At 37.5% G+C, this 72,089-nt stretch overlaps 3 protein-coding genes across 3 annotated transcripts; all 3 read right to left on the reverse strand.

Moving 5' to 3' along the window:
* Positions 1–36,525: 36,525 nt before the first annotated feature.
* LOC149957544 (uncharacterized) lies at positions 36,526–37,714 on the reverse strand. Its single transcript, XM_090167083.1, has 3 exons — positions 37,700–37,714; positions 36,778–37,019; positions 36,526–36,730 (listed from the first exon to the last, which is right to left on the reverse strand). The coding sequence occupies exons 1-3, from the start codon at positions 37,712–37,714 to the stop codon at positions 36,526–36,528; spliced, it is 462 nt and encodes a 153-aa protein (XP_090023209.1).
* Positions 37,715–38,298: 584 nt separating this feature from the next.
* On the reverse strand, positions 38,299–38,799 carry LOC149957545 (uncharacterized). Its single transcript, XM_090167084.1, has one exon. The coding sequence runs from the start codon at positions 38,797–38,799 to the stop codon at positions 38,299–38,301; it is 501 nt and encodes a 166-aa protein (XP_090023210.1).
* Positions 38,800–67,060: 28,261 nt separating this feature from the next.
* Positions 67,061–71,197, reverse strand: LOC149957546 (uncharacterized). The gene has a single exon (XM_090167085.1). The coding sequence runs from the start codon at positions 71,195–71,197 to the stop codon at positions 67,061–67,063; it is 4,137 nt and encodes a 1,378-aa protein (XP_090023211.1).
* Positions 71,198–72,089: the final 892 nt, after the last annotated feature.

Consider the following 72,089-nt stretch of genomic DNA (forward strand, 5'->3'; position numbering starts at 1 on the left):
AAAAAATGTGTTCCTCGTTTAATAAAAAGTTAAAAATAAAAAACCCAAAATCAAATTAAATGCAATAACTCAAAAATTGACAATTTTTCTTAAAAAATGTTTTGATATATCACTGTAATAACATAAAATACACAATTTGTAAAAAAAAATAAATAAATTAAACGTGCCGTTGTTGAGTTACACGTGAATCCGTGACTAAATTTGAGTTTTCTTAATTTAATTATATTGGAACAACTACACCTTCAATTAAAGATTTAATTGTTATATCTAAAATAATATATTTCAGAAATAATCTGAGAAACAATTTAATGCGGACGAATAACATTTTATATTAAATAAATTCATTTGAAAGTACGGAATATCGCTATATCTACGTATATCTTAACCTTAAGAGTTAAAACACGCTATCCTAATGTAGCAGAGGACGTGCACTCGTCGTGGTCCAGTTTATTTCTTCTAGGCCATGTGGGTCACTGGTCACCTGTCCACTTTCAAAAAAATTCATAATGCTATTAAACTTACTTAGATAAAAGTTTTAGTTGAACGGCTAATTCAAATCATTTTGGCCTACTAATATATAAAAATAGACTGAGTCCGAAAAACTGGTGGTGATGGAAAACAAATTATCGAGGGTAGAAATCAGCTTAGACGCCGTCGTCATAAAACGTCTGAGTGAAATACAAAAATAGGGCGAAGACTTAAGTTATTTCATTCTTTTGGATGTTTATAAAAACAAAATCTTGAAATCCTACGACCACACAAATCGGTTCCATAGTGCTATTAAAATTACACAGAGAAACGTTTCAGTTGAACAGCTAATAGGCCCGCCAAGAAGTAATGTTTCCGAGAGCCAGGACCCGAAAGATATTGTTTATATAGGGCGAAGATATACCTTCGTTTAGTCATTATTTCAAAGATAAATTTTTAATATTTAATAGTTTTGTATTAGGCCTGAGGGGGCCCCCTCTTGAACTCGGGGCCCTGGGCTAGGGCCCAACGGGTCCAATGGGAAAGACGGCACTGGGGACTGGCTCAATTTGTAAAACGTTTGTTTTAATGTGTTAATGTGCGAAGTTCATTAATTAGTCTAAGGCTCGATATTGGCTTTTTATTTTTTGGTCGTGCTCCACGATAACGCTCTGCAGTGGCGTAGACAAGGAGGCTTCAATGTCAACCCCCTGGGCCTACCTTGACTTTACTAAATTGACACCCCCTTCTCGACACCCCTCTTAATATTAACATCCTTGGACCCCCTTTGACGAAATTCTGGCTACGCCACTGACGCTCTGAGCCTTCCAATCAGAAATATATCATTTTTTCTGCCGAAGGTTATCATCGCACGGTGCTATTTTGATATGTTATTTTCCATTAAATATAATTTAAGATATTATGTTGTGATTTTATAAACGTATTGGATGTTTAAAATGCAGTATATCAAATGCCCGATGGCGTGGATCCCATGGACCGTTCATGAAGTGGGCCTCCGTAAACATGGCAGCGTTATAGTTGTTAAAGCTGGGACTCTTAGTCTCCTAGCAACCAAAAAATATTAGACCCAGTCCGAAACTGATTATTATAATGCAATTTTACAAAACATATCGATAAATCAAGCAACATTTAAATTTAAAGATAATAAAATGTGGATAAGCCTTGGTTATATTAGTGACTCTCTCTATAGCCAAGATAGCAATGCTGGAATCTATTGACGTGAAGTGAAAATGCTATACTCTGCGTCTACCGTAATCCGAAATCCAAAATTTGACGTTCGACGTCGTGTTCAAATGAAAACCAAGCTTAATATACCAAAAAAGTCTGTAAAGAAAAAGAAAACGGCGGCGCGCCGTTCTTTATATTGCCGGCGGCGCAAGCCTCTAGGGGAAACTATAGGCGCGATTTTTACTAAACCACACTATTTACCTGTCGCAGGTTCATATATCAACCAGGTGCATTCGAGCGAGGGAAAGTACACGTAACCTTACATTTCAGACCGTGAAGAGATTGGAATCCTGTATAATAAGGGTGTAAATGGTGTGAACGACTCACTTTGGTATTGTTCAGGGAAAGACTAACATCATGAGACGACCGTACTTTAACCCAATCATAAATGATTACGAAAATTACTATTTGAATCAGGCTGGATATGGCACGATTCCGGTGTATCGTGGTGTAGGCGCTCAACGAGGTTATGTATAGGTAACATACCGGCTTCCGCGTTTAGCAGCGCTATGCCCCTACTCAAGCGTGGCGCGCAGTTTCTGGGAAGAAAAGTCCTTGACACCGGTGCAAAAGTTGTAACCGATGTGGTGAGTGGGATTCCAATCACAACAGCCCTGAAAATTAGATCAGCGAGCGCCGGTAGAGAAACCATGCTATCGGCCAGGGACACCGTCAGGGAAATGACAGGACTTGGGCTTTAATAGAAGCGCATTGCGGGTCGCAAAGTCACTCGTGTTAAATCTAAAAAGAGGTAAACAACGTTTCCTTCGCACTCTGATATATTCTCATTAGTGTTATGGACCTTTTACACCCCCACTCGAACGGCTGTGTCAATTCGGAATTGGACCTTTTTCAAGTTCCTATGACTCAAACGGGGATCGTCGGCGGTGAATGGGTCGAATACAACCCCATTTCTATTATTACAAATAATTCGTCTTTAACATTTTGCATAAGTGGATATTCCGAAGCCTACGTTGATCTGTCCCAAACACTTCTACACGTTCAGGTGGTGTACTCTATTTCTCGAGAAGCAACTCCACTTCAGAATTCTTCGATTCTTTTGGGAACGCCCCTGACATGTTTCGCTATAACGACTTTGTGGAAAGAAATAGTAAAACTGTTACTTTTAATTCATTACCACTGCAGGGAAATCGGAGTATGATGTGTGGTGGATAGTGCGTGGACTTCGCCATTAATAGGTGTAGGGGTGTAAAAATGTTAAATATTGTTTCAAGATTTTAAAAAAATAAAAATTTTAATGATAAAATGATCAAAGAATTTATGTCCTCTAAATGTACAATAAATATACGGTAACATATAAAATATCTTTTTATTGCTTTTACTCTTACAATTTGCAGAACCATTATCCGTTTTTTGTGTTTAAGAAATAAAATGGTAAACGAGAAAATGATCGAAGAATTTATACTCTCTAAATATTCAATAAAAACGGTGATATTCCAAGGAAATTGTTTTTATATTTTTCATTTAAAATATATGCCCATGTATGTTTAATCTGTAATGTTTCTTTTCAAAATATCGATCGAGTAATGACCGTATGATTATGTACGAATTCCATCACCCCCAAAATATATTTCTTGTTATCACTGGGGTTTAGGGCCATTTTATCGCGAGATAGTTGGAATCCAATTCTCGTGGGTCGGGTTGCCAATTTTGCTGAAAACGCATTTTGAACGTCTTGCCGCAAAGAGGTCGCCGCTTGACGAAAAAACAATGACGAATTTTGTGTTTCGTTTAGCTGATTGAATTTCCTTTTTAATCTAATGTGATCGTCAAGTAGCGTATCAAGCGACACATTATCTGACCGGACATATGGGATCTGTTATCCACGATGAAAAAAACAATTATTATTATTATTATTATTATTATTATTATTAAACTGTTTCAAGATTTCTACTCAAATGTTTTTTAGTTGAGTTAAGTATTTGGTTTTCTGGTACACCTTCGTTTTTCATTAGATTAACTAAGTTCGCTGTAGAGACGAGTCGGGCCCGACCCGACCCGACCCGTAAAAAATTAAAATAATTTTTGCCCGACCCGATAGAATAGAAAAACGATTTTGCCCGGCCCGGCCCGGAAACCCGACAAGATCCGAAAACCCGACCCGAAGAACCGCCGCAACCCATAACATGAAGCTTTTTTTTATTTTATAATATAGTGTAGATGTAGATATGCAATATAAAATATAACAAGAGGCATTTATTTATTTCAACAATTTTTGTGAACAAAAGTTAGTTGAGAAAGAGTTGAACCTTTTAAATTTGTTCATCGAGGTCCAAGTGTTAGTCCCGTGCTGGAAAAAACACGTTCGTCACTCGTTTGTGAATTCTTCTAGCTATATTTTTTATTCCAGGGTATTCTGTGGAAGTGGACCAAAAGTTGAGTACCGAAAATTGATTTTCTGAAAAAAATCCACTTATAAGTATACTGCTGCAGTGAATTATGTATTTTTAAAAAACTACTTGCCACTGAGGGTTGGTTTCCCCCCTTCTGCTTTGGAGTCATTTGACTTGATTCGCATTTCAACGTTTTCATAAAAACTGATTGATATTTGACAACACCGCAGTGATTTTTTGGTGACGATTTAAACTGGAGTTTCCTGTTTTGACTTGGTATGAAATAATGCTTTTACATTTTACGAATGGTTGTTCTTTATCATCAACGAGCACAATGACGAACGTTTTCCATATTGGTGAGGTCCTTCGGGACGACGTGTTGCTTTCAAATTTCACTCTGTTACTATTTTGAGATATCAGGCCTTCTATATAACTTTTGCTCAAAGTTTCTGTAAATAAAAATAAAATACTTATTATTTAGTATAAATATAATATAAATTTAATATAATTGACGACTACATGCAGTTCGATAACTATTACGACCTTCCGCCCCGCGCCTATATCGATTATTATTTACGATACGTAGCAGTGCGTTGATGGCAATAAGTAAAAGAAAGAAGATGATAGCGGACAGTGATTAGGATACTCAATGAAATTCTCGATTGAAATGTCTTTATTGATATATAAAATAACACAAAAAAAATCAACAATAAATGATAAATTAAAAATGGGATATATTTAAATTGGGGGCGATTAATAAAAAAAGGGAAAAACTTGCGTGAAGCGCTTAAATTTAAGATTAATATTTTATGGGAGAGCTCAAAATTATAATAACGCGGCGAGGTAAAAATCTGCTAAGATACTTTTGGGGTTGGGGGTTTGGCTTTTATACGGGTTGGAATAAAGGGGTATTGTTCGGGACTCTCGACACGGGGCTTTTCCCGTTCTTGGGACAGGATATTGACAAAACACTCTAACTTGGTATTGAAGGAATTATTGGGGAGTATTAATTTAACAGGGTTTTAGGGGCTCTAGACTCAATCTTTTAACCTGTCGTGGATTAGCGTATATTCTTAAACGTAGTTTTTTCGTTTCAGGGGATAGTAAGGGGGGTTTTCAAGGAAATTTTCAACGTTACGGTTTCGCTGTCATGGGATTTTTTCTTCTCTTCGCTGGCTCTGTCTCTTGGTGTCTCGAATACCTGGTTCTTCGTGGCTGCTCTTCGACTGACGGGATTCCGGGTGACGGGAGCTTCTGGGTGACGGGGTTCCGGGTTACGCAAGATACACGCACACGCTTATGATACTTCGACGACAGTGGATTTGGAGGGGTGCCTTTGGTTGACTCGATCTGCTGATAGTTTTTTCCACACCGGGGAAAACGTTCTTGGATTTAGGGATTCATTTCAAATTAAACGCGATGGGTTTCTGCCTCTTTTGGATTGTGCATTATGCATCTTTTATTGGGACATCGGGGACTACGTTCTTGGGATATCGCGGCCTAAGTCCGGACTGGTTTGGGGATCTCTTCTAGTTCCGCTTATGTTTCGGAACTCTTCCTGTTAGAATCCTTTTTTTTCCTTGGCGTTCTCTGGTTTTGTTCTTCTTCCGTTTAGGGGGGGTGGAAAAATCGGGTGTCGGAAGTGTAGGCTTGGTAGTGTATTTTTCTGGTGGTCACGTTTTCTCGGGGTTTGGAAGGCGTGGTTATTATACTGGAGGGGTCTCTGTTTCTACCCCTTTTGGATGACTGTTTATATTTCGTCCTTGGCAACTAAATTTCGGGGATTTTTCCAGAGCCGAATATGACCTTTCACACTGTAAGGCAGGGGTGAGGTCGGCCGCTATATAGTTTGCATGAGAAGGGGGGGGGATTCGGACGCTCTTTTCTGTTTGGAACTGTCGCCTCATGGTGCAATCTGGCCTTCTGGGTTTCTTATCTATTTTTCTGGGCGCCGGATTGTCTATCTTGGGGAAAGTAACATGAAGGTGGGACAATGAGTAGAATAGATTCGCTAAATTATGGTTTTAAATAGACTTTTCCGTTTTATGGGTTTTTTAATTTAATTTTAATATTTAGAATTTTAAAATTATATCTATTTTCTGGGGCTTTCTAACCATACCAAGTATCGAAGGAGTTATTTAAGTTTATTAAAGGATTTTTAATCAATTGGGGATTTTTGATTAAACCTGTGTTATATTATGGAGAATTATTCAAATATATGATTATGGGGTACATACAAAATTAAAACAGCCTCATTTCTATTAACGTTTGTCCAGGGGACACATAACGAAAAACATAGAATTCACATTTAACAAACGACATAATTTAATATTTATGATTATGATTCTATAGGTTTTATTTTAACTAGGGGTTTTAATTTATTTTATTTAAATTTGATAAACATTTAAATATATTTATAGGGGTTTAATGGTAACTAACTTTATTTTTGAATTTTCTTGTTGGCTTACTTATGGTTATTTACGTTTATTATTACTAGGAGAGATCGATTTGTTTCATTTTTCTCCCGTTAAGCGGGGTTTCAGTTTTTATTAGAGAAAAAAAAAGATTAACTGGTTAATACAAAAAAAAAACCACTTCACACTAATAATTTTTCATCCTCGATTGAGGGCATTTTAATTAAGGAAAAAAATAAAAAAAGACACAGAAAAAAAAACTTCTCGCCATATGGCGCCACAGGGGGTAACATAACCTTTTAAGATAAAACGTAAGTATAAATATAATAATAAAAATAAAATAAATTCGTAATTATCATATCATTAATATGTCAAATTAATTTAAACAAACAATAAGAAAAATCGTTTTCCGTTAGCATTCTCATTCTTCTTGTAAAATAATATCACTAATTTAAATTGATCAAAAGTGAAATTTACCTTCCTTAAGTTCCTGAACTTCCTGGCGAATTTCCAACTCCGAGCTGCCAGTAGTCTCAGTACCATCTTCTTCCGGTTCATTATCTAATTCGACACTTTCAATAATTTTGGCCATCACTAATATAATTCACTGTATTGTCACAAAAATCTAGCACGAAGCTCCACGAAAGGCACGAACGTATTCGAAGTATGCCGAGATATGCGACTTGCAAATTCGCAATTTAACGCCGGGAAATCAAAAGTAAAACCAAATCTAAAGGTAAGAGAAGTTTAGGCGAATCGGACGACTGAGACGACCTTGAAATGATAGTCAATAGACGCTAGTCGCGCTGCTCGCCGTACTCCTTACGTCACTACGTCTATTTCTCTCCCACCCCCTCTCTCTGAGTGTCTCTTCCTCTCTTCAGGTCGGGTCGGGCCGGGCCTTTTTTAAAAGCCCGATCCGACCCGAAATTTTCAAAAATTAAATTTGCCCGACCCGACCCGTAAAAATTAAAATTTATTTCTGCCTGACCCGGCCCGAAGCGGGCTCGGGCCGGGCATAGAAAGCCCGATTAAATCGGGGACCCGACTCGTCTCTAGTTCGCTGTAAGATCCATCAGTGAAGTTAAAGGATGATTTCGAAACTAATTTATCTCAAGTATTGAAAAAGGTGGGCTAAAGCTGATATTTCTGCCAGTTTATACGGCTCTATAGTAGAGTTCTTCCCTTCATCTTTCTGACTCGCAAATGACTTTTCGTGTGTGTAATCCTTGTAACAAGATTTATGGTAATGCGCTTCCGCAGCGATTAGATCTCTTGATGTAATAGCTATCATTCTTGAATAACTTCGTTCATTAGCAATTTCGCGTAACTTTTCATCTGATCTCATTTCGACAGATTTCAATAGTGGTACACGTGTATTGGTTCTAGATTTATATTTATCACATTCACAGAATATACAGATTTTTTCATATACCCTTAATTCGGACGGGACATTTCGCGTGGACCGGCGACTTATTTATTATGGAACCTTATAAAAAACAATGGACATTTATCAGCCCCACAAACAAATTTCAACACTTTATTCAGCTCTGCAAGGCAGATGATCGATGGAGATTTCGTCGTCTTAAAGCCTTGGATATGTCTCTAATGACAGAAATTTCTGAAGTGATAATGTGTTGTTGTTAATTAAATAATTTATTATTAATACACGATGGTGGTCAAGATGTTGAAGAATTTATTAACCTTAGGAATGCAACTGCTGAAATCTTTAAAGAAGCCGATGCTAGAGAAATCCTAGCAGCCGCTAAAACTAAACGTGATATAATATGTCAAGTGCTGAGACTACGTGCGCATAGACCAATTTTATTTGTTTAAAATTTGTACTTTGGGGTTTATTCAAACCGTAAAAAAAAATAATTACACTACTTTTTAGACAATAAAACTTACATTTTTAGAAATGCATCAGCCATTTTTTCTAAGGTAGCATTTTTGTTATCTAGCCTTTTAAGTATTTCTTCTTGGAATGTCTTAGATTGTTTTTGGGCATTTTCTTCTAGTTGAAGATTTTCATTAGACCATTGAAGAAACCAATCTGGCACATTACTAGTTTTCATCTCCCTTTTCCTCTTAGGTTTTTGGTATAAAGGACTTTCTACCTCATCTTGATTATCTATTGTGTTGAAAGAGGACGAAGACGATGCATTTGAAATTGGGGTTGATGATATGGTATTATCCGCAGAACTGTCCATAGCACTACTAGACGAGCAGTATTCGGATGCCGTTGCAGATTCGGTTTTAAATGTTAAATAATATTTTGAATTATTTTATTCAAATACATTATTACCAAATACATTACCTGAAAGAGATTTGGAGGAGAACAGCGAGTTAACGGGATTAATTGAATGTTCTGTACAAAGAACTTCATCCATATTCTCATAAAACTCCCAATTTTGCTTCCCTCTCCCAGTTTTATTACTTTTGTCCTTCACACGCTTGTAGCTGAAATAGCAAACATTATAACCTAAATAAGTACTAGATTAATATAGTATTCAAACCTATTTTTTAAATTTATCCACTTATTGTCACAGTGATCTGCATTAAATATATAGCCTTTATCTTTGAATTCTGCACCCAAATATATTTTTTTCTCCTTGTTGGTTTGAAACAGATCTATTAGTAACAGTACAGCGCTACGAGCCCAACGTTTTCCATAATCTAGTTGAGAAAATAAAAAAATACTTATAAATATTGAACGCAAGTTAAGATATTCTGAAACAACATTACGGCTGGCTGCTGTAGTAGAAATACTTTCCATAGACAGATAATTCGGGTTGTTTTGAAGGTTCGGGAGCTATTCCAAGTTCTTTAGCCTTATTAAGGCACATAGTAGAGAAAGACGGTTCTAATTATAAAATTGCAATTTATTACTTTCTCTATTGTGTTATCAATAGCTTTGCTTACACGTGAAGGCAAAGGCTTAACGAATTTTTTAAAACTTATAAGCCAAAAGAATATTTAAATTAACATAATTCGACTTACCATTGATTATTCTATCGTAATCCTCGCTTGACACAGAAATAGAATAAATATTGCTCCCTGAATCTCTTAAAGAAATGTTTTTAAAGTTCATAGGAAAATTAGTCGACTGACTCGATGCCCTGATAATAAACAAAGAAACCGACTGTAAGAGCAGGTTAAAATGTTTCAGCAACGCTACGTCACTCAGAAAATGGAAAATAGCGTACAGTGGAAAACCGGTTCCGAAATCCTGCAACGTTTAATTTGTTGCCAGCTTCTGAACGTAGCCTAAGTTTAAGTCAACATTATCAAAAGTATATCGAAATTAAATTAAAATTTTAAAATAAAGAAAAACCAAATAAATGAAAAGTAATTTTCTAGGCAATCTTGATTTAAATGGTGACTTAGCATGGAATCAATTTTAATCATTTGTAACTGGTCATTTTGAATAAATGTGAATAATCAAAGGGATAAAAAAGAAAGTTTCATATCAAAATAAATGAGTTTTTAATATTACAAAATTAACATGTTAGATAAATACCATAAGAACCGAAATAGGTTTCGTACTAGACTAAGTTTCATATTAAAATCCTTTGAATTTGCGACTTGAGCTTCATTTACAATTGAATGTATAATATAATAACTCTAATGAAGAGAAGGATTCTGTAGCAGTTTCCCCTAGTTACAAATCTAATAATACGATTTGGATTGGGCCTAGAAATGTACAGAGAATAAGTATCGTAGGTTAGGTAACCACTTTATTTTAAGTTATATAATTGCGTTTCCTGTTGGTGACGTTTGAATCACCGTGATACAAATATTTGCCTGGCAACGTTGCTGAACGCGTTAACAGTAGTATATAAATGAGAGAATGCTCTATGGGGCCTCATGCCCCATAGAATTAACATGGGATTTTATTTTGACAGTAACTCACCAAGCATGATGCCACATAAAATTAACATGCGGTATTATTTAGACGGTATCTAGAAAAAAGTACCGGCTCAACATCGAAGCGTTCGCCGACCGTAAATGTACGCATCGGGCATTATGCACCATAGAAATAACATGGGGAATTATTTTGAGGCAACTCAGCGGGAATGATGCCCCATAGAATTAACATGGGGTATTATTTTGACGGCAACTAGAAAAAAGTACCTACTCAATATCGATGCGTTCGCCAGCCGTAAATGTACCGCGAGCGGGCGCCATACCCCGAGAACGCTCTATGGGGCCCCGGGTACCGTGCCCCATAGAATTTACATGGGGTATTATTTTGACGGTATCTCACTGGGCACCATGCCGCATAGAATTAACATGGGGAATTATATTGACGGTGTTTGATGCGTTCACCGGTCGTAATTGTACTGCGAGAGAGCTGTGAGCACCGTATCTCATAGAAAATACATAGAGACGATGATTTGAATATTGACCATGAATTGTTTAAACACGTATTGCGCTGATATATCCTTAAATTCCAAAGCCTGCTTAATCTACTGTTTCGAACGTGGTGGCATAATCCTAATTGTATAAGGCGTGATACAAAGTGCAAAAAAATTTACCATATAAAGGGGAGTTGTTCCTCCAATATATCATTCTGAACTAGGATCCCCGAGTCTCCTACACCCTAGAATTCGAATACCAAGAAGATGTAAGAATACACTTCTCCGCATTAAATTACTTTAATTGATCTCTAACGACTTCGATACCCCTTTTAGGAACGTCGGCAAGGTTTTCCCTATTTCTACTTCGAAGGGGGTATCGGTAACCCCAGACTGTAATAATCACGTCGGTTCTTTGGATGGTAATGTTGGAATTGAGTTGACGGAGAGCCAGTTCAAGCAACTACGGAGAGCGAGCGGTCAAATAACTATGTTCTTGGAAGACGATTCGATCCCAAACTCTACGTGGTTCTTTGAAGGATCAGAAACGAGACGAGTCGAGCTATGCATTTTCCAAACGCGGAAGGTAGTGGACGTGAGAGAAAAAATCCTTGAAACTGGGACCAACTACGGAAAGCGCATCTTCACCAAACAGGGCTTTACTGTCACGCAATACCCCTGGAAGACGATGCTGGATAAATACGACGAAGTGATGACGTATCACAACGAAGTAAAACGCGTCTTCAATGATATTAAAGGAGTCGTGCTGACCGCGATTACAGACTACGAGGATAAGCAATGCCAAGGTGGCCAAATTGATCATCCCTCACAAAGGCAGCACGATTGTCTGATGACTTTCTCCATTTTATCGATTCTGATCAATTTTTAATCACATTGATCAAATATATCGGTTTTATCAAGTTATACTCTATTTTAGGCAATTAATAAAATTTTACCAAATTTGATCAATTTTAATTAAAATTCTTAATTTTGATACAATTCAAACAACTAAATTTCATTTGATTAATTTTGATAAAATTCATTTATTATCGTTGATTTGGCGATTAGTTGGCAAATACAACTTTTTTATCTTTATATTTCTCCATTTTTACCGATTGTGATCAATTTTTACATATCAAATTAACCAAAATTCATCAAAATATCGTAAAATTAATTTCATTTGTCAATTTGATCTATTTTATTGGTTTTGAAATTTTACATAAAACAATATTAAAAACACGTAAGCAAAGATGTATATTTTCTATCATATCTAAGCCCAATAATTTTTTACTATTTATGCCAATTTGGTAACTGTTATTTAGAACTGTTATTCCACTTTCACAGTGAGTTATAGAGCCAAGCCTACATTCGAATCACTTCAATTTGGGTGCCTCCGTGTAAATGTGTCACTAGCTGTTGGTGTAATGATAACCATAACCGTTAAATATTTTTTATATTTACCAAACAATTTCAAATGAAAAAAGTGTCTCACTTGTAATAGGTGTCTTTTACAAAGAAAAATATATTAGCGTGCTTCATGAGCAATGCAATTTTCCCATATATATTTCCCGACAAGGGAATGCCACTTGCAACCATGAGATTGCCTGAATATACGTTGTGAAACATGGGCTGCCTTCCCCAACAGCCCTAAAACATGTTCATTATATTTAGTTAAGTAATGTAGAATATAGTGTGTTAGAAAAATTGCTACTCACTTTGGTATGACGTCTACCATCACTACCATGACGAGAACATTTAAAAGTAACCAAAATGGCTGTCCCAATTGCTTTAGTATCATATAGCAGAGGTTCGGAACACCCTGTACATATTAGACCATATACCTTTTTAATTAAACTCAAGAGTGTCTGATAATGGACTAATGCCATTGAGTCGTTCACACTGTACTTGATTGGATCAGACGGAGGCTAAAATAATAAAAATACAATTAAAAATAAATTATATAAATGTAAAATTACCAAGCTGGCAAAAAATAATTATCATCATTACTTTTATAATCGGTTCTATTCTTAACGAACTCAAATCGGACTCAATTTGTTCGATTTCATCATGCTCGTCATCCTAATTATCTCTAATGGAAGATAATATTTTTGTTCAAAATATTAAAATTGCCTAGTACTTGCCATTTCAAAATTAGTTGACTTGGTTAGAGGTCATCGTCAATACTAAATTATATATACAAATAAAGTTAGATGGTACTACTGAAATTCGCTCTAGATAATTTATAGCTTTATAATAAAATTTCAAATTTCAAATAAAATTTTATTTCGAGCTTTTTTCCATTTAGTTAGAGGGCCAAGTCAACTTGCGACTTATAGCCCTCTTGCAATAGACAATGATTTAATATATTTCAGAAGTTAAATAATAACACAAAAAAAATTAACAAGTAAACAAGAAAAGAAAAACAAAAGCCAACAGGGTAAAGTGAAGTGCAATAAAAAAAGGGGATTAATAAAAAAAAAACGGAATAAAACCAAACTGAATAAAAGAAAAAAAAGAAATAAGAATCGAGTAATAAAACCGAGAAAATGATCATCAAATTATGTGAATAATAAACAATACTTTCAAATATAAAAAACCGTAGATTATTCGTTTTCATAAATTGCTCTTTTGAGGGTTTTCTTGATTTCGGTTTCAGTTTTTAGGTTTGTGATTTTATGGTAGTATAAATTAAATAATTGAACCCCGGCGTAAAATATAGATGTTAATTTTTTGGTTGTCTTGCAAAAAGGAGTTTCTAATAATTTATCTGATCTTGTTGGTTTTTTAATGTTATGTGTTTTAAAAAGGTTATCTGGCTTGAACTTTATACTTTTATAAATGAAACATAAACTCGCAAATTTATAGATTTGTGTTACATTAAGTAGTTTACTCTGTTGAAAGAGAGGTTTGGTATGCGCAAGCCAATCCTTGTTATATAAGTTCCTCCGAGTGCGTTTCTGTAGGATTTGTATTCGTTTGATGTTGTTATTACCAGTATTGCCCCAGAAGGCGATCCCATATAGCACTCGTGAATAAAAAAAAACTATAATATAATTGAAACAGGATTGATCGCGGAAATAATTTTTTTTTGATTAAATATACAGTACTAGATAGTTTTTTACAAACAATTTGCGTGTTCGTTCCAATTTAGGTTTTGATCAAAAATTACACCAAGGTATTTATATATAGGGACTCTCTTAATTTCGTAACCTTTAATAAATATTTTACGCAGGGAGTCATTTACCGTTTTACCGTGGTTGGTAAATATTATATATTCTGTTTTTGATTTATTTAACCTAAGACCATTGTCCTCAAGCCATTTATCAATCTGGTTTAGATACTTATTTGTGGTTCTAATGAGTGTTTCTAGACAAAAGCTTTCAAGTACCAACATGGTATCATCGGCGTACATATATATCCAGTCCGTGATTATATTAGCTAAGTCGTTGATATAAAGATTGAAAAGCATAGGGGACAATATTGAGCCCTGAGGTAAGCCGATCTTTACGGGTTTCGGCACTGATAAATTATTATTAATTTTGGTTACACTCATTCTGCCTGTTAAATAGCTACGTAGCCAATCAAAGGCTATACCCCGAACACCCATTCTTTCCATTTTTTGAAGCAGCCGTCTGTGAGGGACACTATCGAACGCCTTTTCTAAATCTAAGAAAACTCCGATGCAATATTTGGATAGGTCCAAGGCGTTAAGGATTTTACTGTAAACTGTTGAAATAGCATGCTTCGTTCCCCTACCTGTGCGGAAACCGAATTGTTTCTCTGTGATTAGGTCACATTTATCACAAAATGAGGAGATTCTAGCTAAATAACATTTATCCAGAATTTTCGAGAAAAACGACAGAACAGAAATTGGCCTGTAGTTATTAGGGTCAAGGGGGTCGATTGGCGTTATAGATGTAAATTTTAATTTGTCAGGATATACTCCCTTAATAAAGGAGAGATTTTAGGTAAACCAGGGGAGTTAAAAAATACTTAATAGCAAATTTTATTGGTCTTGGGTGCAATTCATCCAGCCGTGGAGAGCTGGACTGAGGCAGACTTCTGATTACTTCCTGTATTTCCCTTTCCGTGACTGGAAAGAGAGCGCAGGTAGTGGGATTTGAGTTGATATTTAGGTCAGCGTGGAATTCAGTGTCGGAGCTGACAATTGTAGTAAAGTGGGTATTCATAGTGTTAGCCGATAAAGATTCTGGGATCGGCTTGGTTGTTTTTATATTGCCGGTAACTGAATTAATGACTTTCCATTTATCTCTGCAAGAACGGGCGCCCTCTAATTTGTTAAAGATAAAGGAGCTTCGAGAATTTCTAATCTGGTTGTTACAATAATTTCGGATTAGATTATAATTAGATTTATTTTGAGCAGTTGGATTACGTTTATACAATTTATAAAGTTTGCGCTTGTTTTTTATGCTATTTTTTAAATTTACTGTAACCCAGGAATCTTGACTTAATTTTATGTTTTTAAATTTAAATACATTTTTGTAGATCTGCGAGACTGCGTCATTAAAAAAATTGTATGCTTCATTAACATCATCGAGAATGTAAAGGTTATCCCACTCTATACGACTAACAGATTGTGCAAATATTTCCATATTCTTAGTTGATAGGTCTCTGACCCGTATAGCGGGTGGGGAGTATAGTATTTTTGTGTATGCAAACTCGATTGGTAAGGGATCTGAAACGTCATATTTTTTTAAAACTTTGGCTGAACCATCGACATTAGTGAAGATATTATCTAGACATCTTGGAGGACACGATAGAAGTCTAGTTGGATCATTTATTGTTTTAAATAGGCCATGGCTTGAGAACAGGTCTAGGAGAGCAAGAGAACACGGGGTATTTGAGATAAAGTCGTAATTAAAATCACCGGCTATTATAATATCGGTTTTACAATTAATGATATTATTTAGGATCTGTTCACATTTTTCCAAGAAGTAGTTAAACCTAGCGGAGTGGGGTCTATAAAGCAATAAAATTATGAGATCCGAACATAATAATTTTATACTGTGACATTCTACATCAATGTCAAAAAGGCAACATTCTGTCAGTACACTATATTTTATTTCTTGTTTTAAGTAAAACCCCACTCCGCCACCAGTTCTGTTCCCGGAACCAGTAAAGACATAATTAGGGATATAAGTGGAAAAATTATTTTGAAAAAAGGTTTCAGTTAAGGCGAAAATATCAACGTTTTTATCAATAGATTGTGCAACAAGTTTTGGAAGATTACAGTTAGCACTGCGAATATTTGAGTACATTAGCTTCATAAACATGGTAAGAAAAACAAATTTGAGAAAATCATTTTTAACAATTTTAATTTTTTAATTCTACCCGGTCTTTTACTTCGTTATAATAATAGATTTGACCATCTTTGATAACTGAGTACTGGGTTTGAAATTTGGCTGACTTATTTTCTGGTGCTTTTATAAATTGACGAAGGTTATATCTTGCTTTTTCTTGCTTAATCATAAAATCGTGCGAGATAAAAATTTGTGACCCTTTTAATTTATAACAGTTTTTCATTATTTCGGATTTCAAAGCGGCATTGTCTAGTTTTAAAATTATCCTCTTATTTTCCCCTCTCCTATATATTTGATGGGGCATTATATTAACTTCGAGACCCAAAATTTCAATAAAGAGTGTTTTTACTTCTTTAGCTAGTAGTAACCGATCTTCTCCGTTTTTCGCCGGAAAACCGGATATTGTAATATTGTGGCGCCTTTTTTCGGCCTCTAATGAGTCAACCTGTGATGCTAATTTAAGAATTTGTTCGTCTTTCTCAGCTAATTTCTTATTAACTCTTGAAAATTATCGGTCTCGAATTTGAGGGTGTCAACTTCATCACTTTTCTTTTCTAAATCATTGATTCGGGATTCATGCTCGTTGATTTTTTTGCAAATTTTATCAAGCTTTGAGGTGACTATTTGGTTAGTGGAGTTTAACTTATCAAATTCAGTCTTATTATCAGCCCGCATTTTTTTTAGTTCTTGTAAGACTGTATCTATATTCGCAGCATTCATTTTGAAAAAGATGTAGTGTGTAGGCCACCCCACAGGTTTATAATTGTCAATGTTTTTAGAGAGAGCACCAGCGTACAAAATTGTATGTACAAAAGAAAGGAAAAATAGAAGTTCTAATTGCCTGTAATACAAAAACCATTAGTCCAGGCCGAAAGTTGCTGGCGCTCTGAGGGACCGGTGTACACAGTGGCTCCTTATATGCCCTCGTTTAGGGCGTGGCGATAGATAAACGGAAAACAATGTTTTTTTTTTCCCTAAAAATATTTTTAGGCACTTGTTGAAATCTCTCCTTCTATCAGGCGTTGACGACGACCAGAAGTAAATACGCGTGCTATACACGCCGAGTGGATGTTAAGCGGCCGATTTTTCACAAAGCGGCGCACTTTTTAGAGAGTCATTTTCTTGATTTACGGAGAGACAAAGTTCAAAAGTAACGAAACTGTATTTCACTCAGGCTTGCGAAGTTGGATGGTTGATTGAAGAAAGACAGCGTAGTTGTAAACGGAGGACGTACGTAGGTCGTACTGCGTTGCTATTCTACTCGTGTAGTTTCATCAGGGTCGAAGTTGTGAGTATGTTTTCTTATAGCGAGGAACAAAGCGAGAATGTAAAGCGTGGACGTTCTAGAAGAGGGAGTTCGGCGACGAAGTAATCTTGTCGATGTTGATGCGTAGCATAAACCCAAGATCATAAGTGCTCTGTAATACAAAAACCATTAGTCCAGGCCGAAAGATAAAATACTCCGTTTTTCAAAACCACCACAGACTCCATGTTCCTCCTCTGTAGCATTATGAATATCATCCTCAATATCACTGTCCTCTCTGTAATCTAAGACGTCGTCAGTCTCTTCCAATATTTCACCTTTGCCTTGTGAACTAACAGTTGAGATATTTCAAGATTAAACCCCGCACTTTCGTTACGTAAATTGGAGATACGTTGGTTTTGGAACCAAATAAATTTGGTCTTCGAAGCGAAACTCCAGTATTTTCAGTTCTTGGGGAAAATTGGAACTTTTCAAGAGTACACAACGGTGAATCGATTGCCAAACCTTATGTGAAATGCGAAACTGGTTCTACAAAAGAGAGCCAATTACTTACCAATAAATATACAAAAGTTTTTAGCATAATAACGTACTAGCTTTTGGTCGTTTTTCGTTGTCATTAGTTTGTGTTCCGGAATCTCTAAAATATCTTCTAATAGTTTCACATTCTTGATATTAAAGTAATTGTAACAATGTTCGTTCTTCAAGTGGTTAAGTCTGACACTCAACTGAACGTGTCTCAACTAAAGCCATTGCTGGGGAGGATTGAACGTCATTTCTGGTTAAAATTGTTTCGATATTAATTACCTTATACCGATTGTACCATTTAAATTTGAAATTCGCTTACAGTTTCTTGAGTAGTAGAATTATAAAATTGTCCACTGACATGCCTCTATTCTTTCTTTCCATTTGAAAAGAACGAACGATTCATCGTTCAATCTTAAGTAATGCTGCTTTCCACCTAAATTAAAAAAAAAACACTCAAATACCAAAACAAATATAAAACATTTATAATATACATGATCGTACCTGAGCTTTTTGCAATTTTCAATCTTTAATTTTTAATAAACTGTTGAAAATACCGTAACCCGTAAACACAACATTTGTAGGGCCTTGGTCGAGGCTATACAGCAGACCGAAATAAGTAAAAAGCGTAGCCTATTCAAACATGGGACTCACCTAGATAGTATTTTAAGCTTAAAATATATAAACAACTCTTAAGAGTTTGTCTTTTCTGACAGGTGATTACGAATACCCAATAACATAAAAGCATGATTTTAGACCACGCCGTATAGGTAAATTACGCTGGGTAATGTGCTTAATCAACTTGTTGAAATTTGCACGGTGGCGACATCTGTCGAGCCGAATGCAACTACACTAGAGCCGACACTTGCTTTAATCTTCTCAATATAAATCTTTCTAATTCCATTTTCATAAGGAAACTTGTGATAAGATATGTCCGTGTTTTGTGTTTTACAGACATTGTTTACACATCCAATTACTATAGAGCTGTAGCCAGGCTTTTGAACGCCTATAATTTTGAATTTCAACAGCAACTATTTAATTAAATAAGTTACTTACCAAATCTAAGCCTTGCTACTTTCATCAATAAAACAGCGAGTGCCGCAGCTGAACCATGGATGTAGTAATGAACTGCGGTCCTGTATATATCACTCATACCCTCGGTAAAGCAATCTCTCTGGTCGCAATCTTGGTTGAAAGCCGGGGGGGGGAGGTCAGACTTTTCCCCGTAATGTGCCGGAAGTGAGGCGCTTTACGAGAAGGCGCTACAATAGAATTTTCTAAATTACAATCGTCTACTGACGTGTACTTGTCGCGAGATAGTATTAATAATATATTGTGATCGCGAAAATTAAACACATAAATAGTAGACAATCAACTGTTATTCATCATGGTGAGAAAGAAGAACTGTGTATTTCCAACTTGTAATGGCGATTCCATTCGTGCTGACAAACCTCATATGTTTGGGGTTTCCTTTATTCAATTTCAATGGTTAAAATGGCTTAAAGAAGTTAGGAAAGAGTTAACTAAAATTAGATAACCCAAAGCACGTATCTGTGCACAAAACATTTTGCTGGATGAAAGGGCCCAACTTAGGAATTTCCAAACTCAATTCATTCAGGAGTAAGTAGCAATTCTTTGCTGTTATAATTTGGTTTGGTATTAACTCATTATTGAAATCTACATAATTTTTTAGACCTTAGTATCTGTTTTGAAACCTAGTTTATCAAGCACTCCTAAAACACTTCCTCGATTACCAATGTCTGTGACTAAAGAACACATCGGAACCACAAAGCTGCTTAATCTTAATACAACGGTACGTAAAATTTACTAGTAGAAAGAAAATTGTGAGTACTGATGTTTATTTATATTCATATTTGCAGATTGAACTAGAAACAAACAAATCCACTGAACTTTTTGATGGTTTCTCTAAAGATGACACAGTCAATGGATTGTGGAGATCCAAGCTCAATAAATATGGAAATGGACCATTTTTTGTTCACCTTAATTAGAGACACTAGCATTCATACAGTCTCTAGTTTGAATATTACTTGTCAAACCTATTTTAATGAAAATTCTACCAGAAAGTCGCACATGAACACTGAAACTGCCACGCAAGACAATTTCCATGTCATCGCCTTAACTGGAAATGATAACTCGCATATGATTACGCAACCTGAACTCGAAGATTATAATTTGATAAATAATGACAAAATGATTTATGAAAACCACTTTTACAAAGAATTTTTGACCTCCACTGAATGGTTCAAATTAGTTAATGATAACTGGCTGTCCAATTTATCCTTTAAAAAAAATTCCACAGTACAATTTCTGAAGGTGAAGAAAGAAACTAACCAACCTTAATTTTACGAGTTTTTCTGTTAATTTTACGAGTTTTTTTTCCCTCATTTGATAGTTATTTATTATATTTACTCAAAAAAGCGAGGGCTATAAGTCACATGCTGACTTGGCCCTCTTACTACAAAAATATGTAACAAATTTAAAATAAAATGATTTGATTTGATTTGAACCTTTAATATCAATTACTATTAATGAGGACTTCATTGTAGAGGGTAAAGTTTTTGAAAAAAAATTAGCAAACCATAACCTTGTTGACTTGCCGAAAACTATATCCACTCTAAATTGTTTGACTGGATTATTAACAACCATTTACCAATTGAAGGTTTGTCAAGGTATTAAAGAGCCACAATTAATAAACCTGTTAAGGGATAGATCTCGGGGCAATTACAGCTACAACGTTATCAGATATGATAATTGCATTTTACTTTCAAACAATAAGACATGTTTACACTGCACCAGGTTGAAAAGTTACGCTTTGAAAACCATCGCTGAAAGCAAGAAGAAAAACCAGAGGAAGTACAAAAATCGTTCCAAAAAAGAGCTTATAATATTACTGAAGTAATCAAAGGTTGGTTAAAGAAGGTAAGTGAAGCAGGGACAGAAGAAAGCAAAGACGCATATAGCTGTTACGGGTCAACCGTTAGATGAAGTAGAAGATAATGCTTCTATAGAAACGATTTTAGAGCATACAATACCCAAAGATGAATCGTTTGTCGCCTTGTTTTTGAGGTAACAGCTGAAAGCTGTGAAACAGAAAGATCCGCATGGTCGAAGGTGGCACCCAAATGTTATTCAATGGTGTCTTTATCAGTTTCATAAGGTCCCGAATGCCAACAAAAGCTTAGCCAATTCCAAAATATTGCAGTTGCCTTCTTATAGCACTCGATTTAGACATTGTAACAATATTGGGATGCTGTCGGTATTTTCGGACGCCGTTTTTAACCAGCTGAAAGAAGATATAAAACCGTGGAAATTAAAGCCTTTTCAACAATATTTCACAATTCTTTTAGATTAAATGAAAGTCAAAGAAGAATTGATTTACACGAAAACCACAGGTGACATCATTGGGTACAGCCAATTGAACAACGCAAGAGACCAGATTAATGGCCTTCAAACCGAAAACATTGATGATAAAACAGTGGCAAGCCATGTTTTGATGTTGAGAGGGACCATAAATCACGAAACATATTCGTTCGCACAATTTGCCACTAATGGACTAACCGCTGATGATCTAAATTCAATCATATGAGAGGCGGTGGAAAAACTTGAAGCAATCGGAATTAAAGAGTTAGTTGTGATTGCAGATGGGGCTGCCACCAACAGAAAGTTATTTTCGATGAATACGAAATTGGATTCCCCACACTGATGCCTTAATCCATTCAGTGAAGATGAAGAAAGAGCATTCTTCTTCGTGTTTGATCCTCCCCATCTATTAAAAAGAACAAGGAATTATTATTATTATAAAAGAATTATTTTAAAGAGAAAAATCTCAGCCTGGAGATCATATATATCTAAATTCATACAGTAAAATGAAGGTTCGATATGCAGCGCAAGTGCTCAGTAAAACTGTTTCGAATGCCATTAGGGAAGACTTTGGTGCAGAGTATTCGGAAACCGTAGTTTATATAGATATTTGACAAATGGTTTGATATCTTTAAAACCATATTTTAATGAAGCTTTCCATAAAAGAGAGCCAAATAAGAGGCCTTTCAAGACGGTCAATGACCAACGACTAGAAATAAGTATTGAATTCATAAAGTGCTACTAGCACAAAATAGTATCTGATTCCTTTTATTATTTTTAGTGGTTAGAGAAAGATATCTTGGGGTACCTGGATGATTGGGAAAAAGACACGAAAAACAGACCTGGCGAATTCAAAGCTGAACAACGAAAAAAATTCATTCCCAAGAAACATTGTCAGGCTTGAGACAAACTGGTAGCAAAAAACCTTTTATGTGTTTTATAAATGATATAACTCGGATTTGTTTACCAATATGGCAAAAGCAATGGTTGCAATTATACAGTTCCTCCTTGGGTAAGGTGCGATGTTTGTTTTGACTGGCAACTTCAATCAGGACCCACTAGAATTGCAATTTTCCAAGCATCGAGGAGGAGCCAAAATGTGGGAAATAAAAGGGAAGCCCTACTTACATACATCATAACAGTATAACTTCAATAAATAAATAAGTGCCCAATTTCTTTTAAAAAAATCACAATTTGCTGAAATGTTTATTAAGCAATAGTAAAAATTATCACTAGTTTGTGACTAGACTTTTAAAATCAATTCATTATTTTGAAATTTGGCCTGTTTCCGAAATCTCGCTTTCGAATTAGCTAATGATTTAATGGCTTTTAATCTATTTTTGGCTTTAAATATTAGAGAGAAGGGTGTCTATCTGGTGATTGAGAATTTCATTCTCATTCACCAGATAGACACAAAGCTGTATCTTGGCTCCCTCCGTTCACCCGCGCCTCTCCCGTTCCTCCCCCACCCGCGCCTCTCTCTCTCAATCACCAGAATTTCTAATCACCAGATTCTCTCTCTCTCTCGTTCACGGGTTGCTTTCCCCCATCTCAATCACCAGAATTTCTAATCACCAGATTCTCCCGTTCACGGGTTGCTTTCCCCCAACCCCCCATTCACTGGATACTTTATCTCTCGTTCACCAGCTCCTTTCCCCCATTGCTTTCACCCCTTCTAATCACCAGTTGCTTTCCCCCATCTCTAGGCAATAAAAACAACCATAATTGTTATCTCTCATACTATCGATCCCAATCGCTAGAAATTGGCTTTTTCCCCATTCGCTATAAATCGCAGCAGTTTGCCAGAATTAGTTTTATCTCTCCGAAATAATTAATGTACCCAAAATTGGACCGCCAGTTTATTATTCTTTTTAGGGGAATCTCTATGGGAGTTTAACATTACAATAAAGCTAAAAGGTCCAGTTTGGGGTACATTTGGTCCGAAATGGGGTACATAGGGCCGAAAATGGTGACTTTGGTCGTTTTTGGGGTACATTTGGTCCATTTTGGTCACATCCCTGCTTTCCCCCATCCCCATTCTCCAAAATTAGTTTTCCTCGCGCAGATATCTGGAGATTAGATTTTTACCCGTTTGCTTATCGCTTTCGAACCCCTTAATTTCTAATCTCTAGGCAATAAAAACAAGTTATTTACATTTAATTTTTTATTTTAGAACTTTGTTTTACATGTTAGTAGGTACTATCAGATATTCCATTAGATGGTTATCTTGTACATTACACAATTAAAACAAATTAAAGTAGTTAAGTTTACAGGCATTTAAATGGGGTGAAACGATCTCCTGCAACTTTTAAAAGTTCTAACTCACGTATTTGTAGTGTTTAGCAACAGTATCGTCTGACATCCGAGGGACAGTCACAAACGTCTTCTTCTGGTACAGGTGAGAAGCTTTTGTCAGAGACCGTAGTTGCTTTTGGCGTCGGGGGAATGTCCCATTCTAGCGAAAGGTACTTTTTTTCCGATGGTGAATTATCCCTAGCCGGACAGTTTGGAAAGAATCTAGCATGTTCAAGTTCTGGTACGTCTCCTGATTTCCATCCTTCTAATACACCATGGCATTTGTAACATCGTACTTCATCGCCCTGCTGAATATAGTAGAATCCAGCCTTCGCTAGTTGCTCCTTAGTGACGTGCGGATTTTTCCAGTGACGAAACGTTTCAAGTCGATACACTTCAATGTCCATAGCTGATCTAGACCAAATACGTTCTATAGTTTCAAATGATACATTCTCTAAGCCTACATTTACCCCTAAGTCTACTAAACCTAATTTTATCAATATGGTTAAATTTCTACGCTAAAATTATCAATATAAACGCTTTTTTCAATATGCAAATTGTTTTAAATATGTCTAAAAATATAGTCTATTACCAAGAAAAAATAGTTACTTACTTTACGGGTAGAAATCCTTTTGTCGAGCTGTAGAAAAGACTGAGCGATCCGTCAGCAGGTCTTTACTCGTCAATGCGCCGTAGAGAAATGACGCACGGAAGATTAATTTATTCCTATCTTGTTGAGAATAATTCATCACGTGATCTAAACTTCAAATAACCCTCAAATTCTATTGGCTGTCTCTCTCTCTGACAGTTTAAACTGCCTCTAATGATTGACGGCACATATTAACCCACTTGAGTATTTGGAAAAAACCCTTTGCTACTCGAAGGGGAGTTTTGGAAATACCACGTTGACGATATCAAAATCGAGCTCTCACTTCAAAATGTTTACGGAAAACAATCCTCTTGGAAAATTGAGTTACGTAGAAGATTGCTAAAAAATGGCTAAGTGTTATGTTTTTTTCAATAATGAGTCTTATTTTTTACATTTTAAAGTATTTATTAAGAGTGAAAAATCCTATGACTACACTGACGGCATATCTTAAGTACCGGTGGAAAAAAATCCATTGCTCAAAGTTCAGTTATCTTATTAAACGTGCGCGTGCACAGAAAAATGAACGAGTCACGTGATAGTAACTTAATTTCTACGCTAATCTTACCCCTACTAGACCTAATTTCTGTCTAATACATTTCCAATATATATATATATATAAAAGAATGCCTAAAAATTTCATTTTAAATATAATAAAATAGCCTAGCTGATTATTATTATTATAACTTACTTTTCAGCGTGACCTTCAATGACTATTCCCAATGCTAAGACTCTTTATTGAGATAACTAAGAATTGATTCCCATGACTACCCTGACGGCATATCTTAAGTACCAGTGGAAAAAAAAATCCATTGCTCAAAGTTCAGTTATCTTATTAATCGGGTGCGCGCGCACAGAAAATGAAAGTCACGTGAGAATCGGTACGTCACTGAAAATAGTGGAAGTTTCATCACTAGAGTTCTTTTATCAATATATTTAATTAAGGATTATTTCAAAGTTTAGATGGCGCCATGGTTCTCAAAGCAGTGATATTAAAAGATCTCAACGGGTTGAATTGGAGAAACGCTAAAAATATTTTCGACATATTCATTCTCCCTGAGTATAAATAAATAAATAAATAAATACATTCTTGGCATAGTAGTAGGATTTTAAGAAAAAAATTAAATACGGAAAATCAATTATTTTATTTTAAAGGTTTTGTGATTTCTCACCAAACAATTTCAACATCTTCAATGTAGGCTATCACATCAGGGGCATCTCAAAAATCTTTTTCCTCTGATCTCCTAGTTTCTGCCTCTGTCTTTAGTATTTATAAATATTTTCCTATCCATAAACCATTTCCTAACTGGTGGACATTGATAACACTAAAAGTTTACTTATAATAATATGCTGAAATACATTTTCCAATACGCAAAAAATTAAAGCTAGACCTAAAAACCTGTAAAGTGTAAATAGTTAAGACTAAATTTCTAAGCCTAGCCCATGAAAGTACATTTTCCGTAAATCATATCCTAACATGAATGCATTTGTTAAGAATAAATGTTTTTTTTTAAAAATATGCTAATTAATTTCGTAAACAAGCATAAATTTTAGTTCGCCCTTCCTCCAAAATATCTAATAGAGCTAGTACATTCTCGATAAATATACATGTTCTTGGGGAATAAGAGACGTTTTTTTATCAAAGTAAGCCAAGTTTAAAGCTTATTGTCATTGGTTCCATAACAAAAACCACATTCGGATCAAAATAATTTTTTTTATTTTTTTTTATACAGATTTTTTTTCATTTTTTTTTGCCTTAATTTCAATTTTGGGAGTCGGTACCCGTTTCACCGAAGATGAAGATGCTTCGTTTTATTCAGCGTTGGGTAAATCGCCGTGTAAACTTTTACAGATAAATCTAATTTATAAAATATTGCCAATTGAGGGCTTGCAAGTTAGTTTGATTATAGGTTTTGAGTGTTAGAATAGAAATAACGCTAAATACAGGGTTAAATTCAATTCAAAATAAAAGACCATGACAATAAAAAATAACCTTTAAAATATAAATCGCGAAGAAAATGAAGTAACGCGACTTTTAAAATTAGTATAAAATGTTTAATCCCTCTGAAAACGTGAAAATTCATATAGGACAAAACCCAAATACATGTTTACTGAGCTTAGCACTCTACTTTTTCAATCCTCTATTCTCAATGGTGGCCTCTATTTTTACCATCGTCTGCTTCGTAAACTTTATGGATGCATTGGAAGGGCTCAAATTAAGCTAAGTGGGTACACTTCTTGTTTAATTTATATACTTCTAACCATATTAAAGTATCAATTTTAATAAAAGGAATTCAACTTAAGTGTTGTTTTGCTATCTGAAATTCGAAAACAAAGAAGGTAGTACAGGGTTGATTTTAATATTTTTTTAGAAATAACTTAAGTATACAGCGAAATAATCATTTGTGGTATCTAATTTTTTAAGTGCCCACATACTTCTCATCTCGTATAAAAGAGGGTCATTTTTGTAATATAAAACCATTCCATTCCTGAAATCCGCTACAGGAAAAAAGTTGATTAAGCTAAGCAATTTACGAGCGACGTCCTAGCGTACTTGTAATTAAGAAAGTAAGTACTTAGTTTTACGATTTTGCTTAAAACTATGATTTTAAATCGATAAAGTGAAACACGTAAAGTGTCCCTGACCAAAATTGTTTCACAAACATCTGTACCGTTTAATAAAATACGAGTATGATGACGCTTTCTAGAGCCCTATGTTCGATAATGATTCATTAGGAAAATTTGAATATAGTTTAAATTTTTAATTACTTATTTTTGGGTTGACTACCAATTTGGAGGACTACTGTTTTGATTTTGATATAACTAAATTTGATTGGTTTTCGAAAAGTTTTCTCTTCTACCCCCGCCCCCAGTTTATAATTATGATGTCAGTTGTAAATTGTTTTTTTCGAGTATAAAAAGGGTAAACAGAAAAATTGAGAGATAGTATTAAGAAAACAGCCAATTCGAATTGTTTCGGAATCGGCTCGAGGAACTAAGTACGTAGATATACGTCAATTGTAAATTCTAAACTTTGTATATATATATTATATTCAATCATTCATTCTCACTAATTTTATAGTAATGGATCCTATTTCCATAACTTTGGCCTCGGGAAATGAGTACGTCGGTACGACTACCGAATCTATGATTTGCTTTCACTGCGGCGAATGTACGGAAGAATTGGCAGTAAGAGGCGGAGGACTCTTCTTTTGCTGGGGTCGAGAGTGCGCGCATTATCAAATGGGAGTAATTTTTCGACATGGTAATGTCTATACCAAACACATCCCTGGGCATCTTATAAAGGAGTTCCCACCCCATCTCCGCTGTACGTACTGTGGAAGAAGAGGGTCGAAGAGAAGCCGTCGACAGGAGGAGTGCTCAGCGTTCGATTTCATGGGATGCTGTCATTACCCTAAACCTCCCAGAGACCGAACTGTAGTTCGTTTTATAAATAGATAAATAAATAAATAAAATTGCGAATAATTTACAAATAAATGTCTATTGACTTTTCTTCATCCTATAATATAAGTTTATTCCTAAATTTTTAAGCTTATTACAATAAGATTTCTTTAAGAGAGAGAGAGAATTGCTTAAATTATTAAGTTAGGGTTATAAGTCAACATGATAACTTATATCCTGGGTATAATTTACTAAACTTTGACTTGATAAAGTAGGTAATATATGATTCCATCTAAGTATACAAAAAAAATGCTTCAATCTTTCAATAACTTTATTTAAATTACATTGATTGTGGAAAGGCATAATTTAAGTATGCGAAGGATATAATTTACTAAACTTCAATAACTTTTCGAAAACCAATCAAATTTAGTTATATCAAAATCAAAACAGTGGGCTCTAGAAATCGTTATCATACTCGTATCTTATTAAACGGTACAGATGTTTGCGAAACAATTTTGGTCAGGGACACTTTACGTGTTTCACTTTATCGATTTAAAATCATAGTTTTAAGCAAAATCGTAAAACTAAGTACTTACTTTCTTAATTACAAGTACGCTAGGACGTCGCTCGTAAATTGCTTAGCTTAATCAACTTTTTTCCTGTAGCGGATTTCAGGAATGGAATGGTTTTATAGTACAAAAATGACCCTCTTTTATACGAGATGAGAAGTATGTGGGCACTTAAAAAATTAGATACCACAAATGATTATTTCGCTGTATACTTAAGTTATTTCTAAAAAAAATATTAAAATCAACTTAAGTACCCCTGTACTACCTTCTTTGTTTTCGAATTTCAGATAGCAAAACAACACTTAAGTTGAATTCCTTTTATTAAAATTGATACTTTAATATGGTTAGAAGTATATAAATTAAACAAGAAGTGTACCCACTTAGCTTAATTTGAGCCCTTCCAATGCATCCATAAAGTTTACGAAGCAGACGATGGTAAAAATAGAGGCCACCATTGAGAATAGAGGATTGAAAAAGTAGAGTGCTAAGCTCAGTAAACATGTATTTGGGTTTTGTCCTATATGAATTTTCACGTTTTCAGAGGGATTAAACATTTTATACTAATTTTAAAAGTCGCGTTACTTCATTTTCTTCGCGATTTATATTTTAAAGGTTATTTTTTATTGTCATGGTCTTTTATTTTGAATTGAATTTAACCCTGTATTTAGCGTTATTTCTATTCTAACACTCAAAACCTATAATCAAACTAACTTGCAAACCCTCAATTGGCAATATTTTATAAATTAGATTTATCTGTAAAAGTTTTATTTTAACATTTCTAATATCAAATGGTTGACAATATTTTATTAATTAGCTTTATCGGTTCGCTGTAGTCGCGTTACCATGTTATCTGCGTCCGTGCGAAACGGAAATCAAACGAAATTACCTGGCGAGCGAAAATAATAATTAGTGCACTTCTTGTATTATTTATATACTTTTGCTATGGTACACTTGATTATAAAAATTTATAAATTACCAAACCCCTCCTCCCACCTCTCACCGTTTTTAAGTACCAAATGAAGTTATTATTTCAAGTGATTTCTGATTTGGCATAAATATAGGAGCGAGCATTCTACATTTTTACATTCTTCGTAATTACGAGCAAGTTTAAGGGCTAAATATTAGCTATGGAAAATAACGTGGATATGCGTGTAACTAAAGCAGTTCTTAGGTTTTCTTTTAAGCCTGATATGCCAAACGAAAAACAATTTTCGTTTAGAACGTTAGAAATAATGTTAAGAAAATATAAAAACTGGTATTTACGTGAATTGAACCTGCAAGAGGACGAAGGTTACATCGACGTCCATCTAGCTACCCATGTCGTCATTGAGAAGATTTTTCAAAGATTGTATATTTATCGAGAATGTACTAGCTCTATTAGATATTTTGGAGGAAGGGCGAACTAAAATTTATGCTTGTTTACGAAATTAATTAGCATATTTTAAAAAAAAAACATTTATTCTTAACAAATGCATTCATGTTAGGATATGATTTACGGAAAATGTACTTTCATGGGCTAGGCTTAGAAATTTAGTCTTAACTATTTACACTTTACAGGTTTTTAGGTCTAGCTTTAATTTTTTGCGTATTGGAAAATGTATTTCAGCATATTATTATAAGTAAACTTTTAGTGTTATCAATGTCCACCAGTTAGGAAATGGTTTATGGATAGGAAAATATTTATAAATACTAAAGACAGAGGCAGAAACTAGGAGATCAGAGGAAAAAGATTTTTGAGATGCCCCTGATGTGATAGCCTACATTGAAGATGTTGAAATTGTTTGGTGAGAAATCACAAAACCTTTAAAATAAAATAATTGATTTTCCGTATTTAATTTTTTTCTTAAAATCCTACTACTATGCCAAGAATGTATTTATTTATTTATTTATTTATACTCAGGGATAATGAATATGTCGAAAATATTTTTAGCGTTTCTCCAATTCAACCCGTTGAGATCTTTTAATATCACTGCTTTGAGAACCATGGCGCCATCTAAACTTTGAAATAATCCTTAATTAAATATATTGATAAAAGAACTCTAGTGATGAAACTTCCACTATTTTCAGTGACGTACCGATTCTCACGTGACTTTCATTTTCTGTGCGCGCGCACCCGATTAATAAGATAACTGAACTTTGAGCAATGGATTTTTTTTTCCACTGGTACTTAAGATATGCCGTCAGGGTAGTCATGGGAATCAATTCTTAGTTATCTCAATAAAGAGTCTTAGCATTGGGAATAGTCATTGAAGGTCACGCTGAAAAGTAAGTTATAATAATAATAATCAGCTAGGCTATTTTATTATATTTAAAATGAAATTTTTAGGCATTCTTTTATATATATATATATATTGGAAATGTATTACACAGAAATTAGGTCTAGTAGGGGTAAGATTAGCGTAGAAATTAAGTTACTATCACGTGACTCGTTCATTTTTCTGTGCACGCGCACGTTTAATAAGATAACTGAACTTTGAGCAATGGATTTTTTTCCACCGGTACTTAAGATATGCCGTCAGTGTAGTCATAGGATTTTTCACTCTTAATAAATACTTTAAAATGTAAAAAATAAGACTCATTATTGAAAAAAACATAACACTTAGCCATTTTTTAGCAATCTTCTACGTAACTCAATTTTCCAAGAGGATTGTTTTCCGTAAACATTTTGAAGTGAGAGCTCGATTTTGATATCGTCAACGTGGTATTTCCAAAACTCCCCTTCGAGTAGCAAAGGGTTTTTTCCAAATACTCAAGTGGGTTAATATGTGCCGTCAATCATTAGAGGCAGTTTAAACTGTCAGAGAGAGACAGCCAATAGAATTTGAGGGTTATTTGAAGTTTAGATCACGTGATGAATTATTCTCAACAAGATAGGAATAAATTAATCTTCCGTGCGTCATTTCTCTACGGCGCATTGACGAGTAAAGACCTGCTGACGGATCGCTCAGTCTTTTCTACAGCTCGACAAAAGGATTTCTACCCGTAAAGTAAGTAACTATTTTTTCTTGGTAATAGACTATATTTTTAGACATATTTAAAACAATTTGCATATTGAAAAAAGCGTTTATATTGATAATTTTAGCGTAGAAATTTAACCATATTGATAAAATTAGGTTTAGTAGACTTAGGGGTAAATGTAGGCTTAGAGAATGTATCATTTGAAACTATAGAACGTATTTGGTCTAGATCAGCTATGGACATTGAAGTGTATCGACTTGAAACGTTTCGTCACTGGAAAAATCCGCACGTCACTAAGGAGCAACTAGCGAAGGCTGGATTCTACTATATTCAGCAGGGCGATGAAGTACGATGTTACAAATGCCATGGTGTATTAGAAGGATGGAAATCAGGAGACGTACCAGAACTTGAACATGCTAGATTCTTTCCAAACTGTCCGGCTAGGGATAATTCACCATCGGAAAAAAAGTACCTTTCGCTAGAATGGGACATTCCCCCGACGCCAAAAGCAACTACGGTCTCTGACAAAAGCTTCTCACCTGTACCAGAAGAAGACGTTTGTGACTGTCCCTCGGATGTCAGACGATACTGTTGCTAAACACTACAAATACGTGAGTTAGAACTTTTAAAAGTTGCAGGAGATCGTTTCACCCCATTTAAATGCCTGTAAACTTAACTACTTTAATTTGTTTTAATTGTGTAATGTACAAGATAACCATCTAATGGAATATCTGATAGTACCTACTAACATGTAAAACAAAGTTCTAAAATAAAAAATAAATGTAAATAACTTGTTTTTATTGCCTAGAGATTAGAAATTAAGGGGTTCGAAAGCGATAAGCAAACGGGTAAAAATCTAATCTCCAGATATCTGCGCGAGGAAAACTAATTTTGGAGAATGGGGATGGGGGAAAGCAGGGATGTACCCAAAAATGGACCAAATGTTCCCCAAAAACGACCAAAGTCACCATTTTCGGCCCTATGTACCCCATTTCGGACCAAATGTACCCCAAACTGGACCTTTTAGCTTTATTGTAATGTTAAACTCCCATAGAGATTCCCCTAAAAAGAATAATAAACTGGCGGTCCAATTTTGGGTACATTAATTATTTCGGAGAGATAAAACTAATTCTGGCAAACTGCTGCGATTTATAGCGAATGGGGAAAAAGCCAATTTCTAGCGATTGGGATCGATAGTATGAGAGATAACAATTATGGTTGTTTTTATTGCCTAGAGATGGGGGAAAGCAACTGGTGATTAGAAGGGGTGAAAGCAATGGGGGAAAGGAGCTGGTGAACGAGAGATAAAGTATCCAGTGAATGGGGGGTTGGGGGAAAGCAACCCGTGAACGGGAGAATCTGGTGATTAGAAATTCTGGTGATTGAGATGGGGGAAAGCAACCCGTGAACGAGAGAGAGAGAGAATCTGGTGATTAGAAATTCTGGTGATTGAGAGAGAGAGGCGCGGGTGGGGGAGGAACGGGAGAGGCGCGGGTGAACGGAGGGAGCCAAGCTACAGCTTTGTGTCTATCTGGTGAATGAGAATGAAATTCTCAATCACCAGATAGTCACCCTTCTCTCTAATATTTCTTGGCATTTTTTAAGGTGGCCATTACCAATGGTGTTAATGTAGTAATTAAGACAGTGTTCTAAAAGTTTTGGTCTTTCTACTTCTGGAATGACATCAATGCAAAGGTTATTCCAAATTTCAATAATTTTTTCATTCTCTTTGATTGACTGTTTGGCCTTAGGAACTCTATGACATATGTCTGGTTGTAAAAAGGAACAATTACTTCATAAATTTTTACAAATCCTTCATACACCTCGTGTCTGGTAGATAATAGCCCCCATCTGTTCTGATCATCAATCCATCTTCTCAGAGGAATGGCTACATTGTCTTTGGTTGTTCGCATGTTGGTGCTCAATACTCTTCCAAACTCAGACTTTCTGGTGAGGAACTGCAGAGTTGCACCTATTAGGTACATCAAAACTGACGGGCACTCTTCAATTTTTTTACTAACGTCAATTTGCATTAAATTATCTTATTTAGATCCATTTTCAAAAATCCTCCTTAGAAGAAGGTTGACTCCCACAATTCTTCCTCTTTCGTTGAGTTCATTGTAGCCCTGAAATAAGTATGTTTCAGTGACTTTACTATTTTTTCTTTCGGTTGTTCACCATTATTAATTAAATTTACCATTGTCGAAGTAAGTTTGCTTTCGGTCGTATTAACCAAATTGGTTTTATAATGCCTTTCATCTCACTGAGATCTCTAGGGTTTAATTTGGTTGTCCACGAATATTTTTGGTGACAGTCGTTTCTATTTAAAACCGATGATTTGAATTCATTCTGAGCTTCTTGAAGTAATGCTGGGAAAGTTTCATCTTAGTTGTCATCTGAACCATTAATTTCTTTGAGTTATTTCAAAATTATTTTGTAAACTGAGTAACTTAAAACTGAAATGAAACATACGTGTAATCATGAATTTTCTTTCTGACTTAATTTTCCTTTTTTATTTATTGGCGACTTGACCTAGTGTCTTCCTCAGGGCAGTTTTAACACTACGAATCATTCTCTCAAAAATCCACCCCACCACGCCGCACGTTCTACGTTGTATCGCCACTTGACCTTGTCTTTTCTAAAGAATTCTAAAACCTCGATTCCTCTCAAATTCTTCCAGAGCAAATCCCAATCCGCCTCGGCTCTCTTAAAGGTTTTAGCATTGTCGCTAATTACTGTCCGCACCATCCCTCGATGTGACACAAATCTTCGGAAACTCAACAAGAACGTTTCAGCCGATAAATCACTAACAATTTCCATATGAACAGCACGTGTAACAGCGCAGGTATACAGAGCTATGTAACACTTGGTTCCTTGTTTCGTCAAAAGTGGTCCACCAAAATCAACTCCGCAAACTTGGAAAGGTGGCGCTTCCGTTGTTCGTATCGTACGTAGCGGTGCCACAGTTGTTTAACATGGTTTAACTCTATATCTTTTACAACGGCCACAATCGTAAATTACTTTCTTTACGAGTTGTTGACCTTTCGGAATCCAGTAAGTTTCTCTGATTTCGACCAAAGTTTCGTTTACTCCAGCGTGATACAATCTGACGTGGTGATATTGCACCAAAAGTTTCGACAGGTAACTCTTAGAATCCAATATCCACGGATGTGTTTGACGATATGAAAAGTTTTTTCCAAGCAAGCGCCCACCAACGCAAAGAAGTCCATCTTCATCGAGAAACGGAGTCAACGACAGAATGTTTGATCCGTTAGGTAGATTTTTCCGTTCCCGTAGTTTTTCAAATTCAATTGCGAAGCTTTCCTTTTGATCTTGCAACAAACATAATTTATCCGCCATTATCATCTCTTAAGTGTCAAAAGGTCCTGCCTTCTAGATTTTTCTCTTCTTGTTCTTAAAGAGTCTTAAAATCCACGCCATTACTTTCACGACTCGTAGGAAAGAGCTAAATCTAGCTAAATCGAATAGCCGCTTCGAAACTGGTTCCACATTATTGACTAATACCGCATTTCTTATTTTCGTCATCCATTCGTTTTCCGCAACTTTCAAATCAGATTTTTCCATAACGCCAATGAAGTCATCTAAATTTCGTTCGACTAAGAAAATCGGACCATTCCACCTCAAGTAACTCAACGATAATTTTTCGATAGACATTCCACGAAACGTTGTGTCCAGCTTTATTTTAAGTTGTATATATGTTTTTAATTAAAATCATATGCCTCATGAGTCCTCCGTAATAAATTAAATATTTTTATTGCAACACCATGACAAAAATTAGTGCCTATATAGAACGATGTGTAGAATTTATAATGCACCCTGGTCGATATATGGGAGAGCAATTTTATGATAAGTGTTCGCCGACTGAAAAACGAACACCTAAGCGCAACTTACTATTTAGGTATAATAAAATCACAAACTGGTATTTGATTAAGAATGAAAAGAAGTTTAATAAACTGGCGAGTTGAAAGTTACAAAGTTAAAAATTTAAGTTAGTTAAATACTCAACAACCGAATACTAAAACGCACAAGTGAGCACCGGTTGTTGTCCGCTCTATTTCAAAAATCCAACTGAGGAAACGTGTCCTACCGAAACCCTTTCTTTGGTGCCCTAAAATTTTCGGGGTTCACGAAGTTCAGGAACGGGGGCTCTACCCACATTCTATACCCATATAAGGAGCGAAGAAGATAGCGCTGACCAAATATCTTTAAGCAAACCGGTGGCCTGCGTCGCCACGTTACTAGCGTGGAATGGGATTGCACCACTTGGTAAAATCCCTGTTAGAAAGAGCCCTCCGTTCCCTGGCTCGTTTCCCGTTTTCTTAAAGATAGTACGATACATAGTAACTGGACATTTTAAAATAAATACAGAAAATTATGAATTAACTTAATGCTAACAAATACTAAATAATTACTACGTCAGTTACAAATTATGGTTAAAAAATTAAGTTTAAATTATTGATAATTAGGGCTACAATTTTCAACATCTCCCGCCCCTTGACCAAAAGGTCAAGACCAACAAAGTCATTAAACATTTTTATTCAATTATACTCTAAATGATATAATAGTTGCATTGGCCGTCTTATTTGCGAACCATTTGATAATCTAATCATGCAGGACCTTACTACGCCGTCTCTGCTTTTCATGCAATCAACAATTGTTCCCATTTTCCACATTAGTCGCGGCATTTTGTCCTCTTCAACGAGGACAACATTTCCGACCTTTAGCTCCGGAGTGGGGTTACACATTGTTTTGTAGTGAGTGGATCTAAGTTCAAGCATGTAATCATGCCGCCAACGAGTCCAAAACTGTTCTAAAATAGCCTGTCTATGTTTCCATCTGATTTTTAAATCTTTGTGCGTTACATTAGGGGTCACAGACTGTGCGAAATTTTGCGCGGGTAATACCGTAATCTTTGCCCAACCAAAAAATGGGCAGGGGCCAACGGTACAGACTCGGCACTATCGTGATATATATACATGAATGGTCGCGAGTTTATAGCAGCTTCCACTTCCGCTAACAATGTCCAAATTTCATCGATTGTGAGACGGGATTTGGCCATGACTCTTCTGAGAGATGCTTTCACACTGCGCATGGCCTTCTCCCAGAAACCACCCCACCAACTCGCGTGGTCCGCTATGTACCGCCAAACTATGCGTTTTGCACTGAAGAAATCCGCTACTTCGGGACTCTTCATATTTTCCCATAATTCCGCGAGATCAGCGTCTGTGCGTTTGAACGTTTTCGCGTTGTCACTGTACATTATTTGTACAATTCCACGACGCGAGATGGAACGACGGAATGCCATTAAAAAGAATCAGTTGTCAAGTCGGAGACCACTTCCAAGTGTATCGCCCTTGTTACCGCGCATGTAAACAGGGCAATATAGCATTTGTCGCCCTCTTTCGTGTAAAGGGGTCCCGTGAAGTCTACGGCGGAGACCTGGAAAGGTGCAGCTGACGTTGTTCTCGAAGACGGCAAGGGTGCCATCACTGCCTGCGATGGCTTCGCTCTAAATATTTTGCAAGTGGGACATAGATGAACCATTTTCTTAATTACTTGTCGCGCTCTTGGTAGCAAACATGTTCTCTAATCTCTACTAAGGTGGCGTTTATCCCCCCGTGTAGAACTCGCTCATGGTGATGTTTAACCAGTAGCTCTGATAGCCGATGATTCGGATCCAATATCCATGGGTGGCGTTCTTTGTACGTGAAATTTTCACTGTCCAAGCGACCTCCAATTCGTACAAGTCCGTCGGCATCAAGCTGGGGATTGAGACTGTGTATTTTCGAATCCTTGGGCTATTGGTACTTGGTTCTTTAGATTGAGAATTTCCAACCTGTATTTTTCCCACTGCGCGCGAGATACCCAATATTTTTCTGCGCCAGAAATTTCTTCCGCGGACAATTGACCTTGAATTTTATCTTTCGTTTTCATATTTGAAAAAGCGCGCTTTACCCATGCCGTTATTCGGTATACCCGTAGGAGAGAACTGTAATTTTCAAGCTTTAAAATTGGCTCAGTAGGAAAATCTGCCGCAGTTACTAATTGAGCAACCTTCAGTGGGCGTTTCTCTCGCTCTATGGCTTCTCTGTCTAAATCCTCTTCTTTCACCTTAAATTTCTATGGTTCGTTTGGTCCATGGAACCATAGCTCATTATCCGCCAGATCATTAAGCTTCTTTCCTCGCGTTGGCAGGTCTGCCGGGTTCACTTTTCCCGGGCAGTGGTTCCAACAATCCGAGCCCGTCAGTGTTTGAATTTCCCTGACTCGGTTACCGATGAATTGTTTGTTTTCGTTAACTGGTCGCCTTATCCAGTGTAGCGTGATAGAGGAGTCAATCCACGTTTTTACCGTAGCTGGAGTGAAAGAGAAAGTTCCTAATAGATGCTTTACGAGTTTTGCTACAAGGACCGCTCCCATGAGTTCAAGTCTTGGTATGTCAATTTCTGTCGCGGTTTCTCCCTTTGAATTGTCTCACCTTCGACTGGATCATCTTGTTTCGGCGTGACGCGAGCCTTGGGTGCACGAACGAGGATTAAAGATTGTATTCGTCGTCGGTATAACGCAAGTAGACCACTCTGCGTAACCTTGAATTGAGGCGTCTACGTAACAATGCAGCTCGGTACCGCTTCGGCTTATGCCTGACCACCCGTTGAAATAATAGCGTGGAATAGAGATGGAGAGCGTCTCGGTCCTTTCCCGCTACTCCGATTCGGTGGAAAGCCTTTTCCACGTCTGCCGTTATCGCGACGCTCTTCTCTCCAAACTGAATCAGAACGCTGAAGAGTTCTTCAAGTAGGTTTGGTCCAGGCTCTAGGCATTCGTTCAGAGATGGAACATTTTTTCCCCATGGGATCCGGCATCGTAAACTACGCGCAGCTGGGTAGTCTCACTTCCCTTTCGAATTACAGGACTGTGAGGGATATAGTATACGGGGCCAGCTGTCTGCCATTCGTTAGGCTCGTCAACTCTTTCAACTATTCCAGACTGTATCTGCTCTTCAAATTCAAATAAAAATTTTATTTCGAGCTTTTTTTCATTGTATGCCATGAAAACGGACGGGTTGCTCTTAAGCTTCTATAACAAATTCTGGGTCCTTCTAAGAGCTACCCCGTAATTGTCAACCAGCTTCTCAACATTGGTTTTCAAAGGTAATTCTACCTGATAGCGCCCATCTTGTTTCGTTACGGTTTTTTCAAAAATGTTCAGGGATTCACAGTGCTCGCTAATTAAGGCCTCTTGTCCATCAACTATTCCCAGCGCCTCTAGGTCCCAGAATTTTCGCAATTGACTAGAAATAGCTTCGTCTTCGGTTATCCCGATGTGCAATACGGCTACTGTATTGACCGCTACCGCATCTTTAGCAAATGTTTCGTCTCCACCGGTGGGACCTTGAATAGTCCAGCCAAAAAGAGTTTCTGACGCTACGGTGGCCTTTCCTAAGCGCACGTTTCCTCCAGCTCTAATAATTTGCCACATGTAATCAGCGCCGACAAGAATGTCGATCTCTCCGCTCGCTTTATTCCTGAATTCATCGTCTGACGGCGTATCCGCTAGTTTGAGACCTCGTTTTGACATTTCGATAACTACGTCGCCGCTTGGTACCGAAAATACCGCTCCGCAGATTTCGCGAGTTTCAAGCGCGAATATAGATACTCGTTTCGTAGGATATTTTTCGTTGCTCAGCTCAATTTCCACCTTTCTACGCGTGTTAGTTAGAGGTCCATCTTCGCTACTGTCGAAACGGTAGATGCCGACTTGTATTTTCCAATTTCTTTCAGATTTAGCTGGAGCGAAAGTTCCTTACGTATGAACGAAAGATGACTTGCCCCGTCGAAAAGAACGCGAGCCCGGTGACGTTGTCCGTCCGCACCCGTCACCATCGCTTGCGCGGTTTGGAGGGGGATGACTGACATATAGAAGAACACGCCGCGTTACCGACCGTCGGTTTTACCGCTGAAGCCGCCGTCTGATTCGGTTGCGCGTTTTGGTTAGGATTTGCCATTTGATTCATTACCGGTTCACACACTGCAAAATGGTGTTGTTTACGACACTTTTTACACTATCTAAATCGACAAATTCCGGCCTGATGTTGAACCCGCAAGCATACAAAACACAATCGCTTTGACAGACAAATACCTTTACGCTCGGTTTACAAATTTTGAATAAAACTCCCGTTTCCGATCGCTATTTTTATCTAAACCAGATTGATGGGACCCTAATGGGGGTCTTACCGCGTAAGCTCTTTCTAGAGAAGTTATTTCAGTTTTAAGAAAAGTCAGGATTTCCTTCACCTCGCATTCCCCCTCTCGTTCTCTGCCAGCGCAACTTCTAGTAAATGACATAAAAAGCTCAGATGGTAATAAACCTGCTAAAATGTGATTCAAAAGTGTGCCTTATTGGTCCTCCGTAACATCGAGGGCTTCTAGACTTCTAACTTCAACCTCGCATGCATTATACAATTTTTTAAGCCCTTCTAGATCCGTGGCATTAGATACGGATGGTAGTTTTAATAAATTACCTGTATGCGTGCCTATAATTAGCTGTTTTTTACCAAAACTATCTTTAAGTATTTTTATGGCTGACGCGTAGTTAGCGTCTGATTAAGCTAAGCCACTAATAGCTTGGGAAGCCTCACCTTCTAAATAACTTCGTAAATAACATAACTTATCTTTACGAAACCGCCGTTCATTTGAATGAAAAAGACCCTAGAAGTCTATCCATTTCGGATATTGCCCTGAAAACTTTGGTATTTCCAATTCCCGTAGTCGAACCGGTGGTCATCTTCTTGTCTCGGAGTGTAGGGAGAAGTGGTCGCCGTCTTCGGAGCCGCCGCTCCTGCTGCCAACTCCACGCCGCTGGCTGGATGATATAATGCCGTAATGTAATTCATTAAACATCGTCTCGCTCGATTTTCAATTCAATTTCAATACAATTTTGTTTTACATGGGTTTTGGGGCTAAGCCATGGTTGACTTGTGAGCCCTAACCGATTCGATGTACTTGATTCATTGCCGCCGTTTCGTCCTCTTCTAATTTGGATTCTTCTAGTGTTTCTTGAATCTCGGAATCTTTAGCTCGTAACGTTTTAATTTTAAATAGTTCAATCCCGATTTATAATTTATCCTCATCGGGGTTAGTCTTCTTAATTTCCGCTTCTAAACTATTTACCGACTTTGTTAGCGCTGTACAAAATGTTCCACGCACGGAACTTAAACGTCTCAAGTTTTCTTCGTCCGACATTATCCAGTTTATTCCCGCCCAATTTAATAAAAAACCGTTAACTAAACCTAAAGTTCAAAACCTTCCCGGGTTTCCTGAGCAGAGGTGGGCAAAAATTGTGAGCAGCTGTCCAACATGAACGCTCATAATTTTTTACCTTGATTTTTCAAGTGAGCGAGTCTTCACGACAGGCGATCTTATTTTTTCTATCTTCAACTGAGCAAGCTCAGGGCGAACGCGGAATAGTTTTTTTCACTGGCGGATAAATCACGGCGCGGTGAGCGAGATCGGCCGATCAACGGGCTAATCTTTTCACTTTTGAGCGATAATCCCTCTAGCGGCGCGGCAGTTTTTCGTTGAAAGCGAATAGCGGGGCGTCGAGAAATATCTCCCTGATTGACGGAATTGGATGTTCAATTTTGAAAACTAGTAGAGGGCGAATCTTGATCACGCTGAGCAATAGCTTGGTTTTTCCCTCGAATATCGTTCACCGGGAGGCGAACCTTCATTGAAAATATTTGGTTTTCTCATCGATTTGTCTATTATTTTTTTAATAAGTGGCCGTTCGAATAATTGTTTACACAACGATTTGTCTATTCTAAAATTGAAAATATCTAGGCGGTAATAGAAACATTACTGTTATACTTTAAATATTCTACACTTTATAATTATTAAGCCTAGTTCACACTGTACAATTAATTGGGCCACTTATTTGTAAGCCTGATAATTGTATAGTGTGAACGAAAAAAGTGGGAACAATTGTTACAATTGTCCTGTTCATTGTATACAATTTTCTTCCTTACAATTAGTTTGATACAATAAAGTGGGCCAATTAATTGTATAGTGCGAACTGGGCTTAGAATACAGTGGCATTATTGGTTTTTTTTTGTGATTGTTGTCGTCCCCCCCCCCCCAATTCGCCCCGGAAACGTTACAATGGTTAACTTGTTCTTTGTCATTGTTCGGAATGAATCGGAACCAAGCTTTAACAATGCAAAATATACGATAAAAAATTTGTGGAAACAAAAATGTAATGTACACAAAAAATAAAGTAGTCCATGGGCCACGGACATAATTTTTAAAGTGCGTAAAAACACATTAACTGCCTAACAAAATACAAAATGTTTGAAGAATTATAATACATTTGAGCAGGTCGCCTGCTAAGATGGAATTATACTTATCCATATAAAATGTAATAATAAAGATTAAATTATATATAACATTAACAAATATATATAAGTTTAAAACAATATATAGTTTATTATAAATAATTAATATTAAATAAATTAATTAATAATAATCAGCTTGACCAATATCCATGTCGTCACTTCAAGAATAAATCATCGTACGTTGTGGGTTGGGCAACGGCTATCGCGAGCGCGACCTAAATAAAGGGTGGGCGGATGGTGTAGAAACCAGGCCTGTAGCCAGAGGGAAGCCAATACGGGCGTGAGATGTTTTACGCCTGATATAGCCATTCTTTGGACTCAACCCCCACTTGTCCAATGTTGTGTATCTCTCAACCCCTGGTAGACTCATACCCCCTCATCAAAATGTTGCCACATGTTAAATTTAACGTAAGCCTAATTAAAATTAATGCGATTAACGTCGATTGGAAACGATTAATAATGATATCGCAATATATATAGGCAAATTAAATTCAAAATTTATTGTCATTTGGTAAATTTTGTTTTTGCGAAATTTAACGTAAACGTATATCAAACCTTTACACGGACGGACTCGCGTGGCTCTGTTTACATTTTTTTGTCGGTGTAGGCAGCCTTATTAAGCACTCCCACAATGCTCTAGAAAGCTAGTTTTATTATTTGAGGAAATATAGACGAAATTGTTTAGGACTAATGATATGGAATCGGGAACCAAGTAGCATTTTGCAACAACTAAAATAAATTAAACAACGCCAGTCTACATCTCTTAGGGAAACCACTATTTGTCCTGAAAGTTCGTGTTGTCCTAATGTGACCATGGTACCGTCACATACGGTTTTTGTTCTTGCTATATATTTAAATATATCACGTAAGCGTATTTCAACATAATAGTACCGAAGTACTTTTCTTCCGATTTTTTAGAGATGAGTGGGGCTGGCCACCCGAAATCCGTCAAAGCCCGCGGGCCGATATTTACAAAGCCCTTCGTTTCGAAACAAGACGTACGACAGTCAGAATACACACAATCCTGTCGAAAACCCGATTAAAATCAGTGTCACACTTATTTGTTACTTTTCGTCCCACGTTGAGAATGACGTGCGTACTGCTCCGATAAGTGTCACACTTATTTGTTAATTCTGGTCATACGTTGAAACCGAGGCATACGACTTAAGCTGGTTTCACACTCGACGGAGTGTCTACGATAAACGCCACGCGGAATTTTGTTTCACATTCGATATACCGTTAATGCTCAACTTTACGTTGTTAATTTTCCGTCGAGTGCAGTGGCGTACCTAGGGGAGGGCGGAGGGGGCTGTCCACCCCGGGCGGCATTTTCTGTAGGGCGACATTTTTCATTCAAGTAAAGAAAATTGCCTGTTTTTAGTAATGGTTAAAGTTTATCCTTTTCTCGTAGTGAGACTAGCTTTTTGTTCATTTGGCAAGAATTAATGCGTATTCTTAGTGTTTTTGTACTTTTGCTGTAATATTTCAAATAATTTGTAGATAATAAAGCAAGGTTACTAGCCTTTATAACACCATTATTCGTTAGGGTGTGCCTACAGTGCCTTGTATTGTAGTTTTTACTGTTTTTAACGATTAAACGATGACACCTTTGGAAATTGGGAGGGCGGCAAATTCGTGATGCGCCCAGAGCGTCAAAGGGTCTAGGTACGCAACTGGTCGAGTGTGAGAACAGCTTTGAAAAATGCGTATAAACCTATGTTAACACACGGATTGACAATGTTGGAAGTTGCGGGGGTTTGTATACTGCTCCAAAAAATTAGATTTATAATAAAACGTAATTGCAAAACTAGGTTATATGGAAACCACAACTCTTCAAAAATATAACTTTCATGAAAATCGGACATAAATTAAGGAACGTTATTTCGACTTTTAGGCGAAAATATAAAACCACGTAAATTATCCCGAAAACCATACTTAAAATTAATATTAACTGATATAACGGAGAATATAGGTTCGCTGAGTCTTAACCTATTCATTTTTTGGCCGTTATCGGGCCTAATTTAAAAAAAATATCTACCACACAAAGCGAAACCACCGAACTGCAGTAAATTTGGCAATGTCCAATTTCTTGGGCTCTGATTCCCAAAATTTATGAAGGCTATTTATGCAGTACATTCTTTGACTTTTCTAGCCCTAACAAGGGTATGTTGGCATACAGTGCTACGCCCGTGGGTTACTTTAGGTGCTGGCTAGAACCGTACAAACCTCCACGGGTGGGTAATTAGCAGGCGCGTGCCAACGTTTTTACGAAAGCCGTGCAAAAACAAGATGTCTGGGACAATATGGTAAAAAACCTATTATTTACGATAAAAACCTTCGAATCCTGAGTAAACAACAACTTTGCCCAATATATGCCGGAATAAAAGTAGCTACGGTGGTGCCCTCTCGGTGAAATTGAACAGGGGCAAGTTCTGGCTGTGGATTTAAGTAATATCGAAGGTAAAACCGTGAACAACGTTTTTCTTTGTGACGTTTTGAACCAAATTGAAATCTTGAAGGAATTGTTTGAAAAGATTTTTATTTAACAAGCATCTTACGGGGCATCGACCATTGTTATACAGGGTTTCCACTAAAAAACGATCCAGGGCAAATAATTCAAAATCGGTTTTAGCTATTATTTTGAATTTTTCATGTCACATAGCACGATGAAAATTTCAAGGTCATTCAAAATCTCACTTCAGAACCACTGGGTTTAGAGATTTTGTGCTACCACATTCTACCTCTAATAAGCTTTGACCCGATGTAAATTGACCAATAAGAAGATGAAAAAATGAAGGAAGAAAACTGGGTGGTCATCAAGCTAAAAATAACAAAGATTCCACGCTGGTTCGTTAATAAACTCAAGACTACTTTTGCTAGGGTAACAAAAGTTTCAGAACCCACTTAGCAAGAGAGTAGTGAAAGTTTTTCCACATCAAATTTTATGTCTAAATAAATTTGAACTGATTTAATTTCATCAATTGGGAGCTTAAAAATTGAACGCCGAAAACAGGTTGGTTGGAATCTTTGTTATTTTTAGCTTGATGACCACCCAGGTTTATTTCTTCGTTTACTCAGCTTCTTATTTTTCAATTTAGACGTAGAATGTGGTAGCGCACACTTTTCTAATTGGAACAAAATCTCTAAACCCAATGGTTCTCGAGAAGTACATTGTGAAAAACTAAATGAAAAGAGACTTAAAACGGTTTTAAAATTCACAAATTATTTATTTACAAAATCCTACGTTTCGGAGGAACTGTTTCTCCTTCTTCAGGGATTTTTACAAGTAATAATAATAATAATAATCAGCTAGGCTAATACCCAAGGCACCACCTTAGGCCTAAGACATCAAGCGACTTTTGAAGCCATTAATTCAGGTGGCCGGGTTACAATGCGTAGGAGGGTGGTGGCAAGCCCTGCATGCCACGAGATAGATTTTGAATGACCTTGAAATTTTCATCGTCCAATGCCCCCTACGCCTGCTATGTGACCTAAAAAATTCAAAATCCTAGCTAAAACCGATTTTGAGTTATTCGCCCTGGATCGTTTTTTAGTGGACTCCCTGTATCACTGAAACTGCTCGCGTGTACGAAGCACTTTAATTACTCTATGGTCACAATATAGAGCGATGTTACTTTTCTCATAAGAAATATATAATTCTGCATTTGCTTATAGTCCGCGCAGTAAAGGCATTTGGCCAGTTTGTACTTCCATCTTCAGACGGTCCAAACGACACTTTTTTTACGTCTCCATATACGTCACTTCGCAGTTTAGAGGTGCCTGCCACGCTTCCGTTTGAAAATCCGTTTGTTCAACGGATAATCGGATAAAAAAATTAGATTAACCGATGCAATGTTCATTTGCGAAAACCAAGTATATTACAAAAACGAATGAGATAAAGGTTATGTTGTTTTTATCTGATAGAATGTCTACTTTATTTATTGGATAATTTACCCAACGAACAATTGTTTTTTTTTCTTCAAATAGACCTACTAATTAGATAAACTTGATAATTGAATTCTGATCATACGCGACGGTTTATTTATATGGTTTGAACGTCATACAGATAAGAGGGGTCAAAGGTGAAACGTTTAAATTTAAATGTTCCGATTAAGCTTTCTTTTATCTGAATTGGTAGATAATACGAAGGTCTATTTTCATTCAAATGTATAAACCCATGGATGACTTTTTATTGGATTATTTCTACCAATAGGATATTATTAAGTGCGACAACAATCACAAAAAGAACCAATTCTAAGCTCAGTTCGCACTATACAATTAATTGGCCCACTTAATTGTATCAAACTAATTGTAAGGAAGAAAATTGTATACAATTTTTCTCACTTTTTCCGTTCACACTATACAATTATCCGGCTTACAAATAGTTGGATACAATTAAGTGGCCCAATTAATTGTACAGTGTGAACTAGGCTTAATAATTATAAAGTGTGGAATATTTAAAGTATAACAGTAATGTTTCTATTACCGCCTAGATATTTCCAATTTTAGAATAGACAAATCGTTGTGTAAACAATTATTCGAACGGCCACTTATTAAAAAAATAATAGACAAATCGATGAGAAAACCAAATATTTTCAATGAAGGTTCGCCTCCCGGTGAACGATATTCGAGGAAAAAACCACGCCATTGCTCAGCGTGATCAAGATTCGCCCTCTACTAGTTTTCAAAATTGAACATCCAATTCCGTCAATCGAGAATATATTTCTCGACGCCCCGCTATTCGCTTTCAACTGAAAAACTCCCGCGGTGCTAGAGGGATTATCGCTCAAAAGTGAAAAGATTAGCCCGTTGATTGGCCGATCTCGCTCACCGCGCCGTGATTTATCAGCCAGTGAAAAAAACTATTCTGCGTTCGCCCTGAGCTTGCTCAGTTTATATCTCTCTCTCTCTGAACAAGATCAGCCAACTTTCGAATTTTAAGTGCTCCTTCATTACTAGGTTATTTTCAAATTTGAGCGCTCGCAATTTTTGCCCATCTCTGTTCCTGAGCACCAAAAAGTGTAGAATTTATAAACCACCCTGGTCGATATATGGGAGAGCAATTTTATGATAAGTGTCCGCCGACTGATAAACGAACACCTAAGCGCAACTTTCTATTTAGATATAATAAAATCACAAACTGGTATTTGATTAAGAATGAAAAGAAGTTTATTAAACTGGCGAGTTGAAAGTTACAAAGTTACAAATTTAAGCTAGTAAAATACTCAACAACCGAATAATAAAACACACAAGTGAGCACCGGTTGTTGTCCGCTCTATTTCAGAAATTCAACTGAGGAAACTTGCCCTACCGAAATCAAATTCAAATTATTTATTAACTCGAGAGTCATATTAAGATATTTGAGGGCCAAGTCTTCTTGCGACTTATAGCCCTCAATTACAGGATATATGTACAAGCGTAAAAATAAAAAATTATCACAATAAAAAAAAATTATAAACAAGTGTAAAGATTATGAAATAATTAAAATAACATTTTTTTAGTAGAAAAATAAAATGTTAACAAAAGTCGTTATTTAAATATAACTAATATTTTGGAGTATTGCATTTTTTATGTGTTTTTTAACTGCCGTATAGGTATGAAGGTTATTTAGACTATCAGACATTATATTATAGCTTTTTACCCCGAAGTAAAACAATGAGCTTATCTTTTTAGAAGTGTGACATTTGGGTGGGCATATTTGGAAATTGGACCTAGTTACAGTTTCAGTTGTACTTATTTCAAACAATGGTCTATGTGTACTATTCAAATTTTTGTAAATAAAATTAATACAACTGAATTTATATATTTGCTCTATATTTAGGAGCTTACATTTTGCGTATAACGGTTTAGATGGACACCTCCAGTTAAGACTATGGATACTTTTAAGTACACGCTTTTGGAATTTTGATATTCTTTTAAGATTATTATTGGACGTATTGCCCCAAACTAAAATACAGTAAGTGATATGGGAATAAAAAAAAGCAATAGTACATTTCAAATAAAATTTTTCTGGGAAAAATATCTTTACATTTTGCAATTAGATATGATGAACTTGCCAGTTTTTTGCATAAATAATTGATATGGTTATCCCAGTTTAACCTCTGATCGAACCAGATACCCAAGTATTTGTAACAAGCCACCCTTTTAATTTCCGTGCCACTTATTTTAATTTGACATATTTCTTCAGGCACCGTTTTTCCGATATTCGAAAAAATAACGTATTCAGTTTTAGATTTGTTTAATTTTAGGCCATTTTCTTCTAACCATTTATTTATTAAATCAAGATGTTTATTTGCAGTTAAAATAAGATATTCCAAATTTGAATTTTCGTTTAGTAAAATCGTATCGTCTGCATAGAGAGTTAAAAGGTCTTCGGCAAGAGTATTTGTTATATCATTAATATATAAATTAAAAAGTAAGGGAGAAAGTATCGAACCCTGAGGGACCCCGATGGCAATTGACGCTGGTTTCGAAGATTTACCATTAACTTTCGTGGCACATTTTCTATTAGTTAAATAGCTTTTCAGCCAAGCAAATGCCAAGCCTCTTACTCCCAGCCGTTCCAATTTTTGGAGCAGCCTTTTATGGGGTACACTGTCGAACGCCTTCGCCAAATCCAGAAAAACGCCGATGCAATATTTTGAGGCGTCTAAAGCATTAATTATTTTTTTATAGACCCTTTCTTTGGTGCCCTAAAATTTTCGGGGTTCACGAAGTTCAGGAACCGAGGCTCTACCCGCATTCTATACCGATATAAGGAGCGAAGAAGATAGCGCTGACCAAATATCTTTAAGCAACCCATTGGCCAGCGCCGCCACGTCACTAGCGTGGAATGGGATTGTAGCACTAGGTAAAATCCCTGTTACAAAGAGCCCTCCGTTCCCTTGCTCGTTTACCGTTTTCTTAAAGATAGTACGATACATAGTAACTGGACATTTTAAACCAAATACAGAAAATTATGAATTAACTTAATGCTAACAAATACTAAATAATTACTACGTCGGTTATAAATTATGGTTTACAAATTAAGTTTAAATTAATGATAATTAGTGCTAAAATTTTCAACACGATGGTCGAATCAGTCCATAAGTGATCTGATACATCTACTACCCTCGCGCCTGTTAGAGCACTCATTAGTTCGAGTCTAGGAATGGTTTCTTTCTTGAGAGGAGCAACTCGTGTTTTAGAAGTTATCAGGCTCGTCTGATATTTTCCATCTTTAGTTGGGAACCTCCAATACGCAACCGCGGCGAAAGCACGTTCGCTCGCGTCAACAAAACAGTGGATCTCGGCGTTTTCGTATACAAAATTTGCGATTCCACTAAAGAGATATCTTGGTATATTATCATGTTCAAGTGCGTTAGTTCTTCGCACCAATCGTCAAATCGTCTCGAAATATCGAACAGGAGTTCGTCATCCCAATAGAGTTTAAATTCTTCGCTCCAGAGTTCCTGAAAAATAATTTTAGCTCGAATAGTGAAAGGGCTGAGGAATCCGATAGGGTTGAAAATTCGGGCAACTGACTTTAGTACCCAACGCTTCGTATTGGTTCGTTTCAAAACCAATTCGTTTACACGTATTTCGTCGAAGATCAGTTCGTCAGTGTTTTCTTCCCACGACAGCCTCAAAACCTTTTGAACTGAGGGTTGAGGAAGGGTGGTCAACTTGCATTGTCCTGGCATATTCATTCCAGCGTCCTTTAGCACGATTATGGCGTCCGATATCAATTTGTGGACCTTGGATACTGATTCTTCACCAGATATGAATCATCCACGAATAATTTTTCGTTTAATTCCTGGCAAACTTCAGGATATCGCTCTTAATTTTTACGAAGATGATTCTTAATCGTAGCGTTCAATAAGAAGGGGCCGGAATTCACTCCAAACGGCAACCGAACGAATCGATGCGTTACTAATTCTTGGTTTTCATCGTTGACATTACTTCGCACGAACAAAAATCTCAAGGCGTCTGTATCGACTTCACGGATACTTATTTGGTGAAAAGCCTTCTCGATATCGCCAGTGAAAGCTATCGGTTTATCTCTAAACCTAATCAAAACATCAAATAACTATGGTAGAAGAGAAGGTCCAGTTTCCAGGCATTCATTTAGAGATAGTTCATTCTTGCCGTGTGAAGAAGCGTCGTAAACTATCCTCCATTTGGTAGTTGTACTATCCTCTCTCATAACTGCTCTGTGTGGAATATAGTAAACCGGAGTATCCGCTCTAGGAAATTCCGCACATGGCGCTTCCTCAATAATTCTCAGTTTCTCGCTGCTCAAGTACCACTTGGTGTTAACGCTCAAAATCCGTCGGATTTCTTCTCAAATTGCTCATTAGTAGAGTAAATCGTCTATTCACCACTCCGTAGCTATTGGACAAATCAAACTTTCTATCGTTCCATGGGAGGGATACTTCGCATCTTCCACCCACGTTTCGAAGATTACTCTCAAATTTATCTAGTTGCTCCTTGGCTTCTAAGTTCGGCTCGTTGCCACTCGAAAGTCATATCGAATCAGATTCCCAAAAAGCTAGCACTTGGCTCGATATTTCTTCTTCGACGCTTACTCGTAAAACAGTAACCGAGTTTACTCCGACCTCCACGGTATTTCGCGCGTCGGTACCGTGAATCATCCATCCAAAAACCGTATTCAACGCCGCCAAAGAATCATCCAAGCGCACTCTTTCGTCCTTTACGACGTTCCAATCGAAGTTTGAACCAATTAGCACTTCAATCGAGGAATCCGCTATCGAAAATTGACTCTACTCAGAGACGTCTGCCAACTTATAACCTCGCTCGGACATCTCCTTCACTATATTTCCGCTGGGAATCGCGAATACCGTTCCACAGATCTTCGGAGTTTCTATAGCGACAATTTCCACAGATTTAGTAGGATCGTACAAACTTCTTAAAATCAAAACGACTTTTCTTCTGGTAACTCTTTCCGGTCTATCTTGTCCGAAAACGTGAATTTTTATGGTCTCTTCCCCTAGCACTTAAAGGTTCAGTTTACGAGATACGTCTTCGTGTACGAAAGACATATGATTTCCAGTGTCTAAAAGGCAACGTGATTCGTGACCCTTCCCATCGGTGCTCAATATTTCCATCTTAGCCGTCTGCATCAGCACTACGCCTTCAACTTCAGGATTGCCGCACGACAATACAACTTTCAGTGTAACATTTTCCTCCACAACTTTGGAGTACCGCTCTGACGTGTTCTGACTATTTTTCTTGGAATTCTTGACTTCTTTAGAGTCACAAATTGAGTAGTGGTGTTTACGGCCACAGTGTTTACACTGTCTGTTCCTTGCCCTGCAGTCTCTTATCATATGGTTTCTTCTTAAACACGAAAAACAAAGTCTATTCTTGACAGCCCAATTCTTCTTTTCCTCGGTGGTAAACTTGTCGCAAACGTTAGTATAATAATATTACTCTCACAAAAGTAACAACATTGAGTGACGAGGCGGAAGGTAGAACATTTTTCTCTGAGAAAAACTTCGACGACGTACTTGTTTTTTCTTGGGGTCCCGGCTTCGATGTTAAGGTAGGTTGTCTCAAGGTGTAAGCGTTGTTCTCTGCTTACGATTTCTCGCTCCAGAAAACCCACAATATCGTCATATTGCCATTCCGTGTCGTGGTTAAAACGAGGGCTGCTAAACTTCGCAACGATGTCTTCCGGTAGACGAGTTCCGAGCAGGTGACTTAAAAGACTTCTGGTCCTAACTTCGCACTTCAATTTCACAACTGTCGTATAACTGACGAAGAGCCACGATTTCCGAACAGACGTTCCATATGCAAACTGATTATTAAATCCTTACGGACAAATCGTTCATTGAGATGGGCAATGGCGATTTCGTAGTTAGCGGCGGACAAGCTCAATCCGGATATGACCTTGGTGGCGGTTCCTTCCAAGTAGCCCTTGAGATAAATGAATTTATCAATGGCGTTTATGTGATTGTTTTTTGTGGATAGCAGACTAGTACTGGCCCCAAAGGTTCTGCCAAAGCGAAACTTCGCCGTTAAATTTTCATGTTTCCAGCTTTGGAAGTCGAACCGGTGGACCGTGAATAGCTGCTGGAATGTCCTCGTTGTTAATATCGCGATGATCTCGAACAACAGTTGCCTTCTTTTCGAGTTATGTCATTGCTCTGTTCTTAAATAGCACCACTCTATCCATATATTGCTCCGTCTCGGTTATCTCGATCTCAAATTCATCTTCGTCAGGGATCAAGTCTTCAATCTTGTTGTCGAGTTCCACTAATGTTTTGAATTTGGACTGCAACTGCCCAACAGCGTCTTCCAGCTCTTGTACGTTAGGCTGATTCTCATTCAATTCATTCTCTATTACGTCCACAATTTTGGTGGTAGTTCTTCGGGTAGTTTCCCGCTTCTTTATAAACTTTTTCTGATCTCCAGCCATCGCAGCTTCCAAGTAGGCACGTAAACGACGTTCCCGGGTTTCGGCACCAAATTTGTTAAAGATGTGGAAGTTTTTACGTTGTAATAATGGGAGAGCAACTGTTTATAGTATTGCCTAGCCGACTGAATAAACTAGGCCTAACTAAACCTAACTTGGAACCGTTAAGGAAAAAATAACGATGACTTCGAAAATAAATATTTCACTTTTATTTATTTTAAGAAATTTCAAAACGTCCGCGCTTGGACAACTTCAAAAATACCACTGAAAAATCTTCGCGCGTGTGATAAAATTTTTCTTACACTATGTAAATTTAGCAATATTTTTATTATAGTAATTTACAACTGGAACTAGTTGGCTGTTGCAGGAGATCGGGGTGTAGTCGATATACCGATATGAGGACATAGGTCGTCCATTCGTCGTCGGTCTACGGTATATTGTCCTGCGGCATTGGTACTACTCCCAAATGACTGGGGAGCCATTGAAAGAAAGGTCGGCGATGACACTCGGAAACGATGGTATTATAACGGCGTAACCCTCCATTCGCGTCAATGCTCAAGGTTCAAGGACAATATTGCAAACGGAGAAGTCGTAAGACCTAGCATGAGGAGAGTTCGATGGTCATGTAGTACTAAAACTGAGGAGAGAGTTAGACGTATTTCATGGTATTCGATTATGAGTTGGTCGATTCTGCCTAGCACTGTTTTCCGGTACTTCAGGGCTTCTGTCGTTTAGTGCTAACAGTTGTTCTTGGGATGCGTCGGCAAACGGGTAAGTGTACCCTAAAGAAATCGCTAGTGTCGACGTTATAAGGTCCACTCCGAGGCACGAGTCAATATAAACAGGTATAACCTCGGAGATGTTATCGTCCCCGACGATGGGACAATACGCCAAAAACTCGTGAGTTTGGCAGAATCCCTGAAATAACAATTAATTCGGTAGTTGAAGCGGATCGGCCGTGTCAAGAGATCTAAGTACCGCATCGGTTCGCGATTTATCACCTGATAGTTCGTTTTTCGGTTCCTCGTCTCCCAGAGTGGCACTTATTTCGTCATTCTCCGATCCAGGCGGATCGGAAGTATCTGTTCGTTCTTCGGGATCGTCAGGATCAGGATGGTCCGGCATGGGTGTTTGGCTCTCGTCGGATGACTCTGGATCCCTCGGAGAAGGCTCATCCTGAAGATCGGTGTAAATGCGTGATGTTGAAGGGTCATCGGTAGACGTTGAGGCTTCCACTTCGTTGTTAAATCTGGGATTATTATGACACCAATACAATTTAAACTTACTAAAATGTTTTAGTCGTGGGTAATGGCGTCCTCCAATTCGTAGACGAGTGGACTTCTGATTCGGATTATACTGAATGGCCCCTCCCATCTCGGGCTGAGTTTCGCCGCGTGGTCATGCGTTTCTTTCCAAACCAGAGTGCCTACAGATAGTTCAGCACCTTCTCTGCGCTTGTCGTAATATTTCTTTTGATGTTCTTGGGAACGACGCATCATGAGTTTGTATCATTCTAATTTGTCATGAAGTGTCTGGATGGCTTGGGTGCGATCAGCGACATCAGGGACAGATGAAGGGACATCATCATCCACGTTCCAGGGCAATCGTGGCTCGCGTCCCATGTTGAGGTAAAATGGTGATTGATGGGTAGAGCCCTGGGGAGCCGAGTTGATTGCAAATTGCCAAAATTCAAGCGACTCATCCCAAAGGCGGTGCTCGTTTAAAACGATCCACGATATTGCTCTGTGGATGATAACCGCTGGTCATTTTACAATGAACCTTCAGCAGTTTACAGGTGTCCTTCCATAGTGTAGAGGTAAATTGTCGGCCTTGATCACTAAACACGTGGCAAGGAAAACCTCAGCGCAATATAAATCGCTTAAACGCGTCGCAACAGATGTTGGCAGTGATTCTTCTGACCGGTACAAACTCAACGTATTTTGTGAAATAATCAATAATTGCGATGAGAAATCGGTTAAATTGATACTAAGCGGAAGGGGCCCCATTATATCGACCCCGACCATATCAAACGGCGCAACCGGCTCAGTTAATGTCTTCAGACCAGGCGTTTTTTTGTAACGACTTTTATATTGCTGGCATACCAGACATTGCTTAACATAATATTTAACGGCCGTCACTACAGTGGGCCAGAAATAACGATATCGGATCCTCGCGATCATCTTGTCACGACCACTATGGGTGACTGTCGTGCAGTATTCTCATTCCCTCGCGACGGAATCATTCCAGAAGATAAATCTTCCTCGGAAGAGTACCCCAAGCCCTTCGATACAGGATATTGTTATGAAGAATCAAGACGATCAATAATATCACGAGTTTCAGCGTCATCCAATAGAGCTAAACGGATGTCGTCAAGCGTGAAGGCATTGAACATTGCATGCAGGGCCGGCGGAAGAACGACTCCTTCGCTGTCGGACCCCCTTTTTGTACTATACAGTCCCGGACAAAAGTTTCTGAACACTTTGTTTTTCAAATATTTTTAAGACTGCTATTAGTGGAAAGTCGAATGATACCTTTTTTTAAAAAACTGAGAATAATTTGGCTATTTTAATTTTTAAAAATATGAAGATTTCTTCACATTTTTAAAAATTAAAATAGCCAAGGCTTAAAAAACGAAAACATCGCTTTTTTTACCAATGGAAATTCGTGCACGTGACAAACACCAATCAACGCGCAAAATAGTTCCCTTTCCATAACTTGTTTCAAAATCGGACAAGTGGTTCCGGAAATATTGAAAAAAAAAAAACCAAAAATCAAGTTTTTTAAGCCTAGTCGAAATTCATTTCAAATTAAAGTCAGTTTTAGATGGCAGCGAGAAATCGCACGGTTATACGATTTTTTTGAGCTGTTGACGGTGTTTTACGATATTTCTTCGCAGTTTTTTCGGAATTTTAGGATATTGAAATCATGTTTTATAGCTTTTTCAATATCCTAATTGGAATTTCTATTGGTTGAAAAGGCGATGTTTTAGTTTTTTAAGCCTTTGGTCAAATATTTCATCATTTTAAAAATGGAAAATAGCCAAATTATTCTCCGGTTTTTAATCTTTCCAAAAAGGTATCATTCGACTTTCTACTATAAGCATTCCTAAAAATATTTGAAAAACAAAGTGTCCAGAAACTTTTGTCCGGGACTGTACCTAAAATTGAAAGATTTGTAGATACATCGCCCATCGTACAAGACGAGCGTTCGGATACCTGACGTTATAAAACCAAGTTAGAGACTTCAAATCAAATAATTTTTATTTTCAATTTCTTACAAATTTTAGCAGTAAGAGGGCCAAGTCAGCATGTGACTTATAGCTCTCGCATTTTTCAGTAACCACGGTGAAGGGAAGATTTTCTAAATACGGCCGGAATTTTTTCACAGCCCACAGGATGGCTAAGCATTCCTTCTCTGTCGTTGTATATTTTTGTACCGCTGCGCTTAGAAGGCGGCTGGCATATGCTAGAGGTACTTCCACTCCATCTTGGATTTGCGAGAGCATCGAGCCGAGGCCAAGGTCACTGGAATCCGTGGTAAGAATATAAGCAATATTCGACCTATAGGAATAGATCAGCCAATGCCTCAGAATGAGTTCATAAAGTCTTTAGTGGGAGAGAAAACGGATCCACAGCTGAAGCGGGGAGGCAACATTTCAACAAGATGGCCAAGGCTATTTTATAAAAAGAACTATTGGTGCTGAAGAAAATAAAAATTTTCTCAAATACTAAAAATTATGTATTACAAATTTCGACATTTTCTAGTAAATCTTGGAAGGGTCAAATGATTCAATATACATTTGTATAATAAAGGGTTCAATTTAAAATGTTCTAGTTTTTTTAATGAAAAGAAGACGTAAATATCCTTATAATAACTTGGTTCCAATTCATGTAAAATGAATTAGAGTTACGACTTTATTAAACCAAGCCAACGAATTAAAATTTGACTAATATATAAAAAGATATGAATTTTTGTGGTTAAAGGTCAACATCAAATATCTCCAAAACCGTTTATCGTTGGTTAAACAATTTAAAAATCGGGGTTTTGACTCAAAATTGCCCTTTAAAAAATTAAGCTTAATTTAAGAGGGTAGGGTTGATACTGGTTGTTTGTCATGAAATGACCTTTTAAAACTCAATTTCGCCAAATCCAGGGCTGCATAGTATCCATGGCATTTTTGAAGTCCATAGAATTTTTATGCACACTAGGCAATTTCATGATTAATGAACATGTATTGGACATGGGATATTTACTAGGAGTTCCAATACTCTCATTGATATCGTGTTAGAACTCTATCGATGGTTTTTGGTTGAAACCGAGGGGAGGCTCGGCTTCAGCCCCAGTAGCAAAAATGAGAATCAAAGCAAGTGTCACGTTTGATTCCCCTTCTTCAACATCTATCAGATAGTCTCGCCAGTAAACCACGGCTACATTCTCTAATGAAAATCTGTTGCCCCCCGATAAGAAAAATAAATAAACAAATAATTTATTTTGGCTATTGTTATGGCCATATTTGGATCATGCATCATAATCGGTCTGAATAAATTCGGAAAATATTTCAGTATTTTCAAAAATCCTAACGTAGACAACCCTTCTTTAAATTTCTTTAAATTATCTAAGTGGCGCCCCTGTACAAGATAGTATGTTATGTCATCTAGCTGTCTATTTTGCTCGGACAAAAACTGGTCTCTCACAACCAACTAGAAGCCGTATGTTGCTAAGTCCGTCCAAAACTTCCAACAATTCATCCACGGATTCTGCCATCGATATTTTTTGAACGAGCTACCTCTTAAGTCCCCATCAAGTATATTGCACGGTTTGATCTTTATATTTGATAGTTCAATGTATAAACTATCAAAAAACCAAGATGCAAGGCACTGTGGACCGGGACCTCCATGTACAATCGATAGGGCATTTGGCTTCCCTGCGTAATAATACATGTTTTGAGAGACACCGCCAGAATGCATAGTATAAGATTTCTCTGTGCTGGAGGACCTTCGAAAATATTTGACCCCATAATTTCTTTCAAGAGCAAGCGAAAAAATTTTGGTGATGATCTACCAACATCAGCGGCACTCTCTACTTGCCCACTTTCATCGCTAAAAACTACATTAATTTTTCCAGCGGGATCAAATGTCCTCCTTTTAAAAGCTCGTAGCGCGCCATCAAGAACATTTGATCTTATAAAATTTATGTCATTTGTTTTTAAGCCTGCAATTTTGGAATTTAATCCAGAAATCACGTTCTTAATCTCAATCGGTTAATCATTATCAAAGATTAATACGTTATCTGTTGCCATTCCCAAACCTCTTGTAGCGCTCGTTTCTGAATTTGTTACGCGAGCCATTTCTAAATCGGTTCAATGAGTATTTTCTAAATTTGTTGTACTCGAAATTTATCCATTTCATTCATATTCCGATTCTAAATTTGTTGCAATAGAAGTTTCTAAATTTGTTGTTTGTGCCGTTTCTAAATTTGATGTAGCAGTTTTAGTATTACGAATCCCTATAAAAAATAAACAATATCTGTTAAATTATGTATTATAAATTTATTGTGAAATTATTACCGGATAAGATTATCTCCGGAAGTTCATCATCGGAATTACCTTCTGAAGCTTCGACAGCATTATCTTCGCTAACGGAATACTGGTCTCTTTAGCTCGAACATAAAGTACAGATTTCCTCCAGCATCTGAACTGTATCTCCGTTTAAAGTTAATCCTGGGGGAACTTTTGGTTGAACTAAAGAAGACCGATAAGCTCGCAGTAATTGAATTCTGTAATTAAAAGATACCTTGTGTTTATGACATTTTTCATCAATTAAAGGAGTAATGTAAGAGATCGGCTACAGGCAGGCGTGAAAAGTGGACGGTGAGAAAACAATTCAACGGAAGAATATTCCAAATATGATTTTAAATTAAAAGTTGGATATCTTGAACCGTCGTATATTCTGTTGATACCTATCACGAGCAAGACGTAAGTACGAAACGTCCTGCTTTTAACAATATTTTTTAAAGCTAGTCTTTTACGCCAATGACCGAATGCTTTGGAACTTGTTAGGTAACGTTGGCTGAGAATTAAAACAGACACAAGCCACCGTTGGTCAAGAGTTAGTAGATATAATAAAAGCGTTATAGTAAAGAAAGACCAACAAATTGGGGGAACTGGATTTAATGGAGTAAAACGCGGTACTTCGGCCGATAGGCCTTCCTGGCGACGATACAAATTAAAACTAACGAACAAAACAGTTTGAAAAAATAAAGAAAGCACGCGACCCGAGACAATAAAAACGCGACAGCAAAGATGATAGACCTACAGAAAGGAGGACTGTCATAAAAGGAGAAAGTTCACAATAAGTTTGTTAAATAATGAAAGGGGAGATAAAGTGGAGAAAAAACCAGAGTGGAAAGAAAGACATCAAACGCTGGCAAACAATCAACCTACCCGACGAGCAAAAAACCGCTGCCGTTCGAAAGAGACGAAAAGAGTGGGAATGTCGAACGCTAGCGGGAATTATGGAGTCGTTGAAATTTATTAACATAAAAATTTACTTCGTTCTGAAAGTAGTTATTTTTCACCTCGTATTTGTCGTCATCAATGATCAAACTACCCTAGCAAAAAGTTTTCTATCGAAGACAATAGGAACTCTGGAGTGATGAATTCCATTTCCGTAATAACTCTAGCGTCTCTAGGACTGTTAGGGCCGTAGCTATAGGCAGGAACGTTGAACCTGGAGCCACTATCTCGTTAGCATCTTAAGACGCCAAAATATCATTTTACTATGAGCGATTCAAGCTCGTTTGGGTGAAAATTTACCCTAGCCTCGGGCGCAATGTTTTCTAGCTACGGCCCTGACGACAATTTTTTATTATTTTAATAAATGAAATGAGATTCAGTGAATTTTCAGAATATAAAATCAATAACATTCATTTAAATTTAATAATTTTTAACTTGTATTTCTTAACCGCAAAACAAAATACTCGGTGAGATCGTCGCCTGAAAGCAAAAACCACGTAACTTTATACTAATTATAGTTACGTGGTTTTTGCTTTTAGACGACGAGATTTACTTCTCATATCAAATTTATTTTCACAATGTGCTTTTCTTTTCGTGTATAAAGTATAAAATGAGTGATAGTGTTGTTTTTATAAGAATTCAAATCAACTTACTCATCATTTATTTTTAATTTTTCTGGAAATAGTTTTTTTAACTTCATTTAGAAGCTCCTCTGCGTGCCAGTCTTTGTGGAATTCCACGGCGAATAACACAAAACCGTAATTATGCAAGCTTGTTTTAAAGCCGCCCCTTGGAACCTTTTTGCAGTTTTTTTCCGGTATTAAAGTAACATTCATATTGAAAGTGGGATATGAATCCGCTGCAGATTTCGATTTGGTGCTAAAATATGAAATTTACCATTAACGTAAAAATTATCTTTTTTAACTACTACTTTACATTGTCAGGTTTAATCACTTTCATTTAGTTAATTATATATATTTAATTATTGAAACTAGATTTAACTCGATTAGCGATACACTATAATATTTTTTTCTCAATTCAGAGCCGTCTTGAGACTTTTTGGGTACTGGGTTTAACAAAATTTATTTTAACATTAAGAGAAACTGAGAAACAAAGACTTAATTAAAATGAAAATGAATCAGATACAATAGTAATTGTGCACACTAGTAGGCATAAGTAGAAATGAATAATTTAAATTAATAAGTTTCGGGATGACGAGGTAAAATAGATATGAATAATATAAATATTGTTTTATTATCACCTATAAAAACTTAAATTACCACAGTAGAATAATAGGATTGGCTTTCATGGGCATCGAAAATAATTCCAACCAATTATCATTAACCAAAACTGAACTTCAAACTCAATTAAACCCTGGGTTCTATAAAATATCCCATCATCAATTACTTGAAGACTAATTTGTACATAATTAAATATAGAACGTCTTACTTTGAACTTCTGGTTCTTCTTTTTTTCTACCGTTCCCGTAAAATTGAACTGGGTGCTACTAGCTGTTCATTGTAGGAGGATCATTTACTTCAGTTGCAGCTGTTCGTAAGGAACGTGACCTAAACATGTTGCCTATTTCTCTATCTACTAGGCCCTAAGAAGACCTTGTTTCTTTGGGAGATAAAATTGTTCTTTCGCTATTGACGTTTGAGTTTCTCGGGCTCACAGTCGAGGATATTAAATCAAGGAATTGTGGACTTGAAATTATATTTTGAACAACGTCTCTAAGTTCGGTGTAACACTCATACCGACCATATCGTAACAAATCAAAGAATAGGGTACAACGAGATGAAGGTCAGCTAACAGAATAAAACTAAGGAGTAAGGACAATCCAATTTACCCCCAAATTCTGAGTCTACCTCAGAATGGGAGAGAAAGAAAAATTATGATCCACTCATAGACTAACCCTCGGGCAGCCTTCCTCTAACGAGACAGTTTCACGGTGCTCGAAAGTGGAGGTAGGGAAGACATACAATGGGGAGATGAAATCGACCTTTTCAAGGACAAGACACGTGATTATTTTTGAACCGGTGCAGCCCAATTTTTTATTTCAAAATAAAACGGGCTGATACCAGCCATGTGGGAATTCCGAAGTAACGTGACGATTTATTTGCCCCTGAAGTCTTGAATGGTCCAATAAAGGAAAGAAGGAATTAAAGGTCGCGGACCAGTACTTTACTTCGGAATTATTTACAACTTGTCAAATTGAATAGAGGCGGCATAGCTATGAATTGAAACACAAAGGCTGAAGCTTTTAGGCCGAAAAGCGCGGACTCGATATAATACACGAATGAGATAATGGGGGGGGGGGGCATGAAGTATGTCGGACATTTTAAAGTTTGCGTCCGCTTCCACTAGGTGTTTCCGGAATAGAAAAGTCTGATGTGTATTTTGTAGTCCTTGGATCGTAATGTCGGTAGCTTTTCTAGTTTCTTTGGTCTCCGGTTAAATTTTTTAAATAACGCTATATTAAACAAAATGTAAAGGGTTGTTTTATGGCGCGTTGTAAACAAAGGTCAAGTGTTACTGAAAATGGCTAAAAAGTAAGTCGTTTAGTCCAAATAATTTAAATTTTCATTATGAAAATAATTTTTTTAACGTAAGCCTTGTATGGTTTAGATAATATTTCATAGTTTATCCAAAGAAGTGAACCTAATGGTAAATAACTATTCACCATGATTTGAAATACTGCAAAGTAAAGAAATCGACCAAAGTTTGTTCGCTACATATCGGAACGTCTGATTTTTCATCATTGGACTCCGGAAGACCACGGTTGAAAGCAAGTATTCGATTTTGATACTTCTATCAGTGTGTCATCTAATTTTGATTCTCTTAAATGTGATCAATCCTCAACTAGTCCAGCATCTAGTTTCAATTATCATAAATCTAACGTAACTTCAAGGTAATCTCATAGTTTCGAGCCTCATCAATCTGAACCAACCACAGACCGTTCTCTCATCTCAACCACAAATTACTCCAATGAAATAAGTGAAATAGTTGTTCATAATGATATTGGACGCAACAGAATTAAATGTGAAGCCTCTAATTAACTCTACCTACAGTGAGGAACTTACTCTAACTATAATTCAACCACTACCTACAAAGGGCTAACAGGAATCATTCGGGGATGGATTAGTAGCTTAAGTCTCTGCACTTGCCTATCCGATAGAGAACTCACCGCGAGAAGAGCGTTACTGTAACTACCATTCAAGCCCTCCGATGTCATAATGGCTGATAAAGAAATTATGGTTCCACTGAAAATTACCGCAGAAGACCCCTCAGATAATTTAGGCGTAGTTGATACGGAGCCTGAAAATGTCTTCAGTGACAGTAGTTTAGAGGAATGTAATTTTTTCTGAATTAAATTACGAAATATTTATTAAAATGCAATCAATATGAGTTAAACCATAAAATACAAGAAATTTTACATTATATTGTTAACTATATAAGGTATAGGTTCTATCCGGACACTTTTCCCACTTGGGCGGCACTTCTGAGACTCAGGCACGCAAGAGCAGGTGGTTAATATTTGTACTATTGTCTTTTAAAATCTTAACAAAGCTACAACATGATTTCCAGCTTTACACTCATCTCAAACAAACGGCTGTTGTTTTGATCGCAATCATTGGGGTATATGGCTCCAGCCTCTTTCGTAAGCTCTGAAAACACTTTCCATTGACATATACAACTTGAGTAACACTTAAATTAATTCATTTAAAATTGAAGGTCAGAGATAATGGTAGTGATATAGGGATTTTGTGTACTATAGGGAGTTTTCGCTGGATCCTATAGTGATTTTGTGTAGGGATTTTCCGCGTTAGAGGGATTTTCGATGCTTATATGGCACCTTTTTTTTTATCCCCTCCGACGTTTGTTATGATAAATTCAAATATATTTATTTAACGAGAAACAAATGTTCTTTCAAATACTCTGAATTGGCGTAATCTAAGGAAAATATATTGAAAGGTTGAATAGACATTTATTTCGTTTATCATGACTTTAAAATCTTCAATAATGCGAATCGCTGTAACGTAGTTTGCGGCGTAGGCTGTGATGGCGTCCAATCTCTGGTGTTCTTCGACGATAAAAAAACGTCCCGCATGCCCGGAATCGCTAAACAAAATTTCGTATACATTCCTATAACTGTTTAAAATGGATTCGGCCATGGTCTTAAATATATCGGTACTCTCTTGGAGTAATTCTACATGATTGTTAACATAAAACAGGAATCTGGCGAGTTCACCTGTTTCTTCGGCAGTTAGATTTAAAAAGTGGTCATTATTTTGGCGAGTGACAAATAAGGATAGCTCCTTTTTAGGCAACACTTTAGCATCGATGGAGTTTGAGAGAGTGAGACTTTTTTCGTTGGTAGAATTTGCGCAGCCGAATAAAGAGACCCAATTACGGTGACGGGAAAAATCGAAAAGTTGTTATTGCAGAAGGCTAATTCAATTGAGAAATCGTTTTTCAGGCTGAACGTGAGGAAAGACGGCTGTGATAGCTTATAGCGTGGATTAATTTTCTTAAGTGTAGGTGTTGTTTTGGTCTATTTATTGGTGCTCTCATGATCTATAAGTTCAAGTTCGTTTATTGTTTATCATTTGATTTCACATTGTTAAGAGTTGCAAGGGCCAAGTCAACAATGACTTATAGCCCTTTTTGTATAGTTTTTTAAAATTTTTTTTATAGAGTTTAGGATAAATAATTGGTTCCGCTGTTTAAAAAAATTCCGTACATGTACCTACCCATTTCTGAAATATTTATCTTGTACATCTCAGAGCTCAGGTCGCTTCGAAGTGCCGATGTCGAATAATACCGAATGGACCTGAACAGTCGCTTTTATAGGCCAATATAATGACGTTTTATTTTAAAATGAATACGTCCTTAACGGGGGCGGTACTTTGTTACATTATGAATTTCTAGGTCTACGTGTGTACTGTAATTTCTAAACCAAAAAGTAACATATTCTAGGACGGTGAGCAGAGGCATAATATTTTTGGGGTTATTCACTACAATACGTGTCAGCGCTATTGAGGTCTGACTTTCCATGTCCGCGGCTAGAGTAGGACTAACGACGGTTATAAGCTTATACGTTAATTAATAAATCACAATATTTGAAAGTAAATGTTTTTTAATAAGTTTGAGGGGGGAGGGGGGCGTCAACGAGCCCCCGCCAGAGGACTGTATTACCATGGAGCATAGCCGCCAGGGTTTGGGGTTGCCCTGCAAATAACACCCTGGCGGTATCGTCCAAGGATCCCACGTAAAGATGCAAACATGTTAAGATCCTAGAAATGAATTAAGTCTTATTTAAAAAAAATTCAGCAACGAAAAATTATAGAAACGGAACATACCTTAGACGATCCCACGCTTGAGGTGAGGGTCCTCCGACGGCGGCGTGGTGGGTTTGGTGGGTCTCTCCGTTGACAGCGTCGTGGTGGGGGCTATAATGGTCCAGGGCGGTCTGTGCGGAGCTGGTGGACGTGGGGTAAGTTGAGGAAATATCCTCGACCATTTGGCGGCAGGCTGGAGGCGTCACTCCCGTGGCCGGACAAGTCATGCTGAACGTTGTACCTAGGAGGTGAATATTACTTACAAGAAGGGGTCCGGCGACGGAACCTCATAGCCCTCAACCTGATGGGCAAAACTCATAGCTCGGGCTTCGATCATATAGTGCTATGCAGGATGCTTTAAACAGGGACAAAATAATTTTTGGTGAAAAATCGCCACCTTAAGGGAGGACGAAGCATTTAAGCTTTTAGGATCTGAGTGCATTTTCGAGGCCTAAGTCCCAAGCTATTTGGGGGGTATTGAGATCAACCCCTGGTAATCTTCAAATCGACCAAATTTGAATCTCAGCAGGAAGGCATAGGCAAACAAAAGAAGCCTAGCGTAGAATACCAAATCGGTAAATAATTTATGTAGCGTAATTTATACAAGTACCGATTATATAAAGTCCACAGGAGTGTATCCAGCCAGTTTCTCTACAAAATGAATATACTTTTGGTCGCAAACAAGTATCCGATGTACGCTAAAGACTAAAAGAAGCGTGCGCACAGTAGTACCAAAATACATAAATTTCTCGCTTTTTCGAGGATGGCGTTCGCTATACCACTTAAAAGAAACACGGGGAAGGAAGTCGTTCGCGCTTTAAAGATTATTTTTCGAGACGCTGTACCGATAAGGGGAAGGAGTTTTCCTTTAGAATTATAAAGAAAATTCTATCGAGTTGTTTATATTCTTAAAGAAGCATTTCCAATATAAATATTTTCTTTAGAGAGCTAAAGGAAATGTGTTTAGAAATTTGATCTTTAGAACGTTGTCTAAAGCCATTTCTATAGAGTTTTATATCTAATGTGATCTTTAGAGAGAATTGGAAATTCGACCTTTAGAAGTGACTTTAGAACTTCATACCGTATTCACCCTTTAGAGATTTATACCGACCTACACTTTAGAAAGCGTTATAGAAATTAGTATGGAATACTTCCTATAGAAATATTAAGAGCGGTTTCGATACATATCACGATTAAAGGATGTATTTGGGGAGGGGGGCGCAATTTCCTTTCGCCTATTCTAGAAGGGGAGGGGGCTGGCATAGTAATCTTTGCTAATTCAACCAAGAAAGGGGGGGGGGGGGGCGCGAGTGCTGGCGATCTTCGACTTTTTTTCAAATTCATGTTTAATGTTTAATTTTTATTATTCAATGAGTTATTACTGTGAATAATGTTCGTAGGTGCAGCCCCCCCACCCCATAGTTTTGCCCTTATGGGTACGGACGCGCTCTATCGAATATTGAGATAGGTAAACCATGTATTTAATATTCAGCACATTTTGTTTATGGTAGAGTGCGATAAAAAATATTTATTGCGGATAACTTCATTAATTTTATTTAATTAATTTCCTTCCAAATAAAACATACAAATCACAAAGATATTGTTTTTCAGATAAATTTAAGGAAATACATTTTCTTATTGAATCATCAATTTTGAAGCAAATAGTATTTTCATTTCTTTCTACTTATTTGATTTGAAATTTTTCAGACCGCACGTTATTCCTTGAGTAATTTGCAGTAGCTATTTTCAATTTTTTTCCAATTATATAAACCACTCCCGCAAGCGTGCTGTAAATGCTTTTAATTTTAATATTTAAATATTCTCCTTCAATATAAGAGGTTATGTAACAATTTTCCCGACATTTACAGCGTATAAAATGCCGTTAATTTGAAATTTAGAATGGCTACTAATATTTCCAGTTTAGTCCCGCAGTAGATTTTCGTCCTTTCTGTCCAAGTAAAGTTTCTGACATTTTCCTAAAATTACGCTTTTAGAAGGAGATCTATTTGATGGAAAATAACTGTAATAGTTTGATAAGCTTTGAAAATATTAAAGAAGGTAAAAACTGCAGAAGTAGAAATTTATTTGAAATTTGTACCTGTATTTTCTGGGTGCCATTGGATAGTTTCAAAAGCCAGCCATTATTAATCTCGAAAGGGAAAGCTGAATACAACCGGATGGGACCCCAACGCGAAACGCATCCGACAAAATATGATAATTGATGAATATTAAATGTCATATGTGGTATTCCATAAAGCGTTTGATAGCCTTTCATAAAACAATTAATATCAATCTGTATCTGGAATAACTCGTCGACTCTCACTAAAGAAAAGGTTATCGACGTTATCGGGTGGTAAAGGGGGTTTCTAAGTTGGGAGAGCTACTATTTATTCCAGATGCCGACTGAAAAACATCTGAAATTACTTAATACTAGGCGCGACTAAACTTATTTAATGACGAGGCGATGATTAAACAAAACAACTTTATTATAACTGCAAGACGCTACACTTCGCGTAAATGAAAGTAAATTTCTCGCTAACTGGAGAGGTGGTCTCTACCGCGACCGATTTTCGTTGAGAGTTCTTGCTAACTGACTTAAGACCGACTATAGTCTCTTCCTTGACCGCTAAAATTAGTCTTATGTTCGGAAAAACCCCGTACAACACGGGATTTCTCCTTTCAATATTTTGGAAACTTTCCATTTCTCGGTTTCCCCGTTCTCTCCAAATACAATGGCGACAAGAGGAAAAAGAGCTGGCGGGCTTAACCCTCTGCCCAATTTCCGCGGCCCTACCCGTTTCACAATATTTATCAACTGGTGGCTCCCATACAGTAGCCTTGATTTCGCAATTACCATAAAAGAAACCAATTTTCCCACAAATAAATTCAAAATACAAATTAAACAGCAAAATATATTGATACAATACAGATACATATTAAACATACGCCAAATGGAAACAAAATAAATGAAATGAATTGAATAACAAATTATACACCAATTATTTACAGGAAAGGGAAGTTTTACATTTTTATCAATTTTATATTTTACATCACAAATTACACTATACAATAAATTTAAACACGCACATATTATTAACTTTGAATTAAATACTAAGGGGGTAAAAGAGGGGACGCGTTCTAACTATTTTACATTCCCCCCAAAATAATGGGAAACATTATTTTTCATGAGGAACCGCGTCCTCACCAGGTACCTCTAGTAACGACAACAACTGAACTGTTCGGCGGATCACGTTTCCGTTAGCTACCCGTAATAAACACGAGCGGACGATTCCGTCGCGACCCGGCTGTAGTTCTACAACAACTCCGAGTTTCCACATATGTTTGGGAAGTTTTTCATCGTTGATAAGCACGACACTATTTTCTTTTAAAAACGTTACATTTTTTGGAACGCGCACGTGATGGGCCGTTCGGAGCTCCATCAGGTATTCCTGTTTCCACCTGCGCCACAAACGCTCGCCGACGCTTATTCGATGGCGAAGTCTTTCTTCTATATCTCTCTGATTGTTGGGAATATGAGCTTCAGCGATTCTTAGAGGTGGTAGTTCCGTTATCCTTTTGCCCACGATAAAATGCGCGGGTGTAAGCGGGTAGGGCTCGTTAGGGTCACTGTATGTGTAGCTAATCGGCCGAGAATTGATCACCGCTTCTGTCTCGGTTAAAATGGTTTCCATTTCTTCGTATTTTAACGTGGCACTACCTAGGATCTTTTTCAAAATTGTCTTAGTAGATCTAACTAGGCGTTCCCAGTGTCCGCCCCACCATGCCCCTCGATCGGCTATATATTTCCAGACTATGCCCTTTTCTCCGAAAAATTGGCGTACTTCTTTATTGTCAATGCTCTTCCATAACAGTTGCGAGTCTTTGTCCGCACGTTTAAATGTCAGAGCATTGTCGGTGTAGACGACGCTGGGGACAGAGCGTCTGGAAATTAATCTTCTGAACGCCATCATGAATTCGTAAGTGGAAAGCGAAGGCACCATTTCAAGGTGTACGGCTCGCGTTACTGAGCAGGTACATAGAAGGATGTAGGCTTTCTCTAATTCCTTGCCCATCTTAACGTGAATAGGCCCGGCGAAATCTAATCCTACGTTCTGAAACGCCGATGCGGCTTCCAATCTTTCTTTTGGGAGTGGTGCTTCTGGAACTTCGCAAGGCTTGGCTCTGAACTTTCTGCAGATGGTGCAACGATTTATAACGACGTTGGCTAATTGTCTAGCGGCTATGATCCAATATCTGCTTCTTGATTGCGTAATGGTGTTCTGCACACCGGAGTGCATAACTTGCTGGTGGCACCTCTCCAGTAACAATGTTGATAAATGGTTATTTTTATTTAGGATGACCGGATGTTTCTCTTCTTCCGTCAAATTTGACTTATCCAACCTTCCTCCCACGCATAAGAGGCCGTCTTGATTTAATTGTGGCTTTAGTGTAAGTATTTGAGAGGAATTGAATACTTTTCCGTCCTTCTTTAAGCCCTCTAATTCTCTTGGGTAATCTTGACTTTGGGCGCTCTGTAACCATAGAATTTCGGCGTTGCTCATTTCCTGAGCTGTAATCGCTTCGGTTTCCGTTTCTATCTTCCTGCATTTGTGGGTGAATCTTCGAACGAGCGCTGTTACACGGAACAGCTTGTTCACTGAGCTGTAATTCCGAGCGTTCATTAGTTTACCGACCCGTGGTGGGTCTTCGCAGATTACAGCTGAGACGGTTTTGCAATTTTCTTCCGGCTCTTCGTCTCTGTCCGGCGTTACTGACCTTTCTGGCGGCCAACTTGCTGGTTCCTCGCTTAGCCATCTCGGTCCTCCAAACCACATCGGATTATTTACTAGGTCCCGCGCTCTCACGCCTCTGGTCGGTATGTCCGCCGGATTTTCGACTCCTGGGCAATGAAACCAATTATCTGGACTAGTTAACTCCCTGATCTCTACAGACCTATTTTTGACAAATGGTCTTCGAATACTGGGCTCTTTCTTGACCCAGCTTAGAGCGATGGACGAGTCCGTCCAAAGAAATAATTCGATATTTCCGTCTTTGAAAAGATCTTTGACGTTGTTGACGAGTCGAGCGCCTAAAAGGCATCCCATCAATTCGAGACGAGGCAGAGATAGTTTTTTCTTAATAGGAGCGACTCTTACTTTGGACGATACGAATGCTACTCCTATTTTCCTTGACTCTGTTATATATCTGACGTATACGATGGTCGCAAACGCCTTTGCGCTGGCATCGCAAAAACAATGCAATTGACGGCTTTTTATTTTATCTTCTGAAAAGTAGCATCTAGGTAGCTCCACTTTTCGCAATTCCGGCATCTCCATTAGCCATTGCTCGAATTGATCCGCTAATTTCTTCGGCAGTTCTGAGTCCCAATTAAATGAGGGTTTCTTCTGCTCCCAGAGCTGCTGGAAGATAAATTTGGCTCTAACGGTGTAGGGTGAAATGATGCCAACTGGATCGTAAATACGTGAAAAAGCACTGAGTACGTAACGTTTTGTTTTCTTCGTGTCTTGAAGAACTTCTAGTAGTTTGCGTAAATCAAATGAGAAAGTATCTTTCTCGGGATCCCAAAGCAACCCGAGAATCTTTTGGCTGGTTGCGGTGGCCTGACCTTCAAACTTGACAACTTCCGCTCCTGACTGTTCGGCTTCCGATCCCCACATCTCGCGTAGTTCTGGCGAATTCGTTTGCCATTTGCGGAGGTTCATGCTCGCTCCTTCCAAAATGGTTGAGATTCTCTTGGATAGATCGTACGCCCTTTCCGGTGTATCGTCTCCCCCCAGGAAATCATCTACGTACAAGTTCTCGTCTAGAGATTCTACTGCCCCTTTGTCCGATGCGACGTATTTACGAATATGCGCCTTTATAGTCACTGCCAATAGAAATGGAGAGCTCGTGACCCCAAAGGGTACTCTGGCCATCTGTAGTACTTGAAACTTGTTTTCCAATACTCTTCCTGACGGATCTTCTTCAGCCCAAAGGAACCTGACGCTGTGTTTTTCTTCCTCCAGAAGACCAACCTGGAGAAAGGCCTTTTCTATGTCGGATACAATGGCCACTCTGTGATTACGGAATCTTAGGAGAAGCTTGAGCAAATCAGGATTCAGATTTGGACCACTTGACAAGCATTCGTTAAGAGAAAGTTCGCCTTTAGATTTGGCTGAGGCGTCGTAAACAATACGAAGTTTTGTCGTAGCGCTGGACTCTCGTCGTACGGGCTGATGCGGGAGATAATAGGTTCCCGCTGGAATTTCGGTTTCATTTTGAACTTTCTCAACTATCCCCAGCATCATCTGCTCATCGATGATTTTCTTATATTCCTCGTAGAGAATTGGATCCGAATTAAATCGTCGCGCTAAACCGCGCATTCTTGTGGTTGCCATAACCAAATTGTTGGCCAAACTCTCTTTCGGGGTGTTCCATGGAAATCTTACGTAATATCTGTGATTCTTAAATACGATGTTGTTTTTAAACTCTTCTATGACGTCATCTTCAGTTACGTCTTTCTCTTGGTCACTTCTGATTCCGATTGTATCCAGTTCCCAGAACGCTTGAAGCTTCTCGGAAATTTTCATATCTTCTACGCTTATTTTAAAGACGTTTACTATGTTACTGCTAACTCCGTTGTACGCTGGGGCGGGGCCTTGTATCGCCCAACCGAGCTTCGTTTCGATGGCTACGAACGAACTTTCAGTTGACTTTCCAAATCGCTCAGTCTTTCCGCTTACGATTTCCCAGTAGAAATCCCCTCCAATGAGGATCCCGATACTCGAGCTTCGGGTAGATCCTACGGCGGCTTCTTCGGCTAACTGGATGCCTCTCGACCGGGCGAAACTTTCTATTTCTACGCAGTTGACCGTGGTGATTGCGTTGCAGAGATACGGGACGACAATTGCTGATATTGGAACTTTGACGTTTGGATCTTTGGCGTTTGTGAGGGTTAAGCGCACGATCTGTCTACGGACTTCTTCGGGACGTTCGTTTCCAAAGTTGTGAATGGAGATGGTCTTTTCGCCGATTACTGGTAATTTCAAACGACGCGCGATATTTTCTTTGATAAAGGAGGCTTGACTGCCTGTATCCAACAAACAACGGACTCGTTCTCGTGGTTCTTCGTAGGCGGGATTTGTGACGAACGCTTGGGCCGTTTGTAATAACACGGTCTTCTCACAATCGACCTGAGTAACAACTTTACCGGCGGTTTGATCGGTCGGATTTTCCGCGACTTTAACTTCACTACTTCCCGCGCTCGCGATTTGATTATTCTCGATCTTATGGCATTTGTTTTGATAGCACATAGCTATGTTATGTTTTTTTCGACATAGTTTACACGCTTGCGACCGCAATCACGAGCTTCGTGGTTTAATCTAAGGCACGCGAAACACCTGCGGGAATCTCGCGCAATTTTTCTTTTATCATCCAAAGTGAATTTATCACAATAGGAGGTAGCATGCGCGTCTGCTTTACAAAAAACACAAAACAATTTCCGCTCCCCTACTTGGGTCGTGAGCGTGGAGGTTGTTGACGGGTACGCTTTGCGACGCGCACCACTGACATTTTCATTTCTATCAAAATAACTAGACCTTTGTCTGGAATTATCAGGTTCGCGTTCTTTCTTTACATTAGAATTATTACCCAATAAATGACAGGTTTCACGACCTTCTACTTCTATTCTTAAGAACTTAATAAATTCTTCTATATCCCAGTTTGCGGATTTGCCACGGCTCATACTATATTTAAGTCTGATATCATTTGGAAGACAACTTACTAAATTAGAACAAATAGAATCACTATTGTTTGTTACATTCACTCCTATCGCCTTTAGGCTTCTAACATTTATTTCAACACTATCATAGAATTTACGCAATGCGTGAAAGTTATTAGAGTCCTCAACGGGTTGCAATTTTTCTAGTCTTTTAAAGAGTTTATGAGTAACTAAGTCGGTACGGTTATATCTATCTTCTAAAATACCTAACGCTACATCGTAATTTTCATCTGACGCGGTCATTTCACTTAATAAATTCTTTGGGTCACCCTCTAAATACGATACTAGGTAATCAAACTTATCTACCTTCGGAATGTTCTTATTGGCGACTGCGGACTTGAATTGGCTGATAAATCCTGGCCATTTAGTTACGTCACCGTTGAAAGGTTTGATAGTTAAGGTTGGAAGTCTCGACTGGAGAAAGG

This window comes from Leiobunum rupestre, chromosome 2 (genome assembly GCF_980474605.1).
Source record: "Leiobunum rupestre chromosome 2, qqLeiRupe1.1.hap1, whole genome shotgun sequence".
Taxonomy (NCBI): domain Eukaryota; kingdom Metazoa; phylum Arthropoda; class Arachnida; order Opiliones; family Sclerosomatidae; genus Leiobunum; species Leiobunum rupestre.

Excerpts from the sequence above, each read along its gene's own strand:
- LOC149957544 (XM_090167083.1), bottom strand. Across the intron at positions 36,731-36,777 it reads TGCTACCAAGAGCGCGACAA|AGCGAAGCCATCGCAGGCAG; the intron begins GTAATTAAGAAA and ends CAAAATATTTAG.
- LOC149957545 (XM_090167084.1), bottom strand. The coding sequence starts at position 38,799 with ATGTCAAAACGAGGTCTCAAACTAGCGGATACGCCGTCAGACGATGAA.
- LOC149957546 (XM_090167085.1), bottom strand. The coding sequence starts at position 71,197 with ATGTGCTATCAAAACAAATGCCATAAGATCGAGAATAATCAAATCGCG.